The 72089-nt window shown below is 44.6% G+C and overlaps 1 protein-coding gene and 1 long non-coding RNA gene across 2 annotated transcripts; one reads left to right on the top strand and one right to left on the bottom strand.

Moving 5' to 3' along the window:
• Positions 1-21312: 21312 nt before the first annotated feature.
• On the bottom strand, positions 21313-48549 carry sspn (sarcospan (Kras oncogene-associated gene)). The gene is made up of 3 exons (XM_072562330.1): positions 48112-48549; positions 32946-33032; positions 21313-22237 (listed from the first exon to the last, which is right to left on the bottom strand). Exons 1-3 carry the CDS (start codon positions 48376-48378, stop codon positions 21872-21874), a joined length of 720 nt encoding a protein of 239 aa, XP_072418431.1. The 5' UTR covers positions 48379-48549; the 3' UTR covers positions 21313-21871.
• LOC140466751 (uncharacterized) lies at positions 48118-64321 on the top strand. Its single transcript, XR_011955275.1, has 3 exons — positions 48118-48255; positions 59547-59701; positions 62651-64321. It is a non-coding gene; the product is annotated as an uncharacterized lncRNA (long non-coding RNA).
• Positions 64322-72089: the final 7768 nt, after the last annotated feature.

The raw sequence follows: 72089 nt of genomic DNA, 5'->3' as shown, positions 1-72089 counted from the left end.
TAGCAGTATATGGGTATATCGGTGTGTGGGAACATCGGTGTGTGTGCATCAGTGCGTGGGTATATCATTTTGTGGCCATATAAGTGTGTGTGTATATCTGTGTGCATGTATATCAGTGTGGGTATATCGGTGTGTGGATTTTTGGTGTGTGGGCATATCAGTGTGTGTGTATATCTGTGTGCGGGTAGATCAGCCTGGGTATATCAATGTGTGGATATATTGTTGTGTGGGTATATCAGTCAGTGCGTATATCAGTGTGTGGGTATATCGGTGTGTGGGTATACCGGTGTGTGTGTATCGGTGTGTGGGTATATTGGTGTGTGGATATATCAGTCAGTGGGTATATCAGAGTGTGGGGATATCAGTGTATGGGGTATATCAGTGTGTGGGTATAACAGCGTGTGGGGTATATCAACATGTGGATTTATCAGTGTGTGGATATATCGGTGTCTGGGTATATCGGTGCATTGGTATATCGGTGTGTGGGTATATCGGTGTGTGGGTATATCGGTGTGTGGGGTATATCGGTGTTTGGGTATCTCGTTGTGTGGGTATATCAGTGTGTGGGTATATCAGTATGTGGGTATATCGGTGTGTGGGTATATCGGTGTGGGCATATCAGTGTGTGGGCATATCAGTGTGTGGGCATATCGGTGTCTGGGTATACCAGTGTGTGTGTATCGGTGTGTGGGTATATTGATGTGTGGACATATGGGTGTGTGGGTATACTGGTGTGTGTATCGGTGTCTGGGTATATCGGTGCATTGGTATATCGGTGTGTGGGTATATCAGTGTGTGGGTGTATTGGTGTGTGGAAATATCAACGTGTGGGTATATCAGTGTGTGGGTATATCGGTGTGTGGGCATATCGGTGTGTGGGTATATCAGTGTGTGGATATATCAGTGTGTGGGTATATCGGTGTGTGGATATATCGGTGTGTGGGGTATATCAGTGTGTGTGTGTATCGGTGTGTGGGAATATCAGCGTGTGGGTAGATCGGTGTGTGTGTATATGGGTGTGTGGGGATATCAGTGTGTGGGTATATCAGTGTTTGGGGTATATCAGTGTGTGGGTATATGGGTGTGTGGATATATCGGTGTGTGTGTATCGGTGTTTGGGTATATCAGTATGTGGGCATATCAGTGTGTGGGTATATCGGTGTGGGTATATCAGTGTGTGGGTATATCGGTGTGTGGGCATATCGGTGTGTGGGTATATCAGTATGTGGGTATATCGGTGTGTGGGTATATCAGTATCTGGGGTATATCAGTGTGTGGGTATATTGGTGCATTGGTATATCGGTGTGTGGGTATATCAGTGTGTGGGTATATCAGTGTGCGGATATATCAGTCAGTGGGTATATCAGAGTGTGGGGATATCAGTGTATGGGGTATATCAGTGTGTGGGTATAACAACGTGTGGGCTATATCAGCATGTGGATATATCAGTGTGTGGATATATCAGTGTCTGGGTATATCGGTGCATTGGTATATCGGTGTGTGGGTATATCGGTTTGTGGGTATATCAGTGTGTGGGTATATCGGCATATGAGTATGTCAGCGTGTGACTATATCAGTATGTGGGTATCTCGGTGTGTGGGTATATCAATGTGTGGGCATCTCGGTGTGGGGATATATCGGTGTGGGCATATCAGTATGTGGGAATCTCAGTGTGTGGGTATATCAGTGTGTGGGTATATCGGTGTGTGGGCGTTTCAGTGTGGGGTCTATCAGTATGTGGGTATATTGGTGCATTGGTATATCAGTGTGTGGTTATATCAGTGTGCGGATATATCAGTCAGTGGGTATATCAGAGTGTGGGGATATCAGTGTATGGGGTATATCAGTGTGTGGGTATAACAGCGTGTGGGCTATATCAGCATGTGGATATATCAGTGTGTGGATATATCAGTGTCTGGGTATATCGGTGCATTGGTATATCGGTGTGTGGGTATATCGGTGTGTGGATATATCAGTGTGTGGGTATATCGGTGTGTGGGTATATCGGTGTGTGGGTATATCAGTGTGTGGGTATATCGGCGTATGAGTATGTCAGCGTGTGACTATATCAGTATGTGGGTATCTCGGTGTGTGGATATATCGGTGTGAGCATATCAGTATGTGGGTATCTCGGTGTGTGGGTATATCAGTGTGTGGGTATCTCGGTGTGTGGGTATATCGGTGTTTGTATATCTGTGTGCGGATATAACAGTGTGGGTATATCGGTGTGTGGGTATATCGCTGTGTGGGTATATCGGTGTGTGAGTATATCAGTGTGTGGGTACATCGGTGTGTAGGTACCTTGGTGTGTGGATACATCGGTGTGTGGGTATATCGGTGTGTGGGTATATCGGTGTGTGGTTATATCACTGTGTGGGTACATTGGTGTGTGGATACATCGGTGTGTGGGTATATCGGCGTGTTAGTATACCAGTGTGTGGGCATCTCGGTGTGTGGGTAAATCAGTGTGTATGTATATCTGTGTGCGGGTATATCAGTGTGGGTATATCAATGTGTAGATATATCGTTGTGTGGGTATATCAGTCAGTGCGTATATCGGTGTGTGGGTATATCAGTGTGTGGGCATCTCGGTGTGTGGATATATCGGTGTGTGGGCATATCAGTGTGTGTGTATATCTGTGTGCGGGTAGATCAGCCTGGGTATATCAATATGTGGATATATTGTTGTGTGGGTATATCAGTCAGTGGGTATATCAGTGTGTGGGTATATCGGTGTGTGGGTATATCAGTGTGTGAGTATACCAGTGTGTGTGTATCGGTGTGTGGGTATATTGGTGTGTGGATATATCAGTCAGTGGGTATATCAGAGTGTGGGGATATCAGTGTATGGGGTATATCAGTGTGTGGGTATAACAGCGTGTGGGGTATATCAACATGTGGATTTATCAGTGTGTGGATATATCAGTGTCTGGGTATATCGGTGCATTGGTATATCGGTGTGTGGGTATATCGGTGTGTGGGTATATCAGTGTGTGGGTTTCTCGGTATGTGAGTATATCAGCGTGTGGGGTATATCGGTGTTTGGGTATCTCGGAGTGTGGGTATATCAGTGTGTGGGTATATCAGTATGTGGGTATATCGGTGTGTGGGTATATCGGTGTGGGCATATCAGTGTGTGGGCATAATGGTGTCTGGGTATACCAGTGTGTGCTTATCGGTGTGTGGATATCTCGGTGTGTGGATATATCGGTGTGGGCATATCAGTATGTGGGTATCTTGGTGTGTGGGTATATCAGTGTGTGGGTATCTCGGTGTGTGGGTATATGGGTGTTTGTATATCTGTGTGTGGGTATATCAGTGTGGCTATATCAGTGTGTGGATATATCGTTGTGTGGGCATATCAGTGTGGGTATATCGGTGTGTGGGTCTATCAATGTGTGGATATATCGTTGTGTGGGTATATCAGTCAGTGGGTATATCGGTGTGTGGGTATATCAGTGTGTGGGTATATCGGTGTGTGGGTATATCAGTGTGTGGGTACATCGGTGTGTAGGTACATCGGTGTGTGGATACATCAGTGTCTGGGTATATTGGTGTGTGGGTATATCGGTGTGTGGTTATATCACTGTGGGTACATCGGTGTGTGGGTACATTGGTGTGTGGATACATCGGTGTGTGGGTATATCGGCATGTGAGTATACCAGTGTGTGGGGTATATCGGTGTTTGGGTATCTCGGAGTGTGGGTATATCAGTGTGTATGTATATCTGTGTGCGGGTATATCAGTGTGGGTATATCAATGTGTAGATATATCGTTGTGCGGGTATATCAGTCAGTGCGTATATCGGTGTGTGGGTATATCGGTGTGTGGGCATCTCGGTGTGTGGGTAAATCAGTGTGTGTGTATATCTGTGTGCGGGTATATCAGTGTGGGTATATCGGTGTGTGGATATATTGGTGTGTGGGCATATCAGTGTGTGGGTATATCGGTGTGTGGATATATCGATGTGTGTGTATATCAGTGTGTGGGTATACCGGTGTGTGTGTATCTGTGTGTGGGTATATTGGTGTGTGGATATATCAGTCAGTGGGTATATCAGAGTGTGGGGATATCAGTGTATGGGGTATATCAGTGTGTGGGTATAACAGCGTGTGGGGTATATCAACATGTGGATTTATCAGTGTGTGGATATATCAGTGTCCTGGTGCATTGGTATATCGGTGTGTGGGTATATCGGTGTGTGGGTATATAAGTGTGTGGGTATATCAGAGTGTGGGTATATCAGTATGTGGGTATATCGGTGTGTGGGTATATCGGTGTGGGCATATCAGTGTGTGGGCATAACGGTGTCTGGGTATACCAGTGTGTGTATATCGGTGTGTGGATATATCGGTGTGTGGGGTATATCAGTGTGTGTGTGTATCGGTATGTGGGAATATCAGTGTGTGGGTATATCGGTGTGTGGGTATATCAGTGTGTGGGTATATCAGTGAGTGGGGTATATGGGTGTGTGGTTATATCAGTGTGTGGGTATATCAGTGTTTGCGGTATATCAGTGTGTGGGTATATGGGTGTGTGGATATCTCGGTGTGTGCGTATCGGTGTTTGGGTATATCAGTATGTGGGCATATCAGTGTGTGGGTATATCGGTGTGGGTATATCAGTGTGTGGGTATATCAGTGTGTGGGTATATCGGTGTGTGGGCATATCGGTGTGTGGGTATATCAGTATGTGGGTATATCGGTGTGTGGGTATATCAGTGTGTGGGGTATATCAGTGTGTGGGTATATTGGTGTGTGGGCATATCAGTGTGTGGGTATATCAGTATGTGGGTATATCGGTGTGTGGGTATATCAGTGTGTGGGGTATATCAGTATGTGGATATATTGGTGTGTGAGTATATCAGTGTGTGGGTATATCGGTGTGTGGGTGTATTGGTGTATTGGTATATCGGTGTGTGGGTATATCGGTGTGTGGGTATATCAGTGTGTGGGTATATCAGTGTGCGGATATATCAGTCAGTGGGTATATCAGAGTGTGGGGATATCAGTGTGTGGGCTATATCAGCATGTGGATATATCAGTGTGTGGATATATCAGTGTCTGGGTATATCGGTGCATTGGTATATCGGTGTGTGGGTATATCGGTGAGTGGGTATATCAGTGTGTGGGTATATCAGTGTGTGGGTATATCGGCGTGTGACTATATCTGTGTGTGGGTATATCAGTGTGTGGGTATATCGGTGTGTGGGTATATCAATGTGTGGATATCTCGGTGTGTGGATATATCGGTGTGGGCATATCAGTATGTGGGTATCTTGGTGTGTGGGTATATCAGTGTGTGGGTATCTCGGTGTGTGGGTATATCGGTGTTTGTATATCTGTGTGTGGGTATAGCAGTGTGGGTATATCGGTGTGTGGATATATCGTTGTGTGGGCATATCAGTGTGGGTATATCGGTGTGTGGGTCTATCAATGTGTGGATATATCGTTGTGTGGGTATATCAGTCAGTGGGTATATCGGTGTGTGGGTATATATCAGTGTGTGGGTATATCGGTGTGTGGGTACATCGGTGTGTGGATACATCGGTGTGTGGGTATATCGGTGTGTGGTTATATCACTGTGGGTACATCGGTGTGTGGGTACATTGGTGTGTGGATACATCGGTGTGTGGGTATATCGGCGTGTGAGTATACCAGTGTGTGGGTATATCGGTGTGTAGGTACATCGGTGTGTGGATACATCGGTGTGTGGGTATATCGGTGTGTGGGTATATCGGTGTGTGGTTATATCACTGTGGGTACATCAGTGTGTGGGTACATTGGTGTGTGGATACATCGGTGTGTGGGTATATCGGCATGTGAGTATACCAGTGTGTGGGGTATATCGGTGTTTGGGTATCTCGGAGTGTGGGTATATCAGTGTGTATGTATATCTGTGTGCGGGTATATCAGTGTGGGTATATCAATGTGTAGATATATCGTTGTGCGGGTATATCAGTCAGTGCGTATATCGGTGTGTGGGTATATCGGTGTGTGGGCATCTCGGTGTGTGGGTAAATCAGTGTGTGTGTATATCTGTGTGCGGGTATATCAGTGTGGGTATATCGGTGTGTGGATATATTGGTGTGTGGGCATATCAGTGTGTGGGTATATCGGTGTGTGGATATATCGATGTGTGTGTATATCAGTGTGTGGGTATACCGGTGTGTGTGTATCTGTGTGTGGGTATATTGGTGTGTGGATATATCAGTCAGTGGGTATATCAGAGTGTGGGGATATCAGTGTATGGGGTATATCAGTGTGTGGGTATAACAGCGTGTGGGGTATATCAACATGTGGATTTATCAGTGTGTGGATATATCAGTGTCCTGGTGCATTGGTATATCGGTGTGTGGGTATATCGGTGTGTGGGTATATAAGTGTGTGGGTATATCAGAGTGTGGGTATATCAGTATGTGGGTATATCGGTGTGTGGGTATATCGGTGTGGGCATATCAGTGTGTGGGCATAACGGTGTCTGGGTATACCAGTGTGTGTATATCGGTGTGTGGATATATCGGTGTGTGGGGTATATCAGTGTGTGTGTGTATCGGTATGTGGGAATATCAGTGTGTGGGTATATCGGTGTGTGGGTATATCAGTGTGTGGGTATATCAGTGAGTGGGGTATATGGGTGTGTGGTTATATCAGTGTGTGGGTATATCAGTGTTTGCGGTATATCAGTGTGTGGGTATATGGGTGTGTGGATATCTCGGTGTGTGCGTATCGGTGTTTGGGTATATCAGTATGTGGGCATATCAGTGAGTGGGTATATCGGTGTGGGTATATCAGTGTGTGGGTATATCAGTGTGTGGGTATATCGGTGTGTGGGCATATCGGTGTGTGGGTATATCAGTATGTGGGTATATCGGTGTGTGGGTATATCAGTGTGTGGGGTATATCAGTGTGTGGGTATATTGGTGTGTGGGCATATCAGTGTGTGGGTATATCAGTATGTGGGTATATCGGTGTGTGGGTATATCAGTGTGTGGGGTATATCAGTATGTGGATATATTGGTGTGTGAGTATATCAGTGTGTGGGTATATCGGTGTGTGGGTGTATTGGTGTATTGGTATATCGGTGTGTGGGTATATCGGTGTGTGGGTATATCAGTGTGTGGGTATATCAGTGTGCGGATATATCAGTCAGTGGGTATATCAGAGTGTGGGGATATCAGTGTGTGGGCTATATCAGCATGTGGATATATCAGTGTGTGGATATATCAGTGTCTGGGTATATCGGTGCATTGGTATATCGGTGTGTGGGTATATCGGTGAGTGGGTATATCAGTGTGTGGGTATATCAGTGTGTGGGTATATCGGCGTGTGACTATATCTGTGTGTGGGTATATCAGTGTGTGGGTATATCGGTGTGTGGGTATATCAATGTGTGGATATCTCGGTGTGTGGATATATCGGTGTGGGCATATCAGTATGTGGGTATCTTGGTGTGTGGGTATATCAGTGTGTGGGTATCTCGGTGTGTGGGTATATCGGTGTTTGTATATCTGTGTGTGGGTATAGCAGTGTGGGTATATCGGTGTGTGGATATATCGTTGTGTGGGCATATCAGTGTGGGTATATCGGTGTGTGGGTCTATCAATGTGTGGATATATCGTTGTGTGGGTATATCAGTCAGTGGGTATATCGGTGTGTGGGTATATATCAGTGTGTGGGTATATCGGTGTGTGGGTACATCGGTGTGTGGATACATCGGTGTGTGGGTATATCGGTGTGTGGTTATATCACTGTGGGTACATCGGTGTGTGGGTACATTGGTGTGTGGATACATCGGTGTGTGGGTATATCGGCGTGTGAGTATACCAGTGTGTGGGTATATCGGTGTGTAGGTACATCGGTGTGTGGATACATCGGTGTGTGGGTATATCGGTGTGTGGGTATATCGGTGTGTGGTTATATCACTGTGGGTACATCAGTGTGTGGGTACATTGGTGTGTGGATACATCGGTGTGTGGATATATCGTTGTGTGGGCATATCAATGTGGGTATATCGGTGTGTGGGTATATCGGTGTGTGGTTATATCACTGTGTGGGTACATTGGTGTGTGGATACATCGGTGTGTGGGTATATCGGCGTGTTAGTATACCAGTGTGTGGGCATCTCGGTGTGTGGGTAAATCAGTGTGTATGTATATCTGTGTGCGGGTATATCAGTGTGGGTATATCAATGTGTAGATATATCGTTGTGTGGGTATATCAGTCAGTGCGTATATCGGTGTGTGGGTATATCAGTGTGTGGGCATCTCGGTGTGTGGATATATCGGTGTGTGGGCATATCAGTGTGTGTGTATATCTGTGTGCGGGTAGATCAGCCTGGGTATATCAATATGTGGATATATTGTTGTGTGGGTATATCAGTCAGTGGGTATATCAGTGTGTGGGTATATCGGTGTGTGGGTATATCAGTGTGTGAGTATACCAGTGTGTGTGTATCGGTGTGTGGGTATATTGGTGTGTGGATATATCAGTCAGTGGGTATATCAGAGTGTGGGGATATCAGTGTATGGGATATATCAGTGTGTGGGTATAACAGCGTGTGGGGTATATCAACATGTGGATTTATCAGTGTGTGGATATATCAGTGTCTGGGTATATCGGTGCATTGGTATATCGGTGTGTGGGTATATCGGTGTGTGGGTATATCAGTGTGTGGGTTTCTCGGTATGTGAGTATATCAGCGTGTGGGGTATATCGGTGTTTGGGTATCTCGGAGTGTGGGTATATCAGTGTGTGGGTATATCAGTATGTGGGTATATCGGTGTGTGGGTATATCGGTGTGGGCATATCAGTGTGTGGGCATAATGGTGTCTGGGTATACCAGTGTGTGCTTATCGGTGTGTGGATATCTCGGTGTGTGGATATATCGGTGTGGGCATATCAGTATGTGGGTATCTTGGTGTGTGGGTATATCAGTGTGTGGGTATCTCGGTGTGTGGGTATATGGGTGTTTGTATATCTGTGTGTGGGTATATCAGTGTGGCTATATCAGTGTGTGGATATATCGTTATGTGGGCATATCAGTGTGGGTATATCGGTGTGTGGGTCTATCAATGTGTGGATATATCGTTGTGTGGGTATATCAGTCAGTGGGTATATCGGTGTGTGGGTATATCAGTGTGTGGGTATATCGGTGTGTGGGTATATAAGTGTGTGGGTTTCTCGGTATGTGAGTATATCGGTGTGTGGGGTATATCGGTGTTTGGGTATCTCGGAGTGTGGGTATATCAGAGTGTGGGTATATCAGTATGTGGGTATATCGGTGTGTGGGTATATCGGTGTGGGCATATCAGTGTGTGGGCATAACGGTGTCTGGGTATACCAGTGTGTGTATATCGGTGTGTGGATATATCGGTGTGTGGGGTATATCAGTGTGTGTGTGTATCGGTATGTGGGAATATCAGTGTGTGGGTATATCGGTGTGTGGGTATATCAGTGTGTGGGTATATCAGTGAGTGGGGTATATGGGTGTGTGGTTATATCAGTGTGTGGGTATATCAGTGTTTGCGGTATATCAGTGTGTGGGTATATGGGTGTGTGGATATCTCGGTGTGTGCGTATCGGTGTTTGGGTATATCAGTATGTGGGCATATCAGTGTGTGGGTATATCGGTGTGGGTATATCAGTGTGTGGGTATATCAGTGTGTGGGTATATCGGTGTGTGGGCATATCGGTGTGTGGGTATATCAGTATGTGGGTATATCGGTGTGTGGGTATATCAGTGTGTGGGGTATATCAGTGTGTGGGTATATTGGTGTGTGGGCATATCAGTGTGTGGGTATATCAGTATGTGGGTATATCGGTGTGTGGGTATATCAGTGTGTGGGGTATATCAGTATGTGGATATATTGGTGTGTGAGTATATCAGTGTGTGGGTATATCGGTGTGTGGGTGTATTGGTGTATTGGTATATCGGTGTGTGGGTATATCGGTGTGTGGGTATATCAGTGTGTGGGTATATCAGTGTACGGATATATCAGTCAGTGGGTATATCAGAGTGTGGGGATATCAGTGTGTGGGCTATATCAGCATGTGGATATATCAGTGTGTGGATATATCAGTGTCTGGGTATATCGGTGCATTGGTATATCGGTGTGTGGGTATATCGGTGAGTGGGTATATCAGTGTGTGGGTATATCAGTGTGTGGGTATATCGGTGTGTGGATATATCGGTGTGTGGGGTATATCAGTGTGTGTGTGTATCGGTGTGTGGGAATATCAGCGTGTGGGTAGATCGGTGTGTGTGTATATGGGTGTGTGGGGATATCAGTGTGTGGGTATATCAGTGTTTGGGGTATATCAGTGTGTGGGTATATGGGTGTGTGGATATATCGGTGTGTGTGTATCGGTGTTTGGGTATATCAGTATGTGGGCATATCAGTGTGTGGGTATATCGGTGTGGGTATATCAGTGTGTGGGTATATCGGTGTGTGGGCATATCGGTGTGTGGGTATATCAGTATGTGGGTATATCGGTGTGTGGGTATATCAGTATCTGGGGTATATCAGTGTGTGGGTATATTGGTGCATTGGTATATCGGTGTGTGGGTATATCAGTGTGTGGGTATATCAGTGTGCGGATATATCAGTCAGTGGGTATATCAGAGTGTGGGGATATCAGTGTATGGGGTATATCAGTGTGTGGGTATAACAACGTGTGGGCTATATCAGCATGTGGATATATCAGTGTGTGGATATATCAGTGTCTGGGTATATCGGTGCATTGGTATATCGGTGTGTGGGTATATCGGTTTGTGGGTATATCAGTGTGTGGGTATATCGGCATATGAGTATGTCAGCGTGTGACTATATCAGTATGTGGGTATCTCGGTGTGTGGGTATATCAATGTGTGGGCATCTCGGTGTGGGGATATATCGGTGTGGGCATATCAGTATGTGGGAATCTCAGTGTGTGGGTATATCAGTGTGTGGGTATATCGGTGTGTGGGCGTTTCAGTGTGGGGTCTATCAGTATGTGGGTATATTGGTGCATTGGTATATCAGTGTGTGGTTATATCAGTGTGCGGATATATCAGTCAGTGGGTATATCAGAGTGTGGGGATATCAGTGTATGGGGTATATCGGTGTGTGGGTATAACAGCGTGTGGGCTATATCAGCATGTGGATATATCAGTGTGTGGATATATCAGTGTCTGGGTATATCGGTGCATTGGTATATCGGTGTGTGGGTATATCGGTGTGTGGATATATCAGTGTGTGGGTATATCGGTGTGTGGGTATATCGGTGTGTGGGTATATCAGTGTGTGGGTATATCGGCGTATGAGTATGTCAGCGTGTGACTATATCAGTATGTGGGTATCTCGGTGTGTGGATATATCGGTGTGAGCATATCAGTATGTGGGTATCTCGGTGTGTGGGTATATCAGTGTGTGGGTATCTCGGTGTGTGGGTATATCGGTGTTTGTATATCTGTGTGCGGATATAACAGTGTGGGTATATCGGTGTGTGGGTATATCGCTGTGTGGGTATATCGGTGTGTGAGTATATCAGTGTGTGGGTACATCGGTGTGTAGGTACCTTGGTGTGTGGATACATCGGTGTGTGGGTATATCGGTGTGTGGGTATATCGGTGTGTGGTTATATCACTGTGTGGGTACATTGGTGTGTGGATACATCGGTGTGTGGGTATATCGGCGTGTTAGTATACCAGTGTGTGGGCATCTCGGTGTGTGGGTAAATCAGTGTGTATGTATATCTGTGTGCGGGTATATCAGTGTGGGTATATCAATGTGTAGATATATCGTTGTGTGGGTATATCAGTCAGTGCGTATATCGGTGTGTGGGTATATCAGTGTGTGGGCATCTCGGTGTGTGGATATATCGGTGTGTGGGCATATCAGTGTGTGTGTATATCTGTGTGCGGGTAGATCAGCCTGGGTATATCAATATGTGGATATATTGTTGTGTGGGTATATCAGTCAGTGGGTATATCAGTGTGTGGGTATATCGGTGTGTGGGTATATCAGTGTGTGAGTATACCAGTGTGTGTGTATCGGTGTGTGGGTATATTGGTGTGTGGATATATCAGTCAGTGGGTATATCAGAGTGTGGGGATATCAGTGTATGGGGTATATCAGTGTGTGGGTATAACAGCGTGTGGGGTATATCAACATGTGGATTTATCAGTGTGTGGATATATCAGTGTCTGGGTATATCGGTGCATTGGTATATCGGTGTGTGGGTATATCGGTGTGTGGGTATATCAGTGTGTGGGTTTCTCGGTATGTGAGTATATCAGCGTGTGGGGTATATCGGTGTTTGGGTATCTCGGAGTGTGGGTATATCAGTGTGTGGGTATATCAGTATGTGGGTATATCGGTGTGTGGGTATATCGGTGTGGGCATATCAGTGTGTGGGCATAATGGTGTCTGGGTATACCAGTGTGTGCTTATCGGTGTGTGGATATCTCGGTGTGTGGATATATCGGTGTGGGCATATCAGTATGTGGGTATCTTGGTGTGTGGGTATATCAGTGTGTGGGTATCTCGGTGTGTGGGTATATGGGTGTTTGTATATCTGTGTGTGGGTATATCAGTGTGGCTATATCAGTGTGTGGATATATCGTTGTGTGGGCATATCAGTGTGGGTATATCGGTGTGTGGGTCTATCAATGTGTGGATATATCGTTGTGTGGGTATATCAGTCAGTGGGTATATCGGTGTGTGGGTATATCAGTGTGTGGGTATATCGGTGTGTGGGTATATCAGTGTGTGGGTACATCGGTGTGTAGGTACATCGGTGTGTGGATACATCAGTGTCTGGGTATATTGGTGTGTGGGTATATCGGTGTGTGGTTATATCACTGTGGGTACATCGGTGTGTGGGTACATTGGTGTGTGGATACATCGGTGTGTGGGTATATCGGCATGTGAGTATACCAGTGTGTGGGGTATATCGGTGTTTGGGTATCTCGGAGTGTGGGTATATCAGTGTGTATGTATATCTGTGTGCGGGTATATCAGTGTGGGTATATCAATGTGTAGATATATCGTTGTGCGGGTATATCAGTCAGTGCGTATATCGGTGTGTGGGTATATCGGTGTGTGGGCATCTCGGTGTGTGGGTAAATCAGTGTGTGTGTATATCTGTGTGCGGGTATATCAGTGTGGGTATATCGGTGTGTGGATATATTGGTGTGTGGGCATATCAGTGTGTGGGTATATCGGTGTGTGGATATATCGGTGTGTGTGTATATCAGTGTGTGGGTATACCGGTGTGTGTGTATCTGTGTGTGAGTATATTGGTGTGTGGATATATCAGTCAGTGGGTATATCAGAGTGTGGGGATATCAGTGTATGGGGTATATCAGTGTGTGGGTATAACAGCGTGTGGGGTATATCAACATGTGGATTTATCAGTGTGTGGATATATCAGTGTCCTGGTGCATTGGTATATCGGTGTGTGGGTATATCGGTGTGTGGGTATATAAGTGTGTGGGTTTCTCGGTATGTGAGTATATCGGTGTGTGGGGTATATCGGTGTTTGGGTATCTCGGAGTGTGGGTATATCAGAGTGTGGGTATATCAGTATGTGGGTATATCGGTGTGTGGGTATATCGGTGTGGGCATATCAGTGTGTGGGCATAACGGTGTCTGGGTATACCAGTGTGTGTATATCGGTGTGTGGATATATCGGTGTGTGGGGTATATCAGTGTGTGTGTGTATCGGTATGTGGGAATATCAGTGTGTGGGTATATCGGTGTGTGGGTATATCAGTGTGTGGGTATATCAGTGAGTGGGGTATATGGGTGTGTGGGTATATCAGTGTGTGGGTATATCAGTGTTTGCGGTATATCAGTGTGTGGGTATATGGGTGTGTGGATATCTCGGTGTGTGCGTATCGGTGTTTGGGTATATCAGTATGTGGGCATATCAGTGTGTGGGTATATCGGTGTGGGTATATCAGTGTGTGGGTATATCAGTGTGTGGGTATATCGGTGTGTGGGCATATCGGTGTGTGGGTATATCAGTATGTGGGTATATCGGTGTGTGGGTATATCAGTGTGTGGGGTATATCAGTGTGTGGGCATATCAGTGTGTGGGTATATCAGTATGTGGGTATATCGGTGTGTGGGTATATCAGTGTGTGGGGTATATCAGTATGTGGATATATTGGTGTGTGAGTATATCAGTGTGTGGGTATATCGGTGTGTGGGTGTATTGGTGTATTGGTATATCGGTGTGTGGGTATATCGGTGTGTGGGTATATCAGTGTGTGGGTATATCAGTGTGCGGATATATCAGTCAGTGGGTATATCAGAGTGTGGGGATATCAGTGTGTGGGCTATATCAGCATGTGGATATATCAGTGTGTGGATATATCAGTGTCTGGGTATATCGGTGCATTGGTATATCGGTGTGTGGGTATATCGGTGAGTGGGTATATCAGTGTGTGGGTATATCAGTGTGTGGGTATATCGGCGTGTGACTATATCTGTGTGTGGGTATATCAGTGTGTGGGTATATCGGTGTGTGGGTATATCAATGTGTGGATATCTCGGTGTGTGGATATATCGGTGTGGGCATATCAGTATGTGGGTATCTTGGTGTGTGGGTATATCAGTGTGTGGGTATCTCGGTGTGTGGGTATATCGGTGTTTGTATATCTGTGTGTGGGTATAGCAGTGTGGGTATATCGGTGTGTGGATATATCGTTGTGTGGGCATATCAGTGTGGGTATATCGGTGTGTGGGTCTATCAATGTGTGGATATATCGTTGTGTGGGTATATCAGTCAGTGGGTATATCGGTGTGTGGGTATATATCAGTGTGTGGGTATATCGGTGTGTGGGTACATCGGTGTGTGGATACATCGGTGTGTGGGTATATCGGTGTGTGGGTATATCGGTGTGTGGTTATATCACTGTGGGTACATCGGTGTGTGGGTACATTGGTGTGTGGATACATCGGTGTGTGGGTATATCGGCGTGTGAGTATACCAGTGTGTGGGTATATCGGTGTGTAGGTACATCGGTGTGTGGATACATCGGTGTGTGGGTATATCGGTGTGTGGGTATATCGGTGTGTGGTTATATCACTGTGGGTACATCAGTGTGTGGGTACATTGGTGTGTGGATACATCGGTGTGTGGGTATATCGCCGTGTGAGTATACCAGTGTGTGGGTATATCGGTGTGTGGGCATCTCGGTGTGTGGGTAAATCAGTGTGTATGTATATCTGTGTGCGGGTATATCGGTGTGGGTATATCAATGTGTGGATATATTGTTGTGTGGGTATATCAGTCAGTGGGTATATCGGTGTGTGGGTATATCAGTGTGTGGATATATCGTTGTGTGGGTATATCAGTCAGTGGGTATATCGGTGTGTGGGTATATCAGTGTGTGGATATATCGTTGTGTGGGTATATCAGTCAGTGGGTATATCGGTGTGTGGGTACATCGGTGTGTAGGTACATTGGTGTGTGGATACATCGGCGTGTGGGTATATCGGTGTGTGGTTATATCACTGTGTGGGTACATCGGTGTGTGGGTACATTGGTGTGTGGATACATCGGTGTGTGGGTATATCGGCGTGTGAGTATAACAGTGTGTGGGTATATCGGTGTGTGGGCATCTCGGTGTGTGGGTAAATCAGTGTGTATGTATATCGGTGTGCAGGTATATCAGTGTGGGTATATCAATGTGTGGATATATCGTTGTGTGGGTATTTCACTCAGTGGGTATATCGGTGTGTGGGTATATCGGTGTGTGGGTATATCAGTGTGTGGGTATACCGGTGTGTGTATATCGGTGTGTGGTATATTGGTGTGTGGATATATCAGTCAGTGGGTATATCAGAGTGTGGGGATATCAGTGTATGGGGTATATCAGAGTGTGGGTATAACAGCGTGTGGGGTATATCAGCATGTGGATTTATCAGTGTCTGGGTATATCGGTGCATTGGTATATCGGTGTGTGGGTATATCAGTGTGTGGGTATATCATTGTGTGGGTATCTCGGTATGTGAGTATATCGGTGTGTGGGGTATATCGGTGTTTGGGTACATCGGTGTGGGCATATCAGTGTGTGGGTAGATCAGTGTGTGGGCATCTCAGTGTGTGGGTATATCGGTGTGTGGGTATATCGGTGTGTGGGTATATTGGTGTATGGGTATATCAATGTGTGGATATAGCTGTGTGTGGGTATATCAATGTGTGGTCATATCGAGGTGTGTGTATATCGGTGTGTGGGTATATCAGTGTGGGTATATCAGTGTGTGGGAATATCGGTGTGTGGGTATATTGACGTGTGGGTATATCAGTGTGTGCATAGCAATGTGTGGATATATCGGTGTGTGAGTATATCAGTGTGTGGGTATATCAGTATGCGGGCATTTCGGTGTGTGGGTATATCGGTATATGGGTATATCAGTGTGTGGGTATATCGGGGTGTGGGTATAACAGTGCATGGGTATATCGGTGTGTGGATATATCAGTGTGTGTATATATCTGTGCGTGGGTATTTCAGTGTGGGTATATCATTGTGTGGGTATATCAGTGCGTGGGTATATCGGTGTGTGGATATATCGGTGTGTGTGTGTATCGGTGTGTGGGTATATCGGTGTGTGGGTATATCAGTGTGTGGGTATATCAGTGTGTGTATATCAGTGTATGGGTATATCGGTGTGTGGGTATATCGGTGTGTGTGCATATCAATGTGTGGATATATCGGTGTGTGGGTATATCAGTGTGTGGGTATTTCTGTGTGTGGGTATATCGGTATATGGGTATATCAATGTGTGGGTATATCGGTGTGTGGGTATATCGGTGTGTGGGTATATCAGTGCGTGGGTATATCGGTGTGTGGGTATATCAGTGTGAGTGTGCATATCAGTGTGTATATATCTGTGCGTGGGTATTTCAGTGTGGGTATATCGGTATATGGGTATATCATTGTGTGGGTATATCAGTGAATGGGTATATCGGTGTGTGGGTATATCGGTGTGGGGGTACATCAGTGTGTGGTACATTGGTGCGGATATATCTGTGTGTGGGTATATCGGTGTGTGGGTATCAGTATGGGTATATATCTGTGCGTGGGTATCAGTGTGGGTATATATCTGTGCGTGGGTATTTCAGTGTGGGTCTATCGGTATATCGGTATATCTGTGTGTGGGTATATCAGTGAGTGGGTTTATCGGTGTGTGGGTATATCGGCGTGTGGGTATATCGATGTGTGGGCACATCCGTGTGTGGTACATTGGTGTGTGGATATATCAGTGTGTGGGTATATCAGGGTGTGGGTATATCGGCGTGTGGGTATATCGGTGTGTGGGTATATCAGTGAGTGGGCATACCGGTGTGTGGGTATATCGGCGTGTGGGTATATCTGTGCGTGGATATATCAGTGTGTGGGTATATCGGTGTGTGTGCATATCAGTGTGTGTATATATCTGTGTGTGGGTATATCGGTATATGGGTATATCATTGTGTGGTTATATCGGTGTGTAGGTTTATCGGTGTGTGGGTATATTAGTGTGTGGGTATATTAGTGTGTGGGTATATCAGTGTGTGTGTGCATCGGTGTGTGGGTATATTGGTGTGTGGGTATATCTGTGTGTGTGTGCATCGGTGTGTGGGCACATCCGTGTGTGGTACATTGGTGTGTGGATATATCAGTGTGTGGGTATATCGGGGTGTGGGTATACTAGTATGTGTGTATATCTGTGCGTGGGTATATCAGTGAGTGGGCATACCGGTGTGTGGGTATATCGGCATGTGGGTATATCTGTGTGTGGGTATATCAGTGTGGGTATATCAGTGTTTGGGTATATCGGTGTGGGTATATCGGTGTTTGGGTATATTGGTGTGTGGGTATATCAGTGTGTGGGTATATTGGTATATCATTGTGTGGGTATATCGGTGTGTGGGTATATCGGTAGTGTTGGGGATATCGGTGTATGGCTATATTGGTGTGGGTGTATGTCAGTGTGTGGGTATATCGGTGTGTGGGTATATTAATGTGTGGGTATATCTGAGTGTGGGTATATTAGTGTGTGTGTATATCGGTGTGTGGAGTAAATGCTGCTGGGAAATCATATAGGTTTTCTGTGAATTTATATGTAATTTTGTGTTGGGTTGCAGGTTGTTTCAGGTATCTCAGAGGGACACACCGGAGGGAAAAAGTACCTTTTTACTGTAACAAATCACTGAAAGGAAATTGGTCGCAATTGTATTAGCCCGAGTCTGAGTTAGGAGACTTAGCATGATTTTTTTCACCCATTTTACGTATCGTCAAATCCCTACCATGTGGAAGCAGGTCGTTCAGCCCATCGAGTGAACACGGACCCTCCAAAGAGCATCCCACTCAGACCCACCTCCCTACCCTATCCCTGTAACTCTATTTCCTGCGCATCTCTGGACACTGTGGGCAATTTCCCATGGCCAATCCACCTTTGAAATCTTTCCAGCCTTTCTTTTCACCTAGTGTGATATAATTTTTTTTGTTTAGTCAACACTTTATACAAAAGTACACTGGCAGCCTCTTGTGAATGTGTTCAGTAGCTGACCTCCACAGTTAACAGAAAACAAAGTTACGATCTAACAAACCTGGTTTCACTCTGGAATATATGACTTGTTCCCACATGATTATCAGTTGGGATCATGAGAAAATATATCGAGCTGTGGGGTGAGGAGAGTCTGTGACAGAATCCTGAGCCAATTCAGTTTTAAACAGTAGCTTTGCATTACAAGTCCTTAATAGGTTTCCCAATGAGCGTGACAAACATTACATCAAAAGACAATGACAGAAATAAGAAGCAAAGTAAGTCCAACAGCTAACATATGCATTTGTAGAATTTTTATTTTTATAAATTCTGTAGAGAGAAAATAAACCTTTTTAACACAAACATTACATATAAAATTGCTTCAACAGATGTGAACGGTTACACAAAAAATCCAGAAAAAGCTCTGGTAGGGTATTATCTTAAATATTACTAAATATATCATGCAAGTATAATTACAAAGGAGAAAGTGAAGACTGCAGATGCTGGAGATCAGAGTCGAGAGTGTGGTGCTGGAAAAGCACAGCAGGTCAGGCAGCATCCGAGGAGCAGGAGAATTAACGTTGTGGGCATATGCCCTTCAATACAAAGAGGACCAAGGTATTCAGGCAACTGTTTGTAAATTAACCGCAAGCAGTGTCACGCTTTTGCGGTGTTTTATATTTGAAGGAGGTATTGGGAACATGCAACAAAAAAACGCATTCCGATCCCATTACACAGAATACACAACACACAACAGAACACAAATTTCAAATCAATGTGACTCAATTGTTGAAAGTGTAATAAAATTAAGTTACTGTCAGAGTGGTTTTGTATTAAACATTTCAGTACACAGTAACTGTGTGACCACAAGAGAGTTTTATTTTGCATAATTTGTGGTGTGCAAACCTTTTTCTCCTGATTTATATTAATTTTGTTAACTTAAGTTGGAACCTCACTTAAAAAAACAGAATGAAACTGTCACTGCTGTTGATACCCCCTCCCCCTCCACAGCCAGTGCCTCTTCCCAACTTGTAAACTAAAACCCCTTGACCCTTTTTAAAAACTAGGACTAGGCAGAGTTATAAATAAAAACACTCTGCTCGAGTTACCATTCTCTTGAAGGTGGTTATTGACCTTATGCTGATTTGGCCATTGATCCACTACTTTATCTGTTGAATGTTGCCCCCTTGGTTTGCTCAGTCAAGTCTGTCTGCCACTTCCTCCCTGCAACCAGAAACGGCCAGAGGAAGAGACAGGTCTCTGCAACAGGGTTACAGACTCTATCGCTGCATATGTATCTGAGTATATACATTTGCATGTTTCTTTGAGTGAAAGTGCATCTACATTTGTAACACATGTGTTTGCGTCTTTGTTTATGTTTGCCTTTGTACATATGTGTTTGAGTGTTTCTGAGTGTTTCTGTGCATGTCACTGTGGGACTGTCCATGTGTGCCTCTATTGTGCTTGTGTGTGTGTGACTGTATCTGTGTGTGTGTGTGTGTGTGTGTGTATGTGTGTGTGAGAGACTGTATCTGTCTTGGTGGGTGTGTCTGTGTCTAAGTGTGTGACTGTATCTGTCTGGGTGTGTGTGAGTGAGACTATCTGTGTGTGTGTGTGTGTGTGTGCATGAGACTGTATCTGTCTGGGTGGGTGGGTGTATGTGTGTGACTGTATTTGTCTGGGTGTGTGTGACTGTATCTGGGTGTGTGTGTGTGTGTGTGTGTGTGTGTGTGTGAGAGAGAGAGAGAGAGAAAGAGAGACAGAGAGAGAAAAATTGCTATTTCTTTCTAAGATATACAGGTATACAAGTTTACGTGCAATTCCAAAATTGCAAGGCGCAAACTGTGATCATGTGAAGGCACATTCTAAATTAGTGGAAGTGCTTTAGCAGCTATCTCAAATTATAAGTGGATCTTGAACTAAGACTTTGCATTTAGCCGTTCTTTGATGAGCAACGTTTTCAATGTACCATAATCAAATCTAATGAATAATTATCAATGCAACCAATCAGCAACTGAAAAGAGCATTGTTGATTTGTGAGTGGTTTGTTAACTGATTAGATATCCAATACCAATCAGAGATACCTCAATTACTACAGTAGCTGGGCATTTTACACTGAGCAACAAAATGTGCCATGTATGCCTGGTCACTAAATTTCCAATCCTGGTCCTACTAGTCCAACTGCTCCCCCCAGGAAGGGTGGGATAAACTAATGGAGAATCATCAGAGCTGCTAGCCCAGGGCTCACTGTGTCAAAGTCCCACTAACATGTCATCAGCACACCTGGCTTGCCAGGAAAGCACAAACTGGTGGAAACGATTCAAAATGGGGAGAGGAGTATTTGCAGGATGGGACACACACTTCTGTATTGCATAGTCACCCCTATAACAGGGATTCCCAAACTGCACATCATGACCTCCAGTGGGACTAGCACCTAGAGCTTTGGCTGGCATGGAGTGCCAACAGTGGGAGGCCCCTTTAAATGGCATTGTTTATAATAGAGGGCATACTATCTGCCTGATAGTGTCAGCCTGAATCCTGGCCAAAATCCTAAGGGAAGGGAAGTGCTTTTTATTTGAAATATAATGTTACAAACAACTATTACAAACAGTTTACCACTTGCCTCTTTCTCACCCCCTCATCCTCTCCCTCTCTTGGCAATTCTAATACATAGCACCCCCCCCCCCCCCCCCCCCAATAGGTGTCAACGACCACCCCCCACCATCCATTGCTCCCCCTCCCAACAACAGGCAATCTCACCTCCCCCCCCCCATCATTTCCCACTGGGCCCACTCCCCTCTCCCCAGGACCCCCAGCCCTTCACAAGGGGGGAAAGGCCTCAGTAACGTTCAAACACCAAGATGGGGTCACGCCTGACAACAATGTAGTAAGCAATGTCCTACATCCAGTGTTGCTTAGTTGATTTCAGGGCAAGTCAGGAACAGAGGCTGGCTGAAGAGGTGAGCTAACAATTCTCTCGTGACAATACCCCTTTCACGACTCAGTACCGCAAGGTATTTGAATGTGAAAGTCTGTGAGCCATTTTAAAATTTAGCCCCTTACTCCTTGCTTCTATGTTTTGGAAACCCTCTTGGAACTTTGAGAGCCAAGTGTGATCAGATTCGTTTTTGACTGCGTGGGTATACAACACTGTAACACACAACCCAGCGAATACAAATACTGCACCTAGTGTAACCACACTTCCCTGCGCAAGCGCTTTGAAAATTGCACACACGTTCATTTATACAATCAAGTTTACTTGTTCAAAAAGTAGCGAATACTGGACAAATTTCTCATCCTTTTCGTAAACGTGCATCAGGTTCGACGTTGGGTCTGCAAATGTCCATACTATACTTTTGACTGCTGTTGTTTGGTACCCTTAAAAGGGTGATAGCTTAGACCAACAAAGAACACTTGGTACCTGTGCTTCCACATCACGTAACAAGCCACCAGACAGACAATGGCCAAGATTAGGTTGAGAACCATCTGCAGGAGCAGGTAGAGTTTGATCGTCGTGGTGACCGACTCGCAGTCGGTCACGTCGTTGTAGTGGAAAGTGCGGGCGATCAGGTCGTCCGGATCCTGTTTGCAAACACAGTGTTCGAGAGTCGTCTGGCAGCTGAACGTAGTGATCTGGTTGTAATGGTGAGCAGCAAAGGCCACAGCCGAGATGCAGAGAATCAGGCCGAGGGCGCACAGCAGGAAGTACATCAGCTACAGAAAAAAAGGCCAACACATCCTCGTTAAACATAGCTGAGGTTTAAACCACTTGAACTTAGCTTTATTGGTGTTCACCTTTGATAGGGATTGAGGTGCAGGCAGACCGTGACCTAACAAATGGCAGAACAGACTCACGACTGACTGGCTCAATCCTGTTTCCATGTATTTTCTTATTATCCATCCACAAGACATGGCTGGAAGGTTTAATCAATCTCCAAATATGTGCTTATTTCGTAGAATTTATAAAGGTTTATTAAATTCTAATTTAACCTTACATAAAATGCAAACCAGGTATTGGTGCTCTGATGAGGATCGCTCTGTTTACAATTGACACACAGAAAATAGGTGTAGGCCATTCGGCCCTTCGAGCCTGCTCTGCCATTCAATCTGATCATGGCAGATCCTCAATCCCAACTTTCTCCCCTACCTCTTGATACCTTTAAAATCTAAAATAAAAATGCATTTATTTCCTGAACATAGTCATTGAATTGGCCTCCACAACCTTCTGTGGTAGAGATTTCCACAGGTTCACTACCCTGAGAGTAAAGAAATATTTCCTCACCTTAGTCCTAAATGCTCTATCCCATATCCTGAGACTGTGTGCCCTGGCTCGAGACTCCCCAACTAACATCCTCCCTGTCTAACATATCGCCTGCAAGGGCTTTACTTAGTTTTGGTGTACTCTATGGTGAGAAGCCTTTGGACAGTGGTCCTGACAATACCAGTGACTACACAAAACTTTAATGTGTTAGAGTTATAGATTTGTACAGCAAGGAAACAGATTCTTCGGTCCATGCCGACTAGATATCCTCAATTTATTTAATCCCATTTGCCAGCATTTGGCCCATATTCCTCTAACCCTTGTTATCCATAGAAACCAGAAAACTAACCAGACTAACAAGGACTGAAGCTAATTAGTTCACACACACACACACTCTCTCTCTCACACACACTCTCTCACACACACTCACACACAAACTGAACAGCAGCACCAACTTAGTTCAGGTCAGTGATATCATTTAATTGTTATTTTATTGAAATCACCAAAATGCTTCAACTTTGTTGCTGTATGTCATCTAGACATTAAGAAGTTCATGTTCATTTTATGATGTATAGTTCCACACTCTCACAGGCACGCAGATCGACACACACTGATACACCAGTCTCACACATGTAGTATGGCATGTACGAGTAGTCTGACTCACAAGCACCTGGTCCCATACCCAGTCAGTCCCACAAAGGCACAATATTTCTGCAGCATCTCCCCAGACCTAAATTAGGACATTCTGTGAAATTTCACTGATTCTAGTCTCTGTCAGTATAATTCTCACACAGGAATTCAGACATAGGGAGTATAAACAACAGACATGTCACATGTTATGTATGTATCTTTACCTGCCCTCAGATCACCCATGAGAGTTTATAACTTTTGAAGTTTACTCATCTTTGACTTGTGAATGTCAAGCCTTCAATTTCTCCACCATTTGATTCTGGAATTTAGAATGTGCCAGTCTGCATTACCTGGTCACAGCCAGCTCTTATCTGTAGCTTTTGACTCGGCCTAGGGGTGTCCTTCACTGAAATGGTGAGCTTCCTTCAACAGCTGTTGTTGGTCTCAGTGTACACCTCGGGGAACAGCCCCTCCAGCACAGTAATGGAGCTGCTCAGGCAGAACCTCAATAAAAATGATTGCAGATCTCTCTCTCTCTCTCTCTCTCTCTCCAGACCTGATTTACAAAAGGCCCAGTCCATAACTTATATCACCCCACTGGGGCAATTGGGAAGGCATTGTTGGGTCTTCTTTCTGAATTACTGAGGTATTTGGGATGTTAGGGAAAGGGAGCAGGATTCTGACTCAGTAACAAGTGACATACCAAGGGCAATACAGCACAGGAACAGGCCCTTCGGCCCTTCAAACCCTGGACCAACATATTTTTCCCTTCCATACTAAAACGGTCTTCACTTACAGGATCCATATCCCTCTATTCCCTTCCTATTCATATATTCATCCAGGTGTTTTTTTGAATGCTACTATTGTGCCTATAGTTATAGTGGAGATGGTTCCATGTCAGGGCAGTGTGTAGGTGGAAGTGATCTTACAGTGGTGATGTTCCTGTGAAATCTGTTGACTGTGTCATACAAGATTGGAGAGGTCTCAGATTTGTCTAAGGAGCCCTGCTGCAGTTTATCTTCTAGATGGTAGACACTGCTGCTACTGAGTATCAGTGCTGGAGGAAGTCAATATGTAAGGTGGTTGGTTCTGGATTAGTGGTGCTGGAAGAGCACAGCAGTTCAGGCAGCATCCAAGGAGCTTCGAAATCGACGTTTCGGGCAAAAGCCCTTCATCAGGAAGGTATGTATACTGCTAATCAAGGGGGCAAAAGACATTATCATTACACAAATGGGTTTGTTGGTCTTTATCCAGTGGACTTTTGAGTTTTCAATTTTTCAAGCCAGATCTCCATCTTTAGACATTGTCATCAATTTGGGCTTGAAAAGACTTGCACAGAAATTGTTTCTGGGGCTTACACCAAAACTGACAATCTGATGGCTATTCTCAGCAGCCATGAGGTACCCAGGTATCCATGCAGGACATTCCTGATGAAGAGCTTATGCGCGAAACGTCGACTCTCCTGCCCCTCGGATGCTGCCTAACTGGCTGTGCTTTTCCAGCACCACATTTTTTGACTCTGATCTCCAGCATCTGCTCACTTTCTCCACCCATGTAGGGCAGCAAATGCCAATGAATGCCTGTAGGGGGCAGGATTGTGCGAACCTGCTGACACAGCCCCTTCGTTTTCCACAGGGCTAAACATTTTCCGACTCTCTCAGTGCTCCCTCTGATGGGCCACCCTTGCTGGCCTCATTCTGAAGAGCCTGCATACACTGAATTCTCTAATTCTCATAAGCAGACACCTCTGGGAGAGCTGGAATACTCTTTGGAGTCATTGTTACAATTGTCACCATCAACAACAACTACGTATAACATCCAAAGGTGCTTCACATATACATACAGTAACCCCCACCCCCCCTCCCCCCACACCAACCCCCCCCCCACAACAAACACACACACATGTATGCATGAGCGTAGTCCCACCCACACACATACACACACACATGCATTCCCCAGTCTCACACAGAGTCCCACAGTCTCACAAAGACATGGCATCAAAAGGATACAACATATATGAAGTTCCACACTCTCACAGGCACGCAGATCGACACACACTGATACACCAGTCTCACACATGTAGTATGGCATGTACGTGTAGTCTGACTCACAAGCACCTGGTCCCATACCCAGTCAGTCCCACAAAGGCACAATATTTCTGCAGTCCTACACACGCAGATAGACACACACTCATAATCTCGGAACTGGGCGTATTTAAGACTAAATGTAAAGACCATGAGATGTAGCAGCAGAATGAGGCCATTCAGTTCATCGAGTCTGCTACACCATTCGATCATGACTGATATGTTTCTCAATCCAATTGTTCTGCCTTCTTCCCGTAAACATCATTCCCCTTATAACCAAGAACCTATCTACCTCGGTCTTAATCAATTGGCCTCCACTGCCTTCTGTAACATTGAATTCCATAGATTCACCACCCTCCGGCTGAAGACATTCCCCCTCCTCATCTCACTTCTCGAGGATCGTCCCTTCACGCTGAAGCTGTGATCTCAGGTTGTACTTGTCTCAGTCTCTGCTATTAGTGAAAACATCCTTTCCATGTCCATTCTATCCAGTATTCTGTAAGCTTTTCAGTCAGATCCGCCCCTCATCTTTCTAAACTCTGAGGGCAAACCCAGAGTCCTCAACTGCTTCTCATATACCAAGCCCCTCATCCCTGGGATCATTCTTGTACACCTCCTCTGGAGACCCCATCCAATGCTAGCACATCCTTCCTCAGGTACAGTGCCTCAAACAGCTCACAATATTCCAAACGCAATCTGACCACAGCACTATACAGCTTTAGCAGTACATCCCTGCTCTTGTATTCGGACCCTCTCAAACTGAATGCTAACACTACATTTGCCTCTGTAACTGCCAACTGAACCCCCATGTTAACCTTAAGAGAATCCTGAGCTAGGACTTTTAAGTCCCTTTGTGCTTCAGCTTTCTGAAGCCTTTCCCCATTTCGAAAACAGTCCATGCCACTATTCGTGCGACCAGAGTGCATAACCTCGCTCTTTCCCACATTGTCGTCCATCTGCTCACTCTTCTCGGAGACTGCAGATGCTGGAGATCAGAGTTGAGAGTGTGGTGCTGGAAAAGCGCAGCAGGTCAGGCAGCATCCGAGGGGCAGGAGAGTCGACGTTTCGGGCTGAGCCCTTCATCTTGATGCTTTTCCAGCAACACACTCTCAAAACTGCCCACTCTTCTAACCTGTCCAAGTCTTTCTATAGCCTGCCCACTTCTTCATCACTACCTGTCCCTCCACTTTGTCATAGAATTTACAGTACAGAGGAGGCCATTCGACCCATCATGCCTGTACTGATTCCTGAAAGAGCGACCCAGCTAGTCCCATTTTTCAGTTGTATCTCTATAGCCCACGAAATTCATCACTTTCAAATATATGTAGACATCCCGCCTTTGAAACTTCCTGTGGGAGCCACCTCCACCTTTCTCTGATACAGTACATGCAAACTCCTAACAGCTCTCTGAGCAAACAAATTTCTCCTCATCTCACTCCAAGCTGTCTTGCTGCTAATCTTGAAATTGTGAGCGCCCCCCCCGCTCCAATTACTGACATACTAACTAGTGGAAACTGAATAACCTTCTTTACGGTGTCAAAATTGTTCAAAATTTTGAACTCCTCAATAAAGTCATCCCTCAATCTTCTCTGCTCAAAGTAGAGAGTGTGGTGCTGGAAAAGCACAGCAGGTCAGGCAGCATCCGAGGAGCAGGAGGGTCAATGTTTCCGGCCGGAGCCCTACATCATTCCTGATGAAGGGCTCCGGCCCGAAACGTCGATTTTCCAGCTCCTCGAATGTTACCTGACCTGCTGTGCTTTTCCAGCAACACACTCTCAACCCTGATCTCCAGCAGCTGCAGACCCCACTGTCTCCTTCTCTGCTCCAAGTCCAATCTATCTAATCTGTCCTTGTATCTAAATCCCTCATTCCTAATGTCATCCTAGTAAATCTCCTTTGCACTCTCTCCAGGGCTTTAACATCCTTCCTTAAATGAGGTGTCCGTAACTGAACACAATACTCCAAGTGTGGCCTGATCAATGATTTGGAGAGCTGTAATGTCACTTCCTTGCTTTTATACTCTACGCCACTCTTTATAAGCCTAAGGATCCTAGAAGCTTTCTTAAGAACTGGTCCAACTTGCCTGGCTACCTTCAGAGAGTTCTGTGCTTGAACTCGAACACCAGCTGGTCACCGGGAGCTGTACAAAGCTAAACAAGTACACTCTGACAGCAGCAGAGTCAGCAAAACACCAATAATAATTACGTGGTTTCAAAAAGTGGAAGCTTTGATGAAATTCCATTCCAGACAATTACATTGTAATAGCACCAACATTTCCCTTCCCTCTCCCGGGGTCCAGCTCTCCCTCTGTCCTGGTTCCTCATCTAAAGTCGTACTTGGTTCCCGGTCAGTGTTCCAGGATCTAGGAATCAGACACCTTCAGGACACTCCCAGAAGCACTTTGTAGCCAATCGAGTATTTCTGAAGTGCAGTCACGCTGTTAACATGAGAACACATTGCAGCCTATTTGGGCACAGGAAGATCCCATCAACAGCAATGCAATTCATAAGAGGGTACTCTGCTGGTGTCGGTGGGGCAAAACCTTTGGCCTGTACACTGTGAGAACATTTCACACGGTGCTGTGGGGTCACCCCATGGTGTTCTGTCAGACAGCGACTTGTTGTCGCAGTTTAGATTGACGTATGTTCTTAACTTTCTTTTCCTCCCTGATACAGGAATTCTCTACATTCTGGTCTTCCCTTGAAACTCCCTCCATCTCACAGGGAAAAAGTGAGGACGGCAGATGCTGGAGATCAGAGTCGCGAGTGTGGTGCTGGAAAAGCACAACCGATCATGCAGCATCCGAGGAGCAGGAGAGTCGACGTTTCGGGCATAAGCTCTGATTCCTGAGGAAGGGCAGGTGCCCGAAATGTCGATTCTCCTGCTCCTCGGATGCTGCCTGACTGGCTGTGCTTTTCCAGCACCACTCTTCTGCCGCCTCACCCTCCACCTCAAAATCCAATTGAAGCCTACAGCTTATACTCTAGAGAACGAGAAGTCTTCACCTATCCAAAATCATTCCAGTGGTCTAATGCAACACAACATTAAACCACTTCTAGCTTGTGCAATAAAACACAATTAACTTGTACTGATATCACTACATAGTCAACCTGCCATTGTGAAATAAATTGTAGCTGTGAGCACCAGATGTTTTAATTGGCTAGAGGTATTGTGTTAAGGACAAACAGTTAATATGCAGTACACCTTTAACAGACAGACTCAAGCTGTTATCGTCATATCAGAGGATGTGAGCTGAGGTAAGAAAGGTCTCAGATTCCATCATTATGGGAGCCACTTGAAGCATGAAATGCTGCTGGAATGTACTATTTTTTTTAACCAAATAGCTTGGTGTTAGTTCAGACAGTGACATGCCAGTGACTGTAATAGTGGATATATCAGTAACAAGGATCTATTGGATCTTTCAATGCTATGATATCCAAGTCTAACTCTCATATTATGAGGCATAACATAAGTTTTAGTGTTAAGAGTGTGCGTTGTAAAAGCACAACAGGTCAGGCAGCATCCAAGGAGCAGGAAAATCAACGTTTCGGGCTGGAGCCCTTCATCAGGAATCCTTACGCCCGAAATGTCGATTTTCCTGTTCCTCGAATGCTGCCTGACCTGCTGTGCTTTTCCAGCACCACACTCTCAACTCTGACCTCCAGCATCCGCAGACCTCACTGTCTCCTATAACATAAGTTTTACCCCATCAAGTGGAAACATCCTGCTGAAGGCAACGGGTCCACAAGCTGCCTTTATTAGATGATGCATGGGGTTTAACAGCAGAAAGAGCAGGGCTGGGAGTGTATAAAACCTTGGCTCCAGTATTGTGTATAGCTCTGGAATCCACATTCTAGAAGGGAAGTGATAGCACCAGAGAGGGTGCAGAGGGGATCTACCAGAATGTTGCTTGGCCTGGAGAGTTTCAGTTATGAAGAGAGGTGAGACAGCCAACATTGAAAAGCTTGAGGCATGTGGTAACGCCCTGGTCCTGGCCAGGGTTTCCAAATGCAGCCGGTCTGGCCTATTCCCCAGCGACAGTACACCCTGGGAAGAAGCCAGATCACTGCAATCTGCAGCCCCACTGGTCGGGCATTCTGACACGGACGTTTTTTTTTTAAAATACTTATTTTAAAGAAAGGCTTGCATTTATATGGCCTTTCACGACCACAGAATATCCCAAAGTACTTAACAGCTGGTGAATGAATCACTGTTTCCAAATGCAGTCACTGTCGTAATACAGGAAGCATGGCAGCCAATATATGCACAGCAAGTTTCCACAAACCTCAACGTGATAATAATGGCCAGCTAATCTATTTGAGTAATGTTGACATATGCAACAGCCAGGGCACAGGGAAAATGCAGAGGTTTGAAATAGTGCCATGGAATTTCTTTAACACTGACCGCAAAAGCAGAGACCCCGATTATCCTATCGTCCCAAAAGGTGGCACTCCTGAAAGTGCAGCAGGCACTCAGTTACTGCAAAGGAGTGTCACGCCGTGACGTGGGACTCTGTGCTCTATGGCCTGTTCCCTGGGACGCACACCGAGACGAACATCAACTGTGCCTGGAGGATCATCAACTCGGTGAAGGACGCTCTCTGGGCAGTCCGAAACCTGTTGATCTTCCAGCTGAAGGAGTTGACCCTGACTGAGTGCTGCAGACTGGCACATTCCAAGGTCCAGGAATACGTGTTGAGGGACACGCTGAAGCTTGGGGCAGCTGCCGCCAAGGCGCGGTGGGGAAAGACCACCGTGTAACATCTGTCTGCCTAAAGAAGAACAGGGGACCCACGCAGTCATTTGGGCTCTGCTGACGCCTCAGCTAAATATATGGACGTATGATTGATAAACGTACAGACCTGTGTATACAAATGATAAATTCTGAGCTCTGTATGTAAATGTTTACGTATGTATGGCATGACCAACTGTACAGACCATCAAATTATTTCACGAATAAAGTATATATTTGAAATAAAAAAAGGTCACTCTTGATTTTAATGTGTCTCAAGTGAGACTTGAACATACAACCTCCTGACTGGCACACAATGGCACCTGGGCTGGAACCTTCCTTTCACTGAGCTGTAAAAAGAAATTAACACCCACCTATATATTTGCCCAATCTTCATGCCCACCGAGGTGGCAAATACCTAGAGGATGGTTGTCTCTCTACAGAACAACTGGTCAAGAGAGATGATATGAAGGTAAGTGCTGATCACAAATTGCAAAACAGAAAGTAAGCATACAAATCATTTTGTGCGTAGCCACATTCCCTTTCAAAAAATTTCAGACATAAATAAAAATGCAAGGATTAGCAATGACTTGTACTCATTTAGCAATAACAGCAGAACTTGCTGGAAAAGCTCAGCAGGTCTGGCAGCACCTGTGGAGGGAAATCAGAGTTAACGTTTCGGGTCCAGTGACCCTTCCTCAGAATTTGGATTTATTTGGTGTCCTTATCACAGTTGGGGCACCTCAAGGTGTCGCATAGGAGCACCAGCAATAAACAAGGTCCGACCCTTAACCACAGAAGAAGGTATTAGGTTACGGAATGGGTACAATTCTGGGTTTTAAGAAGCATAATCAGAAGAAGAGAAAGGTTAAGAGGTGAAGAATTTTAGGGGGAAGAGGCAATTCTAAAGAGTACTGCCCAGACGGCCACAGTGCAGCCAACAACGGTAGAATGAAAGAAATAAAGTTTATTTTGTGTTTATATGTTTTGGAACACTTTTTCCAAATAGTGCATGAAAAATGTTCCTATCAGTTTAAATAATGAGGACTGCCAGGAATAAGACATCCCTTCATACCTCAACTGGAATGCCAAGTAATCTAGCAGTTGCTAAATCTCTTAGCTTTTAGTTTTATCGTTTCTCAATGGAGAGATGAGTTAGTGAGAGTTGGGTTCAAAGTCTCTGGTCAATCTCCAATCTGGTTGCATTCATTAACAAAATTGGTGTCATGGAAGAAGTACTTCATTAAATCATTTATTTATTCGCTTCTAGCAGATATGAGTCTGTGCTCTTGACCAAAACAATGTATTTTTGAAAAATCCTCGAATTAGAATCCCGACAGTGCATAAAGAGGCTATTTGGCCCATCATGTTTACACTGAGTCTCTAAAGAGCATCCTACCCAGGTCCCACCCTTTCCCTGTAATTACCATAGCTAATCCCCCTAGCCAAGGATCGAAAGGGTACAGGGAATAAAAAAATGATCGCCAGGGTCAGGCTTCAGTTGCAAAGATAGGCTGGAAAAACCGGGACCATTTTCTCCAGAGGAGAGAGGCTCAGAGGGGATTTACAAGAGTCATAAGGTCATACAGCACAGTAACAGACCCTTTGGTCCAACCAGTCCATGCCAAACATAATTCCAAACTAAACTGGTTCCACCTGCCTGCTCTTGGCCCATAACCCCTACATGTACTTATTCATGTACTTATCCAAATGGCTTTTAAATGTACTTGTACTCGCATCCACCACTCCCTTTGGAAGTACACGTGATCTCGTCTGAGGTAAAACATCTGCCCCACATACCTTTTTTTAAAATCTCTCTCCTCTCACCTTAAAAGAACACCCCCTCATCTTGAAACCCCACACCCTAGGGAAAAAACAGCTGACATTAACTCTATCCATACCCCTCATTATTTTATAAACTTCTATAAAGACGCCTCAGAGATGGTGAAAATGGCCAAGAGGTTCAGACAGAGTTGGTAGGAGGAAACTGTTGCCAGTGGGAATGGGTCACAAACGAGAAGGGACACATTTACAACGATCACTGAAAGATGCAATAGTAACACATGGATCAACCTTTTCACAGAGTCAGGATGTTTAATGCAATGTCTGAGACTGTGCAGGTGGCAGATTCGGTCACAGCTATCAATAAGAAATTCAATAATTATCTTCAAAGGAAAAGATTTGAAGGGGTTCAAGGTAAAGGCAGAGAAGTGAGATGAGCTGAGGAGCTCTTTCAGAGTGTTAGCATGGACACAGTGGGATGAATGGCCTCTGCACTGTAACCATTCTGTGATACAACGATTTAGGCCTGTGTAGTAATGAATGTCCTGCGGAAGGTAAGTTTTTATTTTGTCACCAGGAATGTGCTATTGATAAGTTAGTCCATGAGATCGACACAATCAAACTTTCTAAAGATTTATGAAACACTTCACGACTTTTATGACAGCTGGCGATGCTCCAGTTCATTCCGTAACACCTTAACTTGGCGATGGATGTGTAGAAAAAACAGGTTATCTGCCTGGGGAACTTCAACAATTGAATGCAATTAATTCATCAGCAACAGCCCAGTCTATAAACTGCGGTGGTATTTCATCTGAATGAGGAGTGGACAAATTAGTGAATAGATAGGCTGTTACCATGCCCAACTGCACAGGTTAGTGAGACTGGAATACATACTGATGAGACTGTTACTTGATTTCAGTCATCAATTAATTACCTTTATGATGAACTGTAATGTTGTCTTCTCGTCGACTTGATAAGTGATGCAGTACATGTAGAATCCAAGTAATGCAGCCACACAGATCTGGAAAGTAAAATTTCTGTGTGAAACATGTAGACAGCTTCTTTGTTTAAAGGTTCATCATAGCTTTTACAGAATGTTACTCAGGCATTCCTCACACTGCAACATTACAGGAAACATTCATACTCTATATGTACTAACAGATAAGCATCTTGTTTCTGGACATCAGGCAAACAATATTTATAAAGGATCCAATGACTAGAACCTCAATATTTACCTTCAGCATGACACACTTTAATTAATGGGCACTCTGCTCAGAATAATGTTAATCTGTTGGTATATATCATTCTTGGCAAGTATGCGTGATTTAAAATGTGAGTGATGTTTTATGACCATTTTGTGTGCAACATTTATGGGGAAACATAAACAAGGAGATATGACTGACAGTCAATCACCGAAGCAAACCATCCAGCCCTTGAGACCCTAAGATCTTTTGTCGTGACGTGTAGACTCACTCTGAATGCCAGCTCGTTCAAATTAAAATCCTCAAACAAATTCGTAAACACCCTCAAAGAAATTCAAGGTGGCCAGCGTTATTCCAAAGTCCATTGTCACTATTATCAGGAATGACTGAAGAATCTGGTCTACCTGTTCTGGAATGCTCCTTCGGCAGGCCCTTCACAAAGCGTCAGTGTTAGAAATGGCCGCCAGTAATCTTTCCTTGGCTGAAGTTAAAATATGCCAACCCCAGACGGCCTCCTGTTCTGAGTTTCCAACAGACTGAGAGAAACTGTTTGTAAAGCTGAGAAAACTCAAAGGAAGTGCCTGAAACCATCTGCCAGGAAACACTGCAACACTGAAACAGTTTAATTTTCCTTCTGAGTGTGACGGCCACATTATCAAAGTTGGCAGCTCCTCCCCCTCCATTCTGGCCTTGGCTGGATTGGCAGTGAGTTATCTCATGGATGAACTGTGCTGACTGGCTTGCTGAGAACTTCAGAGAGCCTGTATGTGAATGAACTTTCCTCTGTTCCAAATTAAAAGCAGCTGCACTTCAGAGACTGAATTGAAAAGTGCAAACTTGTTCCTTCAGGTCCCAGGGAAACATTTGCCTCCAGGTTGCAATCTGCTCAAGGGTAACTTTGATCTGCCCCTCCCCAGCTTGTGACAGGGAGGTAACCACTTACCTTAGGAGGTCCAGGGACCGAGCACACTGGGAAATCAGACCGGACTTTAAAAGTGATAGAGGTTTACTGTATGGAAACAGGCCCTTGGGACCAATTTTTCAGTGCCACCCAGTTTTCACAATTGATCTAGTCTCAGTTGCCTGCGTTTCGGCCATGTCTCTCCATACGTGCCCCATCCATGTACCTGCCCAGATGTTTTTTTTAAAACGTATTCGCTTCCACCACCACCTCTGGCCGCCCCTTCCAGACACCCACCACCCTCTGTATGGAAAACATTGTCCCTCTGGGTCCTTTTTGTATCTCTCCCCTCTCATCTTAAACCTACGCCCTCTAGTTTTAGACTCCCCTAACATGGGGAAAAGCTGTGGCTATCTACCTTATCTATGCCTCTCAGAGGAGGTCAAACGTCCGCACCCATGAGCCCTCCTTGCCAACCTCTGCCCCACCCCCTCCCACGCCTTGCCAACTCCTCATAGTCACCCACCCTCCAACAGCCCAGCCCAGCCCTCGGCACTTACATGCCCATTCATCCAAATACCTACTGCATTGGCACTTGATGGGACCGTGATGTTATGGGGAGGGAGGTACATATTGGCATGAAGGACAGGAGGAGCAGACAACTGGGAATTGTGACAGGAGACTAGCGAGGGCCTAAAACGTCAGCAAATAACTGGGACAAAGCCCCAGGCAGTCCAAAGAGAAACATTTAAACACCGCTACATTTGTCTACCCCTGTGATTGTCATTGAGTAACTCTGGGGTAAGTGCAAAAAGTGGGACTGACTGAAGACCTTATAAACTGTGGGGAATGATCATGACAACTTGCCTTGAACGAAAGTCCAGCCACCCTGCCCACCCTCAGTCTCTGATAAATGACCAGTTCCCAAATCTGAAAGGGTCCTGGGGAAGGAGGGATTCGAAATACAAGATTAATTGTAATTAGAGCAGAAGGCAAGACAAACACAGAGACTGTAAGGTGGAGGGATTCACTTCCAGGAACAGTGGCTGGGACAGGAACTATGCTGATATTTAAGCTAAATCAGGAGTGGCACAGTGGCTCAGTGGTTAGCAATGCTGATTTGCAGCACTAGGGACCCAGGTTCGATTCCAGCCCTGGGTGACTGTCTGTGTGGAGTTTGCACATTTTCCCCGTGTTTCCTTCTGGAACTCTGGTTTCCTCCCATAGTCCAAAGATGGTATTCAACTAGCTGAACTGGCCACACTAAATTGCCCCGTACTCTCCAGAGGATGTGCAGGCCAGGTGGATTAGCCATGGGAAATGAGAGGTTACAGGGATAGGGTGGGGCAAGTGGGATGTTCTTCGGAAGCTTGGCACAGACTCAAAGGGCCGAATAGTCTCTTTCTGCACTATAGGGATTCTATGAATCTAGACTGGACAGGGGAATGAAGGAAAGTGAGTAAAGGTGACTGAACCGAATTGCTCCCGTGGAACTATCAGTTGGATGGGCTGGACAATCTATTCCAAGATTGCGACTTCTAACTTGGCAAAGCCAACTGTCAACAGGAGGTGGACATGACCCAGGAAGGACAATGCAGACAAAAATCCCCAAGGATGGAAGCCCTTCAGTGGAAAGGAAATATCCTGGGCGATAATTTAACGCAGTAACATTTTTCAGTGTGCAAGCAGCAAAACAATTAGGGTTGGCACAGATCACCATAACAGGTCAGGCAGCATCTGAAGAGCAGGAGAGTCTACATTTCAGGCATGGGAGGGGGGTGGTGCTGTGAGATAAATATCTCTCTCTCTCTCTCTCTGCAACCCCCAGGTTGTACCTATCACCTTCTCAGCTACCTCACCCCCACCCTTCTAATAGGAGGGTGGGGATGAGTTAGCTGGGAAGGTGATAGGCACAGCTGGGGGGTTGCAGAGAGAGAGAGAGAGAGAGAGAGAGAGAGAGAGATTTTCCCTCCACTCCACATTCCTGATGAAGGGCTTTTGTCTGAAATGTTGACTCTCCTGCTCCTCAAATGCTGCCTGACCTGCTGTGCTTTTCCAGCGCCACCCTTTTCGACTCTGATCTCCAGCATCTGCAGTCCTCACTTTCTCCTTTAGAACATAGAACAGTACAGCACAGTACAGGCCCTTCAGCCCTCAATGTTGTGCCGACCTTTATCCTATTCTAACCTATATACCCTTCATTGTACTAACGTCCATGTGCCTATCCAAGAGTTGCTTAAATGTCCCTAATGTCTCTGACTCTACTACCACTGCTGGCAGTGCATTCCACACACCCACCACTCTCTGTGTAAAGAACTGACCTCTGACATCTCCCCTAATGTCAGTACTAATGTCAGCTCTGTCTTCAATTGCTGCAAACATATCGAAACACTATAATAATGAGAAAGTCTGGGCTTTTGTCCAAGTGAAAATGAACTCCCTATTCTCCATCCAGACAAGATGCTAAAGCCACACTCTGTATAATCAGATGTTACAATAACTGAAAAATGTGACACAGTATGGAGTATGTCAGAGAGCTTTTCTAAAAGCATTTGCAGAAATTCTGGGCTGGAGACAGTGGGGTTCAGACTGAATCTCTCCCCCGTCTCAGAGCAGGAAACAGGCCCATCCTGGGATGAGGGGGTACTGCACAAAGGTTAGATTCATGGATCTGAGACCTAAACCAACAAATTTCCAGAACAAAAAAAATTAACATTTTTAATGAGGAGACACGTTGAGCCTTTAAAGTTGCAATGACTTTTGACCCAGAAGCTGTACACTAACTTTGTAATTTATTTAAAGCTTCTGCAGAATCTGTGATTTTTTTTATATGTTGTAAAGATATGTGGAAGGACTTTTAAGTGTATCCATTGATTGTAAGTAAGATGGTAAATAAGAAATAAGAATGGGAGTTGGCCATTTGGCCCCTCAAGCCTGCTCCACCATTGAATAAGATCATGGCTGACGGGACATTCCTCACATCCACTTTCCTGCACTTTCCCTGTAACCTGATTCCCTGATTGGTCAAGAATCTCTCTCCCCCAGCCTTATACCTACAAATGGAGCCTGTCCTACAGCAAGGAGCTCCAAAGACTCATAACTCTGTGAGAGAAGAAATTCCTCCTCCTCTCAGTTTTAAACTGGCTCCCTTTTATTCTGAGACTGTGCCCTCTGGCCCTAGACTCTCCCATGAGGGGAAGCATCCTCTCAGCATTGACCCTGTCAAGCCCATTAAGATCATTCTTCTAAACTCCGGTGAGCAACTCAATCTGTTTGACCTTTGCTCATAAGACAATTTCTCCATACCAGGGATCATCTCAACGAACCTTCTCTGAACTGCCTCCAATGGAATAATATCTTGCCTTAAACAAGGGGACCAAACATATGTGGTCTCAACAGCACTTTGTACAGTTGCAGTATGACTTCCTTACTCTCCTACTCCAACCCCCTTGAAATAAGGGCCTATATTCCTTTAGCTTTCCTGTTTACCTGCTGCCCTTGTTTGTGGCTCTCTGTGTTTCATGCACAAGTTCCCCAGAGTTCTTTTGTACTGCAGTTTTACTTCATTTAAATACTACCATTTTTTTGTTCTCCCTTCCAAAATGAACACCTTCACGTTTCCCAACATTATACTCCACATGTCAACTTTTCACCCATTTACTTAACCTGTCGGTATCTCTCTAAACTGTTTGTATCCCTCTCACAACCTCACTTTCCCCTATTTTCGTGTTGTCTGCAAACTAGTTATTAATGGTAATAGGACAACCTCATACTCATTATTAGAAAATAATAGTTAATCCTTATAGGAACTTTGTCTTATTAGAGTTCATTAATCTTTATTATATAACTATCAATGTTACTTTATTAATGGCTCAATAAATCACGACCATAAGATTAAAACCCTGCACCACACATTTACAAAATAATAAAGAATTTGCATCTTATTACTAATATCTTCAAAATCGAGACTGAGAGGTCCTCCAGGTTTGGTTTGTGGGGAGAAATTAACCGTTGGATCTCTCAACATTAAGGTTTTTTTTGGTACTGATGCTATAACATTTTTCTATCTTTGGGCATTCTGGAAACCAGAACATTCTTGTTGCGGGACCACATTCTGCCTTCCCAGTCATCGGCAATGGTCCAAAATGGGCTTTCCCACTTCAAAGACTCATTATGCTGTGTTGATTCATGGTGCACAGACTCTGAAGCACAGAAAGAGGCCATTCACTGACTAGGCCAGTGCTATGCTCCAAGTGAGCCTTTTCCTACCAACTTCAACAAACCCAATATCCTCCTAATTCTTAATGCGTTTTGTGTTTTATCGAGATTGCCAGAATCCATGGAATCCCTACAGTGTGGAAACAGGCCCTTCGGCCCAATAAGTCCCTCTGAAGAGTAAACCACCCAAACCCATTCTCCTACCTTATTACTCTACATTTACCCCTGACTAATGCACCTAACCTACATTTCCCTGAACACTATGGGCAATTTAGCATGGCCAATCCACCCAACCTGCACATCTTTCGATTGTGGGAGGAAACCGGAGCACCCAGAGGACACCCACACGCAGACACGGGGAGAATGTGCAAACACCACACAGGCAGTGGCCCGAGGCTGGAATCGAACCTGGGTCCCTGGTGCTGTGAGGCAGCAGTGGTAACCATTGAGCCACCGTGCTGCTGTAATGAGATGCCAGCTCATTGCTGGGAGTGAGTTGAAGTGCTGAGACATGGGATCAAAACCTACCACAGTAGCTGTTAGAATTTACAGTAAATTAATGGAAAAAATCTGGAACAGTAAATTAGTTTCAATAAAGCCATCAACAAGAAAACTATTGTCAGGAAAAACCAATCTGGTTCTCCACCGCCTCATACAGGAGTATTGTTCTGATTCTGAAATGGCTTCTCATTTCAAGGCAATCAGGGATAGGAAACAAATGCTAGCCTTGCCAATGATGCCCATATATCCCGGACAATTTTTTTAAAATGCTGCTCACTTCATCTGCTCCATATGTGAGTGATTCTGTTTGTGTGTGTGCGTGCAAATAAATAAGTAATTCTGTGTATGGATGGATCAGCGAGTGATTCTGTGTGTATAGATATGTGGTTCTGAATGTACTGTGAGTGAACAAGCGCGTGTGTGTGTGTGTGTGTGTGTGTGTGTGTGTGCACGCGCGCACGTGCGTGAGAGAATAATTCTGTGTGTGACTGAAAGTGAGTCAAAAACACACACAGACATCCACTATGCCTTCCCCATGAAAAAGGAGGATTATTCTCTTTCAGAGTCAGCCTACTAATGATTTGCACACTTATTTCAAATGTCAGCTATTACGAGGGGGCATAGCTTTAAATTAAGGGGTGGTAGGTATAGGACAGATGTTAGGGGTAGGTTCTTTACTCAGCGAGTCGTGAGTTCATGGAATGCCCTGCCAGTAGCAGTGGTGGACTCTCCCTCTTTATGGGCATTTAAACGGGCATTGGATAGGCATATGGAGGATAGTGGGCTAGTGTAGGTTAGGTGGGCTTGGATCGGCGCAACATCAAGGGCCAAAGGGCCTGTACTGCGCTGTATTCTTCTATGTTCTATGTCCCAAGGACAGCTTAGAGGGTGCACTGTCACAGGGTAAACCAAATGTGACATCAGTTAAATTCAGTTCATTTGCTTGCCCCACTCCCATCATCTCGACTGGAGTTGGTGCCTAATCTATATCTCTCTCTATCGTCTTCTTAACCAAGCAAAAGGTTTTATCAGTTGGCTTTGCTGCTTGACACCTAAGTGATAATTAATTTTAAGTGATCAATTTGTTTTGCTTTTGAATTGTTTATTGTTTCTGAAATTCCCATTTACTATTGCTCCAAACTTTATCAGAGTCATACAGCATACAACCAGACCCTTCAGTCTGAACAGTCCATGCTGAACAAAATCCCAAACTAAACTAGTCCCACCGGCCTGCGCTTGGCCCACAACACCCCCCCCCCCCCAAACATTCCCTATTCATGTACGCATCAAAATGTCTTTTAACCATTGTAACTGTACCCACACCCAACACTTCCTCTGGAAGTTCATTCCACACACAAACCACACTGAGTGTTAAAACATTGCCCCTCATGTGTTTTTAATATCTTTCCCCTCTCACCTTAAAAATATGCCCCCAAGTTTTGAAGTCCCCAATCCTAGGGAAAAGACACCTCCCATTCACTTTACCCCTCACCATTTTATAAACCTCCTCTGCTCCAGTGAAAAAAGCCCAGCTTATCCAGCCTCTCCTTATAACTCAAATCCTCCATTCTGAGAAGAGTCATAGAGATGTACAGCGCGGAAACAGACCCTTCGGTCCAACCCGTCCATGTCAACCAGACATCCTAAATTAATCTAGTCCCATTTGCCAACACTTGGCACATATCCCTCTAAGTTGAGAGTGTGGTGCTGGAAAAGCACAGCAGGTCAGGCAGCATCTGAGGAGCCAGATGCCCGAAACAACAGACAATAGACAATAGGTGCAGGAGTAGGCCATTCTCCCCTTTGAGCCTTCACCACCATTCAATATGATCATGGCTGATCATCCTTAATCTGTATCCTGTTCCTGCCTTATCTCCATAATCCTTGATTCCACTATCCTTGAGAGCTCTATCCAACTCTTCCTTAAATGAATCCAGAGACTGGGCCTCCACTGCCCTCTGGGGCAGAGCATTCCACACAGCCACCACTCTCTGGGTGAAGAAGTTTCTCCTCATCTCTGTCCTAAATAGTCTACCCTGTATTTTTAAGCTGTGTCCTCTGGTTCAGCACTCACCCATCAGCAGAAACACGTTTCCTGCCACCAGAGTGTCCAATCCTTTAATAATCTTATATGTCTCAATCAGATCCCCTCTCAGTCTTCTAAACTCAAGGGTATACAAGTCCAGTCGCTCCAGTCTTTCAGTGTAAGGTAATTCCAGGAATTGACCTCGTGAACCTACGCTGCACTCATAGCATCGATTTTCCTGCTCCTCGGATGCTGCCTGATCGGCTGTGCTTTTCCAGCACTTCACTCTCAACTCTAATCTTCAGCATCTGCAGTCCTCACTTTTGCCACATCCCACTAAACTCTTCCTATTCATATACCCATCCAGATACCTTTTAAGTGTTGTCATTGTACCAGCCTCCCCCCACGTCCTCTGGCAGCTCATTCCATACATGCACCACCCTCTGAGTGAAAAAAATTGCCCCTTAAGTTCCTTTTAAATCTTTCCCCTCTCACCTTAACCTTAGCCCTCTGGACTTCCTATTTTCATGTACCACTTATCCATGTTTACTTTACCACTGAGTTGTCTTTGATCAGTTAAAGAATTGAGGGATTACAGGGCTAGGGTAGAGGTGTGGGGCTGGGTGGAATCCTCTTCAGAGGGTTGGTGGGGACTTGATAGGCCAAATGGCCTGCTTCCACACTGTAGAGATTCTATGATTCCAATGGATTGTCTCAGTTTACTCTTAGTGAAAACAGTCACAGATTTAAATTTCCCAAGCCACGCACATTGTACGAGGTTTGTCAGTCATCCTCCAGAAGTTCTTGCAATCTATGAGATATTTTCACTTTATCAACCACTAGCAAATCAGCCATTTTGACAAATTAAACCACTAACAAACCAAAGCAATCCCCCACCAGGTGAAGTGCGATGATAACACAAAGGAAGGGAATGAACGAGGGGCTAAATCTAAATGGAATTGGAAGAGTAAATAATGCATCTTACTCTCTGCAGTGCCCACCTACATTGAGATCTTAGATTCCTTCCTCAAAGGCACAAATCTGGAGCAAATTCTCCCAATTGCAATCAGGGATTGCAGCAAAGCAACAGGCCATTCGGCCCAACAGATGCAGGCTTCACATGAGCTTCTGCCCACTCTACTTCACCCAATCCAACCTGCACATCCTGCTATTTTCCTCCGCAGCTTACTTACCCAGCTTCTCATGTGGCTTTTATTTATTAGCTCATAAGATGCAGCTACTTCTCATTCACCCTCAACCACCCACAAACTGAATGGGCTTGCTCAATCACACACAGACCAGGTAGATACGTATAATGGATTTCTTCTCCTCAAGAGTATGGTTTTTATTAACAATCAGTAACAGTGATACTCTTTACTGTGACTAGTTTTATATTCCATGGTTATTAATCCAGTTCAAATCCCACTAGCCACGATTTCAAGTACCCAGACAATTAATGGCAACTTCTGCATGATTAGCCCAGTAATATTACCATCCTACCTTCTGCGACCACTTGCTACAGTAGAATGTTCCACATTTTTATCACTCTCTGCATGAAGAACTTTCTGTGGAGCAAATATAACTGGTTGAGGGAACGCTATGTCCATCATGTTTTTAGGTTCATTAATTCATTCAGCATTGAGAAGATCCTTCAACCCATTGAGTCTGCACTGATATAACTATCACTAAAAGTGCGCTAATCCCAATTTCCTGCACTTGTCCCATACCCTTGAATGCTGTGATATTTGAAATGCTCATCCAAATATTTTGTTTAAAGGTTGTAAGGTTTCCAGCATCCTCTACCTTCCCAGGCACTGTACTTCACACTTCTACCACCATTGAGTGAAAAAGGCTTTTCCCCAATTCCCCTCTCAATCTCCTGCCCCTTTACCCCAACACAATGCCTTCTCATGATTGACCTCCCCCCTCAACCAGCTGCTCTCTAAACACCCCGTCCTGAATCCTATACTCCTTAATCATGTCCCCCCTCAGTGTGGTCTGCTCTAAAGTAAACAATCCAAGCCTTTCTGGCTTCTAGAGCTCAGTTTCTCCATCCCTGGAAACATCCCGGTGAACGTCCTCTGTACCCCCCTTCAGAGAATGCTATCACATTGTTCCTGCAGTGAGGTGACCAGAGCTGCACACCATACTCCAGCTGTGGCCTGACCAACGCTGTGTCCAATTCCATCATGACCTCCTTGCTCTTATACTCTGTGCTGTGACTGATGAAAGCAAGTATCCCACATGCCATCTTAACCATCCTATTCACGTGCTCTGCCGACTTGAGGGATCTGTGAATAATTACCCCAAGATCACTCAGTTCCTCTAAGCTACCCAGTGTCCTGCCATTCATTAAATACTCCCTCATCTTGCTTCTTTTCCCTAAGTGCATTACCTCGCACTTATCAGGGTTAAATACCATCTGCTACTGATCGCCCATCTGACCAACCCATTGAGATCTTCCTCTCGGGAAGATTCAGTCAAGAACCGAAGATCTCTTCAATCCATTCCACACTGTTCCAATTAAACCACCATGATTCCTAACCCCAAATGCTTCGACTCCCACTTTAATTCTCTTCATTGGTTTTCAGGGTAGGACGTAAGATATCATTCAACATACAAACACATCAACTATGGTCTTATTCAGCAGCTGTGCAAAATGGTCTAATCCTGTTCCTCATTCACACATGCATGGTATTCACCTGGCCTATTAAAATCTTGAAACCTTCAGATATTGGGACTAACGTTTGGCTTGGCTGGTAGCATGAAGTGAGTGAGATTGAATCAGCCATTTGCTTTTATGTCCTCCTTTCGGCAAGTGGCCAATTTGCTTTGAATCATTTCCCCCAGACCGTGTTCACTCTTAACTCTCATTTAAGGTCATACACGTGTCTTAAGGGCTCACCAACTTGCCTTTTTCAATTCCTCCCAATCTTTCTTACTTTCAAAATAAGTGAAAGAAACCAATTTAAGAAAGAAAGGAATGAAACTATAGAAGCAGCAGGTTCCCCTGGACTGGAAACTGGGATGCTCTCTCCCTGTCCATCTGGAAGTTGCATATAGGTAAAAACAATGACTGCAGATGCTGGAAACCAGATTCTGGATTAGTGGTGCTGGAAAAGCACAGCAGTTCAGGCAGCATCCGAGGAGCAGTAAAATCGACGTTTCGGGCAAAAGTCCTTCATCAGGAATACAGACAGAGTGCTTGAAGGATGGAGAGATTTTATCTCTCCACCCTTCAGGCACTCTGCCTGTATTCCTGATGAAGGACTTTTGCCCGAAACGTTGATTTTACTGCTCCTCGGATGCTGCCTGAACTGCTGTGCTCTTCCAGCACCACTAATCCTGGAAGTTGCATATCACAGGGCAGTTGAAGCACAAGGAGGAGACATTTTAAGGACACTCTGCCTTCAGTAATATTGAAGCACAAATAACAACTTGTGTCAAACCATCAGCCAGTTTGTACCTTCAAGCCTTTCCACTGCAAAGGGGAGTTTCTGATTGATTGCATTTCTGTCAAAACTATCATCGGGATTCTGAAACAAAAACAGAAATTGCTGGAAAAGCTCAGCAGGTCTGGCAGCATCCATGGTGAGATGTCAAGAGTTAGCATTTCAGGTCAATTTGCTTCTGCATCCTGCCTGTTGCATTACCACGGAATTGCTTCCATTCCACAATGACAAACCTATTTCCCTCTCGGCAATTTCTTTTCAAAGTTAGGACAGTGAATGTGTCAATATTTGAAGATGATCCACACACACAAACATTTGAAAGCAACAGCTGTGCAAAGGAATAGCTGATAGATTAAATTAGATTACTTACAGTGTGGAAACAGGCCCTTCGGCCCAACAAGTCCACACCACCCTGCCGAAGCACAACTCACCCATACCCCTAACCTAACACTACGGGCAATTTAGCATGGCCAATTCACCTGACCTGCACATCTTTGGACTGTGGGAGGAAACCAGAGCACCCGGAGGAAACCCACGCAGACATGGGGAGAATGTGCAAACTCCACACAGACAGTTGCCCCAGGTGGGAATTGAACCCAGGTCTCTGGCGCTGTGAGGCAGCAGTGCTAACCACTGTGCCACCGTGCTGCCCAGTCTCTTTCAAAATTATGAGGGGCATGGACAGGATAAATAGACAAAATCTTTTCCCTGGGGTCGGGGAGTCCAGAACTAGAGGGCATAGGTTTAGGGTGAGAGGGGAAAGATATAAAAGAGACCTAAGGGGCAACATTTTCACGCAGAGGGTAGTATGCATATGGAATGAGCTGCCAGAGGATGTGGTGGAGGCTGGTACAATTGCAACATTTAAGAGGTATTTGGATGGGTATATGAATAGGAAGGGTTTGGAGGGAAATGGGTCGGGTGCTGGCAGGTGGGACTAGATTGGGTTGCGATATATGGTCGGTGTGGACAGGTTGGACCGAAGAGTCTGTTTCCATGCTATACATCTCTATGACTCTATGACATTACTCACTCTATGTTAGATAATCTACTGCTCATGAAAACAGTTACTGCTAAATCACAGCTTTGTGCTGCTACAGGATAACTGTAGCTATTTTCTATGTAACATTGTTGCATATTGCTGGCCCAGAGGTATGGACAGTACCACTGTACCACAAGAGCCCCTAAAGGGCTGTTGTACGTAACTTAAACTGTCCCTTTAAGGTCACAGATTAATTACTGCCCAGTTACTCCGAACAAAACCTGAGATCGTCAACCAATTCAAATCTATCCAGCCTCTAAAATTTTAACATATCTTAAAGATTTAAGATTGCTTGGCCACTGTAACAAAACTGCGACTCTGAGGACAAATTACATTTATAAATAACTATAATGCAGGAAGTCACACAGTGTCATGGGAATAGCTCAGTGGAGTCCTGTGTGAATTTGAAACAAAGCAGGTGGGAGCTTTGGATAAATTTTAATTCCATGTTATGTAGAGCAGATCTCAAAATATCATCCATTAAGCTGGATAACAGCTTGACATTATTATAGAAGTAGTTAGTAGCTTTCTGCTGAATACTGAGTCACGATAGAAGACAAAGTAACAGTAGAAATCTAATTAAAAGACAATATGGAGCAGTTGATAGAGATACACACTGGTTACAGACTAGTCAAGCAGAGGTCCATCTTAATGCTCTGGGCACATAAGGCTCAATGACAGTGACCAGGAATTATCATCACTTGTCAGGAAAAAAACATTTAGTTCAATAACATGTTTTAGGGGAGAAAATCTGGCCTTCTTATCTGGTCTTCCCCATGTGTGACTTCAAACCCAATGACCATAAGGCAGAGGAACAGTAGTAGGCCATTTAGCCCCTCAGGTCTGCTCTGCCATCATAGCTAATCCAATTATCCTCAGCTTCACTGTGCTGCCTTTTCTCCATAACCCTTGATGTGTTACTGATTAAAAATCTATCTTAGCCTTGAGCACATTTAACGTCCCCAGCCTTGATCACCTTCTGTAGTAAACAATTCCACAGATTCACTATTCCCAAGACAAGAAGTTCCTCTTCATCAGTTTTTAAAATCATGAGGGGTATAGGTAAGTTGAATAACAGGTGTCTTTTCCCCAGGGTGGGAGATTTCAAGACGAGGGGGCATATTTTTAAGGTGAGGGGAGAAAGATTTTAAAAGGGCATGAAGGGCAACTTTTTTTACACAGACAGCAGTTTGTGTGTGGAATGAACTTCCAGATGAAGTGGTGGATGCAGGTACAGTTACAATGTAAGCTCATGAATAAGAAATATTTGGAGAGATATGAGCCAAGCGCAGGCAGGAGGGACTAGTTAGTTTGGGATTATGGTCAACATGGACTGAAAGGTCTGTTTCTATGCCGTATGACTCTCTGACACTGCCTTAAATCTTCACTTTGTTGGAGATAAAGTCCTCTGAGCCTCGACTCTCCCACAAGGGTAAACAACCTGTCCACATTTACTCTGTCAAGTCGTCTAAGAATCATATGTGTTTGATTAAGGTTGACATTCATTCTTCTAAACTCTAACGTGACTGACTCTTAACTGCACTCTGAAATGGCCGACAAACCACTCAGTCCGTGGACAATTAGACACTGACAATAAATACTGACCTCGTTAGTAACACCTACATTCTGTAAAAGATTTTAAATGAAAAATAAACACCTATGTTATGCAATAACTACTTTTAAAATTAATCACAGTGAGTCAAAAACAACTGGTATCTTCAGAGGTAGCAGTGTGGGCCAAAGCAGATAGATATAGATCAATCCCGATTGTGAAGCTGTATATTATAAATTCCAGCATCCACATTTCTAATGGAAAGCGCGTACATGAACGTGTCACACTCAAATTTCTCTCAGCTGGCACTGAAGCGCTTTGAATGCATTACCATTCGGGATCTCAATTAAATTCGTAACATGGCTGTGCAGTTGCAGGATCTTTGATTATGTCAGCGTTGTAAATAAGTGGAACGGAGTGGTGGCAAAATGCATTTAGTGTCTCATTGTAAAGAAAAGTAATAGTTTTATGCATTGAATCACAATCAGATTCGTCACTCCTACCAGAGAGCAACATTGTCTAACTGCTCCCCACCCCGCCCACCAACATGTCGAAAACAGCTGAAGTTTTATGTAGCTATTATTATTCACCACTATTTGTTTTCCAAATCCCTCGAGGGAAGGGCTGCCAAAATACATCTGACTCTTTCTAAACTCCCAACTGTTTCGGTAAGACTCGAAAAAAGTTACAATAGTCAATTTTCGGTATTCAAAGTGGCTGTCAGGAGAATCATTTTTTTCTTCTGTGTCGTGGGAATAAAGGGGTTGACAGTTACCAAAAGACTTGCATCGTATCTTAAAAGTGAGTTGGATGAACCCTTTTGGAAGCCCTCCCACGGCGTTTATTTGGTGAATTATTTGAGTCCCGTTGGAAAACGCTCACTTTCCCGCCTGCCCTGTTCTGCCTGCCCCCCTCCCGCTACAATGTAACACTTCAGTGGGTGACAGCGGTAACATTGTATCCCAGACGATTGTCACAAGACACAATGTGTCCGCCGTATGTTTGCAACAGTCCTGGGAAAACACACAGCCCTCAGCACTGACCACCGCAAATGCAAAGCAACACTGTCTGGCATGCATCGGTTTGGAACAAAGCAAGAAACGGGAGTTGTGAAGCAGACATTGCAAAGGAAAAAGCAGTGGTTTTGTCTGTTGATATGGGGGAGGGGATATATTTGTTTTTTAAAAAAACACACACGCTGCTTACAATGATGCCAACCCAGTACGGGGTGTCCCTGGCCAGCAAGGAGGAGCTGATAGTTTTCATTATGAAGGCGACCACTGCAATGGTAATGCCCAGGAGCAGTTGCAACAAGGCGATGAGGATGGGGAAGCGGCAGCCACAACACTTGTGAGCGTCTTCCTCGCTTCCCGCTTTGCTTTCTCCCGGCCTGCTCTTCTGAGGCTCCGCCGCTGGGCTCTCCCCGCCGCCTCTGCCCTGCTCTCTCTCCTGCTGCTTGCCGTCCGCTCCCATGGCTTTGTTTTTTTCCCCCCGTTCCAGCCGCTCCTAACGAGACGCTGTGTGTATGTGTATGTGTAGGGCGTTGATGCTGGCGAATCGATTCCTTTTGGACAAATATGGAAAGTATTTAAGGGGCAGTTCTTCCAGATTCCCCCCTCCCAGCCCCAACTGGAGGAGGGGAGGTATGTGGAGAAGTTGAAGGGGGGGTCCGGACAGCCCACAGCACAGGCCCTCCGAGGCACCTCCACAAATTCCCCAAAGCTTATTATCGAGTGAGGTATTAATTTCAGCTACGAACTGGAATAGCAACCCTGAGTAGACACCACAGAAACAAATGTCTATGTCTTGCAGCCTAATGTTTCCCATTGGATTTGGGTTTTGACCACTCCAGACGAGTGTTTGTTACCCATCCCTATTTGCCCCTTTAGAGGATGGAGGTGAACTGTCTTCCTGTTGACTCAAAATGCCCTGAGGGAGGGATTTCCAGGATTTTGACCCAGCGACAATGAAGGGATGGTGATATATTTTCAATGAGGGGTTTGGAGGGGAACTAGGAGCTGTTGGTGTTCCATTCCATCTGCTGCCCTTGTCGTTCAAGGTCAGGTTTGGTTAATGGGCAGCCCAGAGACTCAAAGCAGATCAATGAGGGGCCCCAATCCAGCCTGGAACCCGTGTTGTCAAATAGATAGTGCAAAGAGCTGTACGTCTCGTCAGGGGCCCACCTCTGATTGAAGAAGCAGTGAGGTGTGTGAACCTTCACTCCGCTTCAGACGTGCAGGCAGTAGCACTCAGGCTGCTTGGGGACAGGAGACAAACTGGCCTAAGGACAAGGCTGGAGTGGGAGTGGGGAAAAGGCAGTGGGAATGACAAAGGCGGAGGGAATAAGGACGAGGTAGAGAGAGTGAGGGTGAGGCTGGGAGCATGGGTAAATGCCCACATTGAAAATGGTGGATCAGACAGAGCTGTGAATGTGTGTGTGAGGAAATCTGTGTGGGTGAGGGAGAGAGAGAGAGACTCACTGGAAGGCAGTGAACAAGACCGAGAATGTGGGAGGCTATTAGAAAGAGGGGAGTGTTGGGAGGCTGTGAGAGAGAGTGAGGGAGTGTGTGTGGGGAACTGTGAGAGAATGAGAGAGAGGGGTGAGTCTGGGAGGCTGTGAGAGAATGGGGGAAGACTGTGGGAGACTGAGAATGAGAGAGGGGAGGGTGGGAGGCTGTGTGGGGGGGGGTGTGGGAGACTGAGAGAAAGAGAGAGAGGGGAGTGTGGGAGGCTGTGTGTGAGGGGGGTGTGTGTGGGAGACTGTAAGAGAGAGAGAGAGAGGGGAGTTTGGGAGGCTGTGTGGGAGGGTGTGTGTGTGGTAGACTGAGAGAGAAGGGAGAGTGTGGGAGACAGAGAGAGTGGGCTGTGTGAGAGAGTGAAAGAAAGGGGAGAGTGTGGGAGACTGTGAGAGAGAGTGGGATGTGTGGGAGGCTGTGTGTGAGAGAGTGAGAGAAAGGGGAGAGTGTGGGAGACTGTAAGAGAGAGTGGGATGTGTGGGAGGCTGTGTGTGAGAGAGTGAGAGAAAGGGGAGAGTGTGAGAGACTGAGAGAGAGAGACAGGAATGTGGGGGGCTGTTAGACCGTTAGACCATAAATCATAGGAGTGGAAGTAAGGCCATTTGGCCCATTAAGGCCACTCCACCATTTAATCATGGTTGATGGGCATTTCAACTTCACTTACCTGCACTCTCCCCATAGCCCTTAATTCCTTGTGAGATAAAGAATTTTTCAATCTCTGCCTTGAAGACATTTAATGTCCCAGCCTTCACTGCACACTGTAGCAATGAATCCCAGAGGCCCACCACTCCCTGGCTGAAGAAATGTCTCCTTATTTCCAATCTAAATTGACCCCCTCTATTTCTAAGGCTGTGCCTACGGGTCCTAGTCTCCCTACCTAATGGAAATAACTTCCCAGCGTCCACCCTTTCTAAGCCATACATTATCTTGTAAATTTCTATTAGATATCCCCTCAACCTTCTAATCTCTAATGAATATAATCCCAGGATCCTCAGCTACTCATCGTATTCCAGTGATCATCCGTGTGAATCTCCGCTGGACACGCTCCAGTGCCAGTATGTCCTTCCTGAGGTGTGGGGCCCAAAATTGGACACAGTACTCCAAATGGGGCCTAACCAGAGCTTTATAAATTCTCAGAAGCACATCGCTGCTTTTATATTCCAACCCTTTTGAGATAAATGTCGACATTACATTCACTTTCTTAATCACATACTCAACCTGCATGTTTACCTTTAGAGAATCCTGGACTAACACTCCCAGATCCCTCTGTACTTTGGCTTTATGAATTTTCTCACCGTTTAGAAAATGCCCATGCACGTATTCTTTTTTCCAAAGTGCAAGACCTCATATTTGCTCACATTGAATTTCATCAGCTATTTCCTGGACCACTCTCCGAAATCTTTCTGCAGCCTCCTCATCTCCTCAGTACTACCTGCCTGTCCACCTAACTTCGTATCATCAGCAAACTTAGCCAAATGCCCCCAGTCCCTTCATCCAGATCATTAATATATAAAGTGAACAGCTGCGGCCCAAACACTGAACTCCGTGGGACGCCACTTGTCACTAGCTTCCATTCTGAAAAAGAACCTTTTATCCCAACTCTCTGCCTTCTGTCAGACAGCCAATACTCAATCCATGCCAGTAGCTCACCTTGAACACCATCGGCCCTCACCTTGCTCAGCAGCCTCCCAAGTGGCACCTTATCAAAGGCCTTTTGGAAGTCTAGAAAGACCACATCCACTGGACTTCCCTGGTCTAACCTACTTGTTACCTCTTCAAGGAATTCTAACAGGTTGTCAGACACGACCTTTCTTTAGTAAATCCATACTGACTTGTTCTAATCTGACCCTGCTCTTCCAAGAATTTAGAAACCTCATCCTTAACGATGGATTCTAGAATTTTACCTACAACTGAGGTTAGGCTAATTGGCCCATAACTTTCCATCTTTTGTCTTGATCCTTTCTTGAACAAGGGGGTTACAACAGCAATTTTCCAATCATTTGGGACTTTCCCTGACTCCAGTGAGTTTTGAAAGATCACAACCAATGCCTCTGCTATTTCGTTAGCCACCTCCCTCAGAACTTTAGGATGTAGCCCATCGGGGCCAGGAGTTTTATCAATTTTTAGACCTTTTAGCTTTTCAAGCACTTTCTCTTTTGTAATGGCTACCATACTCAACTCTGCCCCTGATTCTGCTTAATTGATGAGATATAACTCATGTCTTCCACTGTGAAGACTGATGCAAAGTACTTATTAGGTTCTTCAGCTATTTCCTTACCTCTCAGCACTAGCCTTCCAGCATCAGTTTGGAGCGGCCTAATTTCTACTTTTGCATCTTGTTTGTTTCTTATGAATTGAAATAAACTTTTACTATCACTTCTCATCTTACTGGCTAGCCTACCTTCATATTTGGTCCTCTCCTTCCTTATTTCTCTCTTTGTTATCCTCTGTTTGTTTTTGTAGTCTTCCCAATCTTCTGATTTCCCAGTGCTCGTGGCCACTTTATAGGTTCTCTCTTTCTCTTTGTTACATTTCCTGACTTCCTTTGTCAGCCATGGCTGTCTAATCCCTCCCCCCCCCACACCACCTCCCCACCCCGGATAATCTTTCTTTTCTTTGGGATGAACCCCTGTACTGTATCCTCAGTTACACCCAGAAACTTCTGCCATTGCTGCTCTACTGTCTTCCCTGCTAGGCTCTGCTTCCAGTCGATTTTCGTCAGTTCCTCTCTCACGCCCCTGTAATTACCTTTGTTTAACTGTAACACCACTACATCCGATTTTGTCTTCTCTCTTTTAAACTGCAGACTGAACTCTACCATATTATGATCACTGCCTCCTAAATGTTCCTTACTTTAAGATCTTTTATAAATCTGGCTCATTACATAACACTAGGTCCAGAATAGCCTGCTCCCTTGTGGGCTCCATCACAAGCCGTTCCAAAAAACCATCCTGTAAGCATTCCATGAATTCCCTTTCTTTGGGTCCACTGGCAACATTATTCACCCAGTCCACCTGTATATTGAAGTTCCCCATGATCACTGTAACCTTACCTTTCTGACATGCCCTATCTGTTTCCTGGTACATCTTGCACCCCTGGTCCTGATCACTGCTGGGAAGTCTGTACGTAACTCCCAATATGTTTTTTTCTGCCTTTGTGGTTCCTCAATTCCACCCACACAGACTCCACATCATCTGACCCTATGTCATTCTGTGCCATAGATTTAATTTCATTCTTAACTAACAATGCAACCCTCCCCACTCCCCCACCTACCTCCCTTTCTTTTCGATAAGTTGTAAATCCTTGGATGTTTAACTGCCAGTCCTGAACCCCCTGCAACCACGTCTCTGTCATGCCTACCACATCATAATCATTCACAATGATTTGTGCAGTTAATTAGTCTACTTTGTTACAAACACTACGAGCATTCAGGTAAAGCGCCTTAATGCTAAAGTTGTTATCCTCATGATTTCCAACATATTCTAGTAATGTGTCCTAAGTTATCCTTCCTTTTTGTTTCATTCCTAGTCTGCCTTGAACTTATACCCTGCACACATACTAACCTGCTGCTTATCTTTTGACTTGACTCCATACTTCCCTGTCACTTTCCCTTTCCCTCACCACTGACTCACAAGTTTAAAGCCTAGTGACCACCCTATTTATCCTTTTTGCTAGAACACTGCTTCCAGATCGGTTCAGGTGGAGACCGCCCCATCTGTAGAGATCACCCCGGTTCCAAAACTGATGCCAATATCCCATGAAATGGAACCCCTCTTCCCCACACCAATCTCCTAGTCACGTGTTTACTTCCCTAATTTTCTTATCCCTATGCCAATTAGCATGTGGCTCAGGCAGTAATCCAGAGGCTATGACCCTCAAGCCGAAAAATGCGTTGCTGGAAAAGCGCAGCAGGTCAGGCAGCATCCAAGGAGGAGGAGAATTGACGTTTCGGGCATGAGCCCTTCTTCAGGAATGCCTTGCAAGAATGTTGCAAGGATGCCTTCCTTGAAGAAGCTCTCTTCCTCCAGCATCTGCAGTCCTCACTTTCTCCGTTATGACCCTCAAGGACCTGTTCTTCCATTTCCTTCCTAGTGCTTGATAATCCCCAAACAGGTCCTCCTTCCAAGCCTTGCCTGTGGTGTTGGTGCCACCGTGAACCAAAACAACTGCATTTACTCCCTACCGCTCCAATATCCTTTCAAGCCGATCTGAGATGTCCTGCACCTTGACACTGGGCAGGCAAAACACCATGCGGGACTCCTGATCCCGAGATGGGGGAGTGTGTGGAAGGCTATGAAAGAGAGACAGAGTGAGAGGCTGTAAGGGAGGGAGGGGGGAGTGTGGAAGGCTGGGGGTGTGGAGGGAGAGAGGTGCAGGAGGCTCTGACAGAGAGAGAGAGAGAGACCGCAGGAAGGAGCAAGTGAGATGCACACCCATATTTTCATTCCTCGCCCTCCCCATAAATCATCCCCAGAGCAGGCTGGGAGAAGGGCAAATCTCATACAGAGAAGCAACCTGCTTCTGAGCTGCACTTCCATGTGAATTCTGCTGAACTATCATCATCAGAGATTGGCCAGAGGTGAACACTGTCAAGTCAGCATTAAACTCAACTCTTTAGCTTGGTGCTGGTCCCCAACCTCTTCCCTGGTGCTCCAAACCTAGACCCCTGTTTGTCCCTCTCAGTCTCTGCTTCTTAACTGAGATGGTAAAACAAGGTCTGCTGCCTGGCACCTTTTTAGTGGCTAGTTTTATTACTGATTTGTTAAAGGATCAATTTGTTGCTTTAAATCCAAATTTACAGTTGTGTCAAACCTGATGTTTCTGTTAAAAATCACACAACACCAGGTTATAATCCAACAGGTTTAATTGGAAGCTTCCAAATAATCCTGTTGGACTATAGCCTGGTGTTGTGTGATATTTAACTTTGTACACCCCAGTCCAACACCGGCATCTCCAAATCCTGATTTTTCTAAACTGTGCTCACCCACCCTCACCCTGAGTATTAGATTAGATTCCCTACAGTGTGGAAACAGGCCCTTCGGCACAACAAGTCCACACTGACCCTCGAAAGAGCAACCCACCCAGATCCACCTCCCTCTGACTAATGCATCTAACACTATGGGCAATTTAGCATGGCCAATGCATCTGACCTGCACATCTTTGGACTGTGGGAGAAAATCCACGCAGACACAGGGAGAATGTGCAAACTCCACACAGACAGTCGCCCGAGGCTGGAATCAAACCTGAGACCCTGGTGCTGTGAGGCAGCAGTGCTAACCACCGTGCCACCCAAAAGTATGGGAATACTTGAAGTGTGGACTCCAGGGGAAAAGCCTAGACAAGCCGAGACCAGGTGGTAGAGCTCGCAGGTTGGGAAGGTGCTGTCGAAGCAATGTTGTGAATTTCTGCCGTGCATCTTGTAGATGGTACACGCTGCTGGCGTGAGTGCCAGTGTTTGAGGGAGTAGATGTTGAAAGTGGTAAATGGGGTATCAGTCAAGTAGGGTGCTATTTTATGAGCAGCGTTGAGTGTCGCTGGAGTTAAGAGTGTTGGTTAGGTTGGATGGTAGCTCGCTAATGTAGCATGATGGCAACAGCGTGAGTTCAATTCCTGAACCAACTGAGATTACCATGAAGGCTGTCCTTCTCAAACTCGCCCCTCACCTGAGATCTGGTGACCCTCAGGTTAAACCATCACCAGTGGTCTGTCATGAGAGAAGAGTGATTTTACCTTGTTGGAGCTGTGTTCATCCAGGCAAGTGGAGAGCAGTCTGCTTTGGGGTCTTGTAGATGGTAGACACGCTTTGGAGAGACAGGAGGTGAGTTACAGAATCATAGAGTCACACAGAGCCTCGTGTCCAACCAGTCCATGCTAACCATAATCCCAAACTAAACACGTCCCATCTACATGAACATGGCCCATATTCCTACAAACCTTTCTTACTCATGTACTTACTGAAATGTTTTTACAAGTTGGAACTGTACCTGCCTCCACCACTTCCTCTGGAAGTTCACTCCACACATGAGCCACACTCTGTGTGAAAAAATTGCCCCTCATTTCCTTTTTAAATCTTTCTCGTTTCACCTTAAAAATATGCCCCCCTTCCCCCCCCCCCACCGAGTCTGGAAATCCCCCCATGCAAGGGAAAAGACACCTACTTATCTGTACCCCTCATGATTTTATAAACGCCACAACCTCCTACACTCCAGTGAAAAAAAGTCCCAGTCTATCCAGCCTCTCCTCATAACTCAAACCCTCCATTCCCGGTAACATCCTGCTAAATCTCTCCTGAACCTCTCCAGTTTAGTAATATCCTTCCTATAACAGGGTGACCAGAACTGGACACAGGACTCCAGAAGAGGTCTCACTAACATCCTGTACTAACCTGAAGTTACTGAGCTCAGAATTCCCAACCTCTGACCTACTGTTTTAACCACAATATTTATGTCACTGGTGCAGTTCAGATGCTGGTCACTGGTAACACCCAGAATATTTTTAAGAGGTGCATATTTCAAAGTCATGTGATTGGCTCCTCACTTCAAGGTGATTAGTTCACCAGTGAATCTGTAGGGGGCACACTTTTTATTCATGTGCAGCATCATCAGTGTCTGTCCACAAGTGGCATAAGGGGTTTGTACAGAGGCCCCTGGGGTGGAGGTGACTATCAGGGGGCCTGGCTTTTCCAGATCCTGAATAGTGTGGTCATTCAAAGTCTGTCATTCAACAGATAAGCATCATGACAGGGAGCTTGTCAGTGATTTCCTGTGTCTGCTATTCTTTGATCCAGAGGGTGTCTGTTTGCTGGTAGCTCAAGAAGGTTGCACCACAGGGGCCTGAGGTGGAAGGTGAGTAGGAGGTGGATCGAATGTGGAGTGGGTAATTGAGGGGCTCGAGGATGGTTACCAGCTGCTCATGATGTTTCGTCAGTTTGCAAGTGTGTTGAGGAGCAGTGTTTGAGAGACAGAGAAGTCATGGGACGGGGTGTTCAGTGGAGGACTCAAGACGTAATTCATATCGTTACATCCAGATGAGTGTGACCAGTTGTATTATATGTGTGTGATGACCTGTGCCAGAGAGGTGCACAGTACTCTGCAGTGGATTGCGACAGTCAAAGTGCCATGGGGAGAGCATCATGAGAGCAGATCCAACAAATTTGACCAATGGGTTATTTCTGGTTTGACCTTTGCTGCTCTTTTCTTCAGGTGTTCTAGAAAAAGACAAAATTCTATCAAGAGTCTGTTGGGTTGGGATCCTGCTTTAATCTCTGGCTGTCCATTGCGATTCTTTATGTGGCAAGGATTTTATGGTGGTCATTCAACTGAATTTCAACACTGAAGCATGGGCTTTTGCACCTTATGCTTATCCTGCCATTTAGTGAAATCTTGGTTGACCTGTGATTTCATCCAATTACCTGCTTTTGTACCATATCTCTTCATACTCAGAACTGTCCACAATCCCCATTTGTGATTTTAAAAGGCATTGTCAGGTTGACTCCTTATCCCTTGTATTCTAGCTGGATAGCCATGAAAGCCTATATTCCATGAGTCTTTTTAATTACTTTCCACATGTAAAATCATGAGGGGCATAGATAAGCAGAATAGCAAAACCTTAGGGTAGGGGAGTTCAATATTTTTAAAGTGAGAGGGGAGAGATTTAAAAGGGACCTGAAGGACAAATGTTTCACCCAGATGGTATTACGTATGTGGAATGAACTGCCAGAAGAAGTGGTATTTGCAGGTACAGTTACAACATTTAAAAGACATTTGGACAGGTTCATGAATAGCAAAGGTTATAGGACCAAATGCAGCAAAAGGGGACTAGGTTAGGCTAGGAAACTTGAATGGCATGGACCAAATAGCTTGTTTTGGTGCTGTATGACTCTATAACTAAGCATTTCCATCCTCTGTTCCTTCTAGCATGTCATATTTACAAAGTGGAGAAAGTGAGGACTGCAGATGCTGGAGATCAGAGCTGAAAATGTGTTGCTGGAAAAGTGCAGCAGGTCAGGCAGCATCCAAGGAACAGGAGGATCGACGTTTCGGGCATAAGCCCTTCTTCAGGAATCCTGGAAAAGCGCAGCAGGTCAGGCAGCATCCAAGGAACCGGAGAATCGACGTTTCGGGCATAAGCCCTTCTTCAGGAATCCAGAAGAAGGGCTTATGCCCGAAACGTCAATTCTCCTGTTCCTTGGATGCTGCCTGACCTGCTGCGCTTTTCCAGCAACACATTTTCAGCATATTTACAAAGTGCCCTATCCTGTTCTTTTATGGTCCAAATTGGATGACCTCCATTAAAGCCTATTTGTGACAGTTTCACTAATCTTTCTATAATCTGATCTTTCCATCTAGATGCTATAAATGCTGCCTGCTTTTGCATCATCAGTAAATTGGGGTATGTGGCTTTCTATCCCATCAGCTAAATATGGTCCCAACATAGAAACATATGGGACTTTTTCAGAGAAGTGAGGGGTGAGTTGGCTGAGATAGATTGGGAAGTGAGATTTAAAGATGACAGATAGGCAATGGTAACATTTCAAGAAATAATTCATAGTTCTCAATGAATGTTCATTCCACTGGGGAGAAATATCAAGTACCAAGTGATGCAGCCTTGGTCTCTTGAGAATATAAGGATAGTATTAGATTAAAGAAGTATAATATCAAAAGGTGGAGTATACCTGAGGACAGAAAGAATTTTAAGAACTCAGCAAAGGATTATGGTTATGACCAGGCAAAGAGGAGGAGAAATTGACTTCCTTCTTTTTAATATACTCTAGGTCAGTCAACATTTTGTTTTTCTCTCACCTTAACGCTTATCAAATTCCAATTAAAACATAGCTGATTAGAAATGAAAAATGATAAGGGGCCAAGAAAGAAATACAAAGGAAGCAAGCCTTCCAAGTTCTACTTTTTAAAAATTATGGCCTTAAGCGTGATGTTTCTTTTGAGAAGCTCAATGTGCAGATGAATTAACTATCTGGATGTCATCACATGACCGAGAAACACATCCACTGTGCATTGTCATACTCTGGACACTGGCTGTGTCTAGGGATTACTCTGCCAGTATTTGTTTAGTCATAAGTAAACCTATCAGAGATCTTCAATAAAATTGAATCGATGCATTACCATTGTATTACATATGGATAGCGCAAGAGTATTCCTAAAACTATTAAACCAACTTTTCATATTCCTCTGCTCTGTCAAACAAGCTGCTGAAATATAGTCCATTAATAGGTTACTGAGTCCAGCTCCATTGTCTTGTAATATACGAATTTATCATTGCCAATTGTGAGGTAAACAGGTTGTGAATTTTTTGATACTGATTTAATTGTCTGACATCCCAATTGTAATAGGAGCACTGAAACGTTCCTGCATATTAATGATGTCTGAAAAAGAATAAAACATACAGCACTCCCCAACAAGCAGCAAATGCTCACCAGAATTACTCTATTTTATGAGGAGAGCGTGAATGAAATAAGCCTCTACTATCTGGAGCTATAAGAATTGAGGGTGATTTCATTGAAACAAGCATAGTTCTGAGAGGCTAAATGTTGAGAGACTGTTTCCCTGGACTGGAGGGTCTAGAATTAGAGATCATAGTTTCAGGATACAGGATTGGCTATTTCCAACTGTGATGCAGAAATAATTGACACTCAGAAGTTTGAAAATCATTGAAATTGCCTGAAAGATTGTCGAATCAACCTGGTAGATCAACAGCTGATAAGGATTTTCAAATTGAAAAGAATGGATTTCTGTGGACTGAAGGAATTAAGCAATGTGGGATAGGACAGGAATGTGGAAATGATGAAGAAGTTCATTAAGTCATTTTATGGAATGGGTGAGCAGACCTGTGGAGTTTATTCATGAACCTATTCTCTACCTGTTATATGAAGTTGCTCCTGGTGTCTGTCTGGATTCCTCTTTCTCATAGTTACTTTGTTCCTGTTCCCCATTCCTTCATTCTCTTTAACTGTTCCTTGTGCTTTGTCCGTTACTTCAATCACTTCTCCCCAGTTGGACTCTATTGCTGTTCTGGTCTCTGATGGTTGCCTTTCAGTCCATTCGCTACTCACAGCCTTCCAGCCCTGCTGCTGCTATCTAACAGCTTTGTCCACCCACATGTTTGCAGGGTCGTTACCCGGGCCTCTGATCAGCTGACTCTACATGAGTATGATGCATGTGACAAAGAATCTCACCTACCACCCTGGGGCACACAGCAGTCCTGATCATACTACTGGGGAGAAACCTGAAAAGATTGAATGAAGCAGTGGACGATTGGCAAAGGTACATGGGAGTGTGTTAATGACCTCCTCCCAAAACTGGCAATACATAATTTTTAACCATGTGGTTTCTGAGAGTGTGCAATTGTCAGAGGTTCGTGTTCATGTTGGAGTTAATCTCCTCTCATTACGAAAGGAATTTCACACTCGCCTTCATATCTTTCAGAAGTTGTCAGGGAGTTCGATTCTATTTCTAGATTTGATGATTCATTGGGAGTGCCAACATGTAACAGCATATGGAGACTGTGTCGTGACAAATGGTGCAATGTGATAAGTTACATAGTGAGTGAGGTACATTGGTTAACTCATGAGCTGATGGGTTACACTAGGGATTTCAATTAAAAATAATTTTTAATGATTACTTTAATGTGCACTGTCACTTTATTAATGGTAGTTTGTAATTATTTTTCTGCAGGCCTGTTGCATATGCACAGCATGTTAACAGATCAAAGGAGAATTGGTCCCTATAACGTGCAGGACCTATGTTTTAGGTATGCTGACATTTGGCTCAGTGGTTAGCACTACTACCTCAGAGTATCAAGGACCCAGGTTCGATTCCACCCTCAGGCGACTGTCTGCTTGGAGTTTATACATTCTTCCACATCTGTGTGGGTTTCCTCTGGGTGACCTGGCTTAGCCATGGGAAATGTAGGAATACAAGGATGAGGTGGGATGCCCTTCGGCAGGCTGGTGTGGATTCGATGGACCAAATGGTCTGCTCCCATACCATAGGGATTCTGTGATTTGGTTTAGCTGGTGCAGTGTCCAGAGAGAGAAGGTCAGTTGGCTCAGAGTGAAGCCCACAGTGTGGGTTCAATTCCTGCACAGGCTGAGGTTACCGTGAAAGACTCCCCTTCTCGACCTCTCCCCTCACCTGTGGCATGGTGACCCTCAGGTTAAACCTTCACCAGTCAGCTCTCTCTGATGAGGGAGCAGCCCTATGGTCCTCTGAGGCTGTTACACAATATTCGGGCGGTGGTATAAGGTGTCCAACACAGATAATGTTCAAGTCCTGAGCTTGCACCCAAGCTGCATTGCTCTTATAATGCCCACCTAGACAAACATGGTGAATTTAGCAAAGTTCCCCAACTGAACTCCAATGGATAAGATTTCATTTTTAAGAACTTTAATTTTAACAATCAGTCATGATTGACCTCTTTCAAAGCTGAATGGTCAGGCAAATTGCATTCTGTGGTGAAAGTGGGTACTGCAGGTGCTGGAGATCAGAGTTAAGATTAGAGTGGTGCTGGAAAAGCACAGCAGGTCAGGCAGCATCCGAGGAGCAGGAAAAACGACGTTTTGGGGAAAAGCCCTTCATCAGGAATGATGGGCTCTTGCCCAAAACATCGATTTTCCTGCTCCTCGGACGCTGCCTGACCTGCTGTGCTTTTCCAGCACCACTCTAATCCTGAAATTACATTCTGTGGCAACTATAACAATAAATTTAGATGGCAGGTTTATCAAAAGTAGATCTCCTAGATTTACTACAGTCCATTCAGCAGATAAGCAGCTAGTTTCAGCTAAAAAATCCATTCATAATTTTTTGCCTGTCGAATTCCAACTTTTTTGAGGATTAAACCTGATTTGTTTTAAAAGATTTATCAGATATGGGCATCACTGGCTGGGTCATCTTTTACTGCCCATCCTAGTTGTCCTTGACAAGGTGGGGGTGAGTTACCATCCTGCACTGCTGCAGTCCACCTGCTGTGGGGTGACCCACAATGCCCTTAGGGAGGGAATTCCAGGATTTTGACCCAGCGACAGTGAAGGCATGGCAATATATTTCCAAGTCAGGATGGTGAGTGGCTTGAAGGGGAACTTGCAGGTGGTTGTGTTCCCATGTATCTGCTGCCCTTGTCCTTCTAGATGGAAGTGGTCATGGGTTTGGAAGGTGCTGTCTAAGGATCTTCTGCAGTGCATCTTGTAGATAGTACACACTGCTGCTACTGAGCGTCAGTGGTGGAGGGAGTGGATGTTTGTGGATGTAGTGCCAATCAAGTTGGTTGTTTTGTACTGGATGTTGTCAAGCTTGTTGGAGCGGCACCCATCCAGGCAAGTGGGCAGTATTCCATCGCAGTCCTGACTCGTGCCTTGCAGATGGGCAGGCTCTGCAGAATTTATTCTACTCTCCACCTGACGGTGCTGACGGTATGGATGTGCCAATATTATCTTCAACAAACAGAAACAATTTCAGCCTCTGGGTACTTTCAAGGACTGTGTCTTTTTTTTGTGTGTGTGTCTTTAAAAACTGTGAGATGAAAGGAGAACAAACTATTTTTAAAAACAAGTATTTACCAGGATGGCTGCATAATTTCACAAGGAAGTCAACACCTGCTGTAAATGATCTGGTGTGTTTTTTTTTGTGCCTGTGGGCCCTGCAGAATATCAGCAGTCAAAGAGCTGTTTACAAGTGATGCTGATTGGTTCTCAGCAAATGGTGTAGGTTGGAACTGGAACTCTGACAGAGACACAGAGAGAAAAGACACAGAAGGATGTGCAGTTGTTCTCCCCAGTAGAAGCTCCCTGTTCTCTGCAGTTAAAAAAACTCAACTTGAAGGAAATCAGTTACCTTTCTTGCAGCATTTTCCATGAATTGTGACTTTTGATTTGATAAATCAGTCACTGTGTATTTCTTACAAACCAGAGGTTTCCAGAGAAGACCAGCTGAACACCAAGGTCCTGGCTAGCTGACAAAGGATCATCTCAACATTGGGAAGCTCAGATCACTGAATTGGCATTTCCGTTTTTTCAATCTCTGTCAATAATGTAATGTGTGTCTGTGTGCGTGTGGTGTGCGTGTGTATGTGGGCGTGCATGCACAGATGTTTGTGTGTATATTTACACAAGGGGATTGGAGATTTAGTTATTAGTGTCATATATCAATGGTTTATATCTGTTTACTTGTAGATGTTGCCAATTACTTATAATTTATTATAATTCTTGCTTACTACAGAAATCTGGTCTGTGGATTCCTGATGAAGGGCTTTTGCCCGAAACGTCGATTTCGAAGCTCCTTGGATGCTGCCTGAACTGCTGTGCTCTTCCAGCACCACTAATCCAGAATCTGTGTTTTCTGTCAACCTTGGTCAGAAGTTAGGTAAACTGAGATACTGTGCATTCCTTAAAAAACAAACACCACTTTAGCATTTGGCATGATTCCAGGATTAGCAAGGCACTACCCCAGTGGGTCTTAACAGTATTTCCCTAATCCAGCTCCGAAACCTGGCCTTCATCTTCAGTCTGCCTGTACTGTACCACTGGAATCGTAGCATGAAATGGCTCAACAAGCAGCAGTTTCCTGAGATTTCTGCTTCTATTTCTGTTTTAGATTTCCTGAAAACTGAAGATTTTAGTTAGCTGCAATTTCTGTTTTTGTTTCTGTTCACTTAAGGTCTGCATTTAGAAATGAAAATCTTGTCAACTGCAGATACCATCAACAATATAATCTTCACATGTAAACAGCCCAATTGTCCGGGTGGCAATCTTCAATGTCTCTAGACAATGGGAGCTGCCTGCTTAGTTTCAACAGTACAGGTAGGGAGCAGCCATGTTTGGGGCCTGCCTTTGCCTTTCTGATTGAGGCAGGTGGCTTCTGAGGAGGCCATGGAGGTGGAACAAGGTGAAAGTGGCATAAATAACAAGGGAAGAACTAGAACTTGTGCCAGTGTTGATCGGCCTCATAGATTTACCTCAAAGACAAATATGGGTCTCGTGGTGGGCCTGATATCTGTACACCTACATGAACAAAATAGTGTGGGCTTGCCAGAAACTTGAAAACAGCACTCAGAAACATGCAGGACTCTTAGCAAACTCCTGAAGAAGCCTAAGGAACTGTTAACTGGTGGTGAGTGTGTTACCCACTCTCTTCTTATCCTACATCGGCCCTTGTCAAAACTCAAATCCATTCCAGATGTGCTAACATCCAGAGGTCACCTCTTGGTCCACTGTTTACTGACCCCGCCTATCCAGAACAGATCCTGACCCCGCAGCCATTTATAAATCCCAACCTAGACGCTGAGTAACCTTGGGGATGGAGTTGGGGATGGCAACATGTCAGTGTTATCAAAGAGTGGGTCAAAGTTTAATTTGAAAATGAATCTATTGCACCAGTACATGGTGGCATACTTGACATGCAGTGTGCAAAACATCTGCATGATTGATTATACACATTAGCAAAGTGGGTGTCAATGGTAAGGGCATGGCCCACAAACTGGATGGCTTACCAATTTTCATTTTAAGTCAACTACACTGATGTGGACCTTAAGTCAATCCAGGCTAAATAAGGAAGGGATGTTTGACAACTTCTAGGTCAATAATAAGCCAATTAGGTGTTTTTCTTTAATTACAGTGATCTATTCAGATGTGTTATGACACACCTCCAGAACATTTGAGACTTGAACCTGGGTCCTCTGCCTCATAGGTAGGGACATTACCACTGTGCCACAAGAGCCCCCCGAGGGGTTTGTGCTTCAGTTCCAAGGTATGATAAGGTCCCCATCTGATATTTATGTTATTTATTAGTGACAGTAATTAGCGACTTTCTTGACTGTGAGAGATCTAACCAAAGATGATCAAATTGTCGCCATTTTCATTTTGTGCTTATTAAACAGTGGAGTAGAGTTGTGCTGTGAGGAGTGTTATTTTTAATTCCCGTTCATGTAATGACCCTCCGGCACGTTATTTGTTAAACCATCTTTCATGAAGTCTTAAATGTTGGCAGCAATGTTTATTACAAAGGGAATCTGCTTGTCATTGTATGATTAACATCACTTGTTCAGGCTCATGGAAGCATTAGGACTTAATGACAAATAATCGCACTTAACTAATGTTCTGTGAAAAATACTGCTTCTGCTATTTTAAACTACAATTCATTATTTTCATTATCGTTTGGATGATATTTCAATGTTAAAAATGCACTAGTTGTAGTACAGACGGACCAATAGGAAATGAGTCTGGCTATACAAGTGCGGATTTGGGATATCATTATTAATAATTGACTGCTTTTACCCTATCTCTAAGTCCTATTCTCTGACAGCTCCTGTGTTTGTTGACCTACATTGGTTCCTGCTCTCCAAATGCCACACATATAAAACCTTCATCCTTATGAACTGGTTCTTGCATGGTTTAGTCCCCTCTGGGTTTCCACAACCCTGTGAGAAGCTTGTGTTTCTCCAGCTCAGGGCTGTTCCACATCCCAGCTTGCTGTGTCCCACCATTGGTAACCAGATCTTCACCTGCTTAGATCTGAAGTCCCCTCCTTAAACGAATCCATCTCCCCACATCCCTCTTTAAGGTGCTCATTTGAACTTAAGTCTCAGTCTAAGTAACTTCCTTGACTAATTTTTTTAACAAAATTAGATTAGATTCCCTACAGTGTGGAAACAGGCCCTTTGGCCCAACCAGTCCACACTGACCCTCTGAAGAGTAAACCACCCAGATCCACTTCACTCTGTCTAATGCACCTAACGCTACGGGCAATTTAGCATGGCCAATTCACCTGGCCTGTGGGAGGAAACTGGAGCACCCCCACGCAGACACAGGGAGAATGTGCAAACTCCACACAGACATTCTCCCAAGGCTGGAATCAAACCTGGAACCCTGGTGCTGTGAGGCAGCAATGCTAACCACTGGGCCACTGTGAATTTTCTGGGTTTGATTATGCTGCTGTGAAACTCCATGGGATAGTTTGCTGGGATAAAGGTGCTGTATAAATGCAAGTTGTTGTTGTTGATTTTTCTTTGATTATGGATTTATGCTCATATCCATAGTTAAAGAAAAAGTTAAAAAATAAATTCAGACTTGGCTAGTTTATAATGCTGTTTATTACACATGAAGACTAAACAGTACAAGGCATTGCATTCAGTGATACACCAAGTTCTAATCTTACTGTTACATTATTGAATTCCGATACATTATTGAATTCCATAATCTATTCCAGGTAATCCATCACCTAATGCTAGTCAACCTATTCCACGTGCTTCTCTGCACCTGTTTCTGACATTCACATGGCTTGACTCAGGATTCTGCCTAGCTCTCTATGTGTTTCTTGCTTGTTTCAGAACTCCACCCACTCTGTGCTATTTATGCCCAATGAGGAGCAGCTCGAGGACATTATCAAGAGGTTACTCCAGAGTTCTAATGGCCTTGCAATAATTCAAATACTGAATGTATTCTACTAATAACATCGGATAATTTATAAAGTAATATAATTGAACACCCAAGGCAGTTCACAGGAACATTATCAAACATAACATGAAATGGAGCAACAGAAAGATTTTTATTGAATTCAAATTCCACCATCTGCAGTGTCAGGATTCAAGCCCAGGTCTCCAGAATATTAGGAAAAAGTGAGGACTGAAGATGCCCCCAGAATATTACCCAAGTTTCTGGTTTAATGGTCTGGTGATAAGTTAGCCATCATCTCCCCAGTGAAATGTGTCTCTCTGCAGTAGAAAATGCCTGAAGCCTGAAGAAGCCAGTTATCTTCTCACACCTGGGTTACCATTGGCCAGAAACTCAACTGGGCTCACCACATAAACACTAGTGGTTACAAGAACAGGTCAGAAGCTTGGAATACTGTAGTAAGTAATACTCATTCTGATTCTCCAAAGCCCGTCCGCTGTTTACAAGGCACAGGTCGGGAATGTGATTGAATACTCCCCACTTGCCTGGATGGGAGCAGCTCCACCAACACTCAAGAAGCTTGACACCATCTAGTACAAAGCAACCCGTTGACTAGCACCACATCCACAAGCATCCACTCCCTCTACCACTGATCCTAGGAAGCAGCAGTGTGTACTATCTACAAGATGCACTGCAGAAATTTACCAAAGATCCTCAGACAGCACCCTTCAAACCCATAACCACCTCCATCTAATAGGACAAGAGCAAAAGATGCATTGCAACACCGCAACCTGCAAGCTCCCCTCCAAGCCACTCACCATCCTGACTTGGAAATATATTGTCATTCCTTCACTGTCACTGGGTCAAAATCCTGGAATTCCCTCCCTGATGGCATTGTGGGTCAACCCACAGCAGATGGACTGCATCAGTTCAAGAAAGCAGCTCACCCCCACCTTCTCAAGGTAGGAACAGACAATATCTATGGTCCAGCCTGTGATAACCACATCCCACAAATGAATTTTAAAAAAAACCTCCCTTTCCAAAGGTTTGAAGGCTACGGCTATATTATCCACACTCACAAGCTGCTCAGCTCCCACGAGCCAATCACATAATTGTTGGCAGGCCAACGGCTTTTGTCATCGACAACCGGCCACCGCTCCACGAACCAACCAACTACTTCTTGCTGGTGGAATCTTACTTTGTACACAACCCCTGATCCTAGCTCATCTGCAACTTGCCTCCTCTACAGCTTGAACAAAGCAGCCATGTAAACATCACTGACAACCAGTTTTGGTATTTTATTCTGAAAGGTACAGTAAGTCATTCCATAATCCTTATTGTTTAAACCTATCCTGTTCTCATTTCAGTCCACAATACAGGAAAATAAAAAAAAGTTACGACCTTTGCACATTATATGGGCATCCAAACCCAACTAACTTTTCTAATCACTTAATCTTAAAGATATTGCTTTTAGCTTAATGTTAGCCTCATCTTATTATCTGACCTAACTTATCCCAAGTGCATCTCAGTTTATCCCTTTTAATAATCTTCCAGTTTAATAATCTTCAGCTCCTGCCCACAGTAATCTGTGAAAGCAAAACAGCAGAGAAAAGAATAAATACCCCACTCCATTTCACCTAGCTCATACACATTCCAAACTGTCACACTGTTTATTAAATATCTTAACCCTCAGCTCTTTCCAAAAGTGTCCTTACACTGAACTGAATGGCTTTTGTTTACTCACCAAGTTTCCGATTAAATCAATTTATGCTCAAAGCCTAACAAGGGCAAAAGTACTTATTTCTCAGTGTTAATATAATGTCCCTATCTCTGGAGCAGGAGGGGCTTAAATCTGGATCCCTGGCTCAGAGATAGGGACATTACCATTGTTCCGCAAGCATACCCCATTGTAATCATTTCTCCCTTTATATATATTCAGGTATATTTCTCATACACACAACTGAATGTTTTTGTTCTCATCCCCAAATCACCTGTGGTATGTTATTCTATGGTGTTTTTAATTGGGTTTTTCATGGTTTTTTTTTCACCAATGGTATTTTTTTCATCTATTATCCAGGAAATCACCCATAGTCTCCAACTGATTAGTCGGCATGAAAAGCCCAAACAGGGCAGTGCAAACCATCAAAGGTGATGGAGTGGTAGGCAGAGGATGAGGTGGCTGAATCACATGGAGTTGGAAGGGGAAAACATTGGGCTTACTCTCCTCAGCCCTACAAGAGCCTTAACTTACTGTCCTTTAGAATTAAATTGACTAAACAGTTGGTATTATCCAAGAGCTAGCAGCAATTAGATAATTATTGAACCCTGTCTATACATCTAGATGGGTAATTCTGAATAAGAATGGCTAAGATTATTGCTGTTGCGTGTAAAGTTCAGGTGTTACATCTTTACGGAACCACGATATTGTTACATTGCAGAAGCAGCACATTCAGCTGGCTCTCCAAATGAGCAATTTCTTTGCTTCCATTCTCCTGTCTTCTGCCCATAACCCTGTGCATTCTTCCTTTGACAGGTGACTGTCTATTATCCTTGTGAACATTTCAATTGAACCTACCCTCACTACGCTCTCGTTCAGGGTACTCCAGACCCTAACCACTCATTGGGTGAAAACACTGTTCTTCATGTCAATTTAATTCCCTTTTACTCAAATCTGTGCCCCCTCGGTCATGAAGTTTCCACAGCATAAGAGGTACAGTTAGTAAGTTTGCACATGATACGTGTATGGAATGAGCTGCCAAAGGAAGTGGTGGAGGCTGGTACAATTGCAACATTTAAGAGGCATTTGGATGGATATATGATCAGATTAGATTAGATTAGATTACTTAATAGGAAGGGTTTGGAGGGATATGGGCCGGGTGCTGGCAGGTGGGACTAGATTGGGTTGGGATATCTGATCAGCATTGATGGGGTTGGACCGAAGGGTCTGTTTCCGTGCTGTACATCTCTATGACTCTATAAATGGGACATTTCTCCTTATCTACTCTGTCCAGACTCTTCAGGATTTGGAATACTTCTATCAAATCTCCTCTCAGTGTTTTCTTCACTCCTGCATAAAGTCTTCCTTGCTCATCTCTCCAATCCTTGCTGGTCTCCATTAGCTCTAATTTGGCCCAAGCACATTGAACCTCAAACTTCTATCCGAATGCTTCAGCACCATAACCTCATCCTTTCTATGACAACCTCCTCCAGCCTCCAAATCCTACCATGCTGTGACTCTGCCCAGTTGCACTCATCTTTCTTCACCCATCTTTAGTGGTTGAGCCCTCAGTCTCCTTGATCCTGGTACCCATGATGCACGAGGAAGCCTGTTTGTCCAATTTACGACTGGAAGCCATTTTGTTCAGTTGCTCCAGATCCCCATCACATTGCTGCATCTTTTTTTCGTTCGTTCATGTACATGTCACTAGCTAGGCCAACATTTATTGCCCAGAGGGCAGTTAAGAGTCAACCACTTTGCTGTGGGTCTGGAGTCACGTGTAGGCCACTGGATTCTAGTTAAATAAAAAAAGTCTGGAAACCTAATGATGATTAGACCCTAGAACATTACCTGGTTCACTGGATTAATAGTCTAGCGATAGTAGCACTAGGTTAGCACCTCCTCTTGTACATACAGTCATAGAGTCATAGAGATGTACAGCATGGAAACAGACCCTTCGATCCAACCCGTCCATACCAATCAGATATCCCAACCCAATCTAGTCCCACCTGCCAGCGCCTGGCCCATATCCCTCCAAGCCCTTCCTACTCACATACCCATCCAAATGCATTTTAAATGTTGCAATTGTAGCAGCCTCCCCAACTTCCTCTGGCAGCTCATTCCATACATGTACCACCCTCTATGTGAAAACGTTGCCCATGGGTCTCTTTTATATCTTTCCCCTCTCACCTAAACCTATGCCCTCTAGTTCTGGACACCCCCACCCCAGGGAAAAGACTTTGCCTATTTATACTATCCATGCCCCCCATAATTTTGTAAATCTCTATAAGGTCATCTCTCAGCCTCTGACACTCCAGGGAAAACAGCCCCAGCCCGTTCAGCCTCTCCCTATAGCTCAAACCTTCCAACCCTGGCAAAATCCTTGTAAATCTTTTCTGAACCCTTTCAAGTTTCACAACATCTTTCTGACAGGAAGGAGACCAGAATTGCACACAATATTCCAACAGTGGCCTAACTAATGTCCTGTACAGCCGCAACATGACCTCCCAACTCCTGTACTCAATACTCTGACCAATAAAGGAAAGCATACCAAACGCCTTCTTCATTGTCCTATCTACCTGAACCTGCACTCCAAGATCTCTTTGTTCAGCAACACTCCCTAGGACCTTACCATTAAGTGTAGAAGTGCTGCTAAGGTTTGCTTTCCCAAAATGCAGCACCTCACATTTATTTGAATTAAACTCCATCTGCCACCCCTCAGCCCATTGGCCCATCTAGTCAAGATCTTGTAGTACTCTGAGGTAACCTTCTTTGCTGTTCACTACACCTCCAATTTTGGTGTCATCTGCAAACTTACTAACTGTACCTCTTATGCCTGCATCCAAATCATTTATGTAAATGACAAAAAGTAGAGGACCCAGCACCGATCCTTGTGGCACTCCACTGGTCACAGGCCTCCAGTCTGAAAAACAACCCTCCACCACCACCCTCTGTCTTCTACCTTTAAGCCAGTTCTGTATCCAAACGGCTAGTTCTCCCTATATTCCATGAGATCTAACCTTGATAACCAGTCTCCCATGGTGAACCTTGTCGAACGCCTCACTGAAGTCTATATCTTTAACTGATCCCATCCTTTTTGTTCCCGTTATTCATTTGCCAATTCCCCAGCAATGCTCTGGCCTCTTCAGAAAATAAAATATTCACCTCCTGGGACCTGTGAGAATGTCCTGGAAGGAAAATTGTATGTTTTGTTTTAAGGCAAGTTTTTCTTTGTTGTTTTTTTAAAGATTTTATTTTATTAACTTTAAAAATATTGCAAAGGACAAAATTGTTGTTCAGCAGAAGATCATGTGATGAAACATTCAGGCATACATCCAAACAGGTTTGGCAATCCTACTCACCACTGAGTCTGTGAGCTTATTCTCAACATTATTTACTCTTTATTTAAAAGTCTTTTGCTGCCTTTCACAAGTTCAAACCACCTGTTAGGTGGAAGTGGGTACTGCAGATGCTGGAGATTAGTGTCAAGATTAGAGTGATGCTGGAAAATCACAGCAGGTCAGGCAGCATCCGAGGAGCAGGAGTATGGACATTTCAGGCATATTCCTTTCATTCCTGATGAAGGGCCTTTGCCCAAAACATCGATTTTCCTGCTCCACGGATGCTGCCTGACCTGCTGTGCTTTTCCAGCACCACTCTAATCTCCAACCACCTGTCATCTTTCCTGATCCTAAAGTCTGATTATAAATTATGTTCTGCATTAACTTTCTCCACACTATCTTGAAAAGCAGCACCCGGAACGTGCTGCACTCCCTCAGGTACTGCAGCTTTTGCTGTTAACTCAAATCCCTTCTGCGAGGAATCAGACTCGAGGCTTCTCCACAATGTACAGCAGCACTTGAATATCTCTCTTGTGTTTCACACACCAGACTGGACGCAATGCTCAAGGAATATTCTAACCCAAGTGTTGTACTATTTGATTGTATCTTGACTCACAACTCCAAATTCACCCTCCTCTTCGCATACAAACACAGAAATTGCTGGAGAAGCTCAGCAGGTCTGACAGCATCTGTGGAGAGAGCAACAGTTAATGTTTGGAGTCTGGTATGACTCCTCTTCAGAACTGTCTTCATATCTTCCCCTGCCTCTTCACTTTCCTCTGAAGCTTCCAAATCTTTTTTTTTTAAAACAAATTCTCATGTAGCTATCCTAATCTCTCCTTCTGCTGCTTAGCATCCATTCCTTTCCATTTTGTGAAAGCATCTTTGTACTTTTTATATCTGAAGCATTGCTAAAAAAGAGGCATGAAGTTGAAGATTTTCGTCCTGTATTCATCAGGATTAAAAGACAAGAGAAAAATCCATTCTAGAGAGAAAATAATTACTTATACAGCGTGAGAAGAGGGTGTTCATTGTTTTCCATATGGGGGGGATGGTAATGTAGCAGGAGCTGATCAGTTGATTTTAGTTTACTCATTAAACTTGGAACAAAGAAGTCCATTCTGATTTGTCAGGCCATTGCCATGGGGTTGAGATTGAGATTGTCTGTCTCTGCAGCCCTTTCCTCACTGATGTGTATTTAAAATATATAT

The sequence above is a fragment of the Chiloscyllium punctatum genome, chromosome 44, assembly GCF_047496795.1.
Source record: "Chiloscyllium punctatum isolate Juve2018m chromosome 44, sChiPun1.3, whole genome shotgun sequence".
Classification (NCBI taxonomy): domain Eukaryota; kingdom Metazoa; phylum Chordata; class Chondrichthyes; order Orectolobiformes; family Hemiscylliidae; genus Chiloscyllium; species Chiloscyllium punctatum.
This window is presented reverse-complemented; position numbering and strand designations above follow the sequence as displayed.

Bases quoted from the DNA above. Each gene is read 5' to 3' on its own strand.
- sspn (XM_072562330.1), bottom strand. From the start codon at position 48,378: ATGGGAGCGGACGGCAAGCAGCAGGAGAGAGAGCAGGGCAGAGGCGGC. The intron at 33,033-48,111 runs GTAAGCAGCGTG...TTTACTTTCCAG, and splicing joins CGTACTGGGTTGGCATCATT to ATCTGTGTGGCTGCATTACT. The intron at 22,238-32,945 runs GTAATTAATTGA...TTTTTTCTGTAG, and splicing joins CATTACAGTTCATCATAAAG to CTGATGTACTTCCTGCTGTG.